The sequence below is a fragment of the Pangasianodon hypophthalmus genome, chromosome 9 (assembly GCF_027358585.1).
Source record: "Pangasianodon hypophthalmus isolate fPanHyp1 chromosome 9, fPanHyp1.pri, whole genome shotgun sequence".
NCBI lineage: Eukaryota > Metazoa > Chordata > Actinopteri > Siluriformes > Pangasiidae > Pangasianodon > Pangasianodon hypophthalmus.
Genome location: NC_069718.1, coordinates 13,636,722 through 13,708,810, shown reverse-complemented (window position 1 = coordinate 13,708,810; position 72,089 = coordinate 13,636,722). Strand labels below are relative to the sequence as shown.

Below are 72,089 nucleotides of genomic sequence, written 5' to 3'. Positions count from 1 at the left end.
TTTCGCCTCCCACTGCTAAAGGAAGCCACCAAGGTCTGAGATTGTGTGTGTTTGTGAAGGAGAGACATAACATCTTTACAAGAACAACCAAATCTAAAGACAGATTGTCCTACGGTCAGTTTAACAACCATATCATGAACAATTGAAATGCCAGATTTTTTTCCAACTGCTGTTTTAAACTATACACACACATCATGTCATACTATTGAAAAGCATAACAAACCAGTTACTATACATTTTGGGTCAAGATCCTAGAACACCAAAGCAGAACATCTGTCTCATAACCTACAGCCAGTGGTGGAAAGAATACCACACATATTGACTTGTAGTGCTACTGTAATAATAATCCACCTGAGAAAAAGTAGCGATCAAGAAAATTACTCATGTAAGAGTAAATAAGTCTTCTGGTGAAAATCTACTTTACGTAAGACTTCTTTTTTTCACTTCTTCAATTGACACAACCAATGTGAAAATGTATATGATAAATGCGTTTTTTTAAAACAATTATATTAACTAACCAAGTGACTTTAGTATAAGTCAACACCGCCTCCCTTATCAATAGTATATAAAGAAGGGTAACATTAGCTGGCTAGCTAACATAGCTAACGTGCTGTTGGGCTTTCAGTAGCTTGCTAGGTTCTTGGCTAGCTAGCTACATAGTTAAGCTTACACATTATCCTGAACATTTCCTGTAAAACATCAAAAGATCTGGCTAGCTAGTTTAGCTCTCTCGGCTAGCTAATGGTTTACCTGTCCATGTTTCCACAGGTTGGATGTTGAGCTGTGAAATTCTTATATCTTGGGTTTTGGCTCACATAATTTGCAGATCATTATCATGCGCATTTTCCTTTAAAGCGTTTAAAAGTGAAGATACCTGATAAACTGGGCCAGGGATGCTCATCTGTCTCCACTGTTGCAGACATTGCTGCATCTGTTTAAGCATTTGGCACCTGAAGTGTAGACTTTCAGCAGGAAACTGCATTATTTAAATTGCATCTTGAATTTGAATTTTTAAAAATTTGCACATTCTGTCGTTTAATTGGTTTATGGTCCTCCAGGGATAAATGCATTATTATTTTGTTTTACTCTGTAACACTAATCAAAAATAAATTTAGCAAAGCTGTTTTTTTTTTTTTTTTAATTTCAAGTAAAAGTACTATGATTTAATTACTCGAAAAAGTACCATTAGAGTGAAGCATGTACTGAAGTACTGTAACGAGAGTAGCATGTTATTTTCCACCCCTGCCTACAGTGCAATAATTATCTACAGATTATTAGACCAGTTATACAACTGTGCCTTGAGGCATTAATTCTAGAATAAGGAGTCAGTTATTATTTTAGCACAGTTCAGTCAGAGGCCTGGCTTCACTGGCACAAAGCTCTATGTTTATATCTCTGAAATAGTAGTTGATGCTGCAGGACATTAACGAGGGCTGCCATGGGTGATGAGCCACTACAGGACACAGAGGAAGCTGCTATTGAAGAATGTAACAGGAGAAGGGCAGCTACTGAAGTACACCTGGATTTGTATGGTTAGTCTCTCAATACTGCTAAGGGTAACAAGATAAATAGAGGTTTTGTAATAGCCACTTGGATGAAAAATACATTTTTAATAATTTGTAATAGATGGCTCAGGGAAAAGCACAATAATGATAGAAGTATTGAATAATACAAAAGTAATACAAGTATATTAGTGATATTTCAAGGTAACGTGTAAAGTGGGCTGGGAAAGGGGAAAATGCATAGATTTTTTTTTTATTTATGTGAAACATGCAAATAAGCTTTTGTGAATGACACTATTATCTATGTTTAAAATGTTTGTTTTTTTAACCGTTACTTTACATACATATTTGTCGATGCCGCAACAGTAGGACACACCTGGCATCCCAATCAAGAAATTCCTCACTTACACTCATGGGGGAAAAAAGACCCCTACATGGGATTTTAGCTTCCTAAACGGGTTTGAGATGGAATCCTTTCTGATAGTGAAACACTTATTTGTACAGTTCTACATAGAACCTTTAAGGGTTCCTCACATGGACAACTGAAGGCCTCAGAAGTGTTATAGGTTTTTTTTTTTCCCCACTAAAGAAAGAAATTCTTCAGTGGTTCATGCATTCTTTGGATAGTTAAGGGTTGATTGCTTTAGAAAAGGGTTGGATAGCAAATGCCTCAGTTGTAAGGTTCTGCATAGAACTTTAAAGGTTTCTACAACCAAAGAAACCTTTAGCATGCTAGACTGAATACGCTTTTGAAATATTAAAAAAAAACCATCAAATGTTCTTTTAAAACCATCAAATGTAACCTTTTCTAAAATGGTTCTACCTGGAATCCTCTCTCATTAGGAAACACTTAGCAATAAGGTTTTGCATAGAGTTTTAAAGGTTCCTTCAAAGGAACCACCTAAAAATCCCTTAAGAATTGTTGATGTAACCTTTTTTATACACTCTTAGAACAGATATAATCCTTGAAATGTTTTTTTTTTCTTCGAGTACTTTAGCATTTTATCTTTCTTAGAGGGTTCTACTTGGAACCCTTTGTAAGAGAGAAACAGTCACCACATGGCTAAAAACAAACTTGCCACTGTAGGACTGAAGTCCGGAATGCATGAGAACACTTTTCCGATGAAACCTTGACAAAACACAGAGCAGTATCCATGAAGAACATTCACCTGTCTGTAATGCTGTAAGATTGTGTTGTGCTGAGCTAAAGCATCAGTCCTGCTGACAGCCCATGACCAAAAAGGTGTTGGTTTCAGAGCGGAGACCAAAACAGCATCAGTGTTAACCGTGAGGGAATCTTGGCCGCCAGATTAAGCAATTGAGACACATCTTGAAGAATGTCAGAGCACATTCCATCCACACCAGTGGCAAGACGTGAGAGCAGCCCTGTATCAGAGCCATCAGTGCTGAGATTCCTAACATGCTACACTGCAGCAGGAATCCTGCTTCATGGAAACCTCAAGTACAATTTTCACCTCATGATGGGTGCAGGCATTCCTAATTCAGAGCAAGGGACATCGGAGATACAACAAAGTGGTGACATTAAATGCACATCCACACACTCTTAGCAGAGTACACACACAGAGTGCTGCTCGTATCACATTACACAATGTTTAATAGAATTCTCTTGACTATTTTATACAAATTGAAAACAATATTGCATTAAAACCCAAGACAATCCCAGTAAGGCCATTGCTAGCATATGGTTAATACTTGGGCAGTGGTTTTAAGATCTGCCCTTTCTCAAGCAAGAGCTACATAAAAAAAAAGATTCTATGCATGAATGTTATGATCACAGAACAAAAGAAACCTGGTTGAAAATCCAGACCAAAGTGCTTCTTGTTTAATGTCAGTGTTGTCTAACATGAGTGATCAGCACTTTGTATTTTCCACATCTTTTTTTCAGTGAGGTCTAACATGGTAGGATGTGCAAAAGAAAGCCATGAGGCTAACATTCACCTGCTTGATCAAACAAAATTAAGAAAAATGTTACAAATCCCATCACTCTGAGTAGCAAATACTATGCATTGGCAACCTTAAGTCTTATGTTTAAAGCAAATATAAAAGAATAAACAGTGCTAAATCAGAAATTATTAAGAAAAAAAAAAAAACCTTATTGGCCATTGGACATTGAAAATCAGACTTATGGTAGAAGAGTCAGCGCATGAGTGATGCTTGTTCTGGTTAGCAGGGCTAAGATCAACAGAAATCAGTGTGTTAAAACACATACGCTGAGTTTATAATAGTACCCACTGGTATCAACACAGCTCTCTAATGCAAGTGATTGCTCTGCTCTGTTGGCACTGATCTCAGCCTTAAAGGCAAATCCTAGCTACTTTCAGTTACAGTACTCCATTTCATCCAGCTACATGAGGATAGACATGAAGATTTCCCAAAATTAACACTGACTTAACTGTGCTGTAACAGAGAGAAAGGTTTCATTATAAGTTACTTAACAGCAGTTTCATCTCGTCAGGAACTACTGTACTGGTGTGTTTTTTAAAAAAAAAAAACAAACAAACAACAAAACCCTGAGTGACCTACAGTGTGAGAACCGTCAGGGATATATTCAGGATTCTGCAATGTCACCAACCATGGAACAGTGACAAAGAACAGAGAAAAGATAAATATACTGGGGAGGGAAAACACACACAATAACCTCTTTGCACAAACTTCCAGTCAAATACATAAGAGCTTACAAAAGATGCTTTAGATCAAAAAGGGTGAAGTGCAGAACTGTTGTATGTAGTCACTCATATTTTTCTGAATGCTCTATTTTGTACACAGAGGTAACCTCTGTGTGACGTAAACATAAATGATCATGCATTTCCTACATGGTGTTTGGATTTCTATTGCATTGTTTGGAGGATATATGGCAGGTCCAGCAGGGGACGAGATCACTCCGGGGCCATCTCTGTTCTTACTGCTGCTTACACTCTGCTGGCTGAGGCTGTTTCTACACACACATACATACAAACAAAAAGAGACACAGATAGAGAGAATGTGTTAAGTTATGAACATCCAACTTACCCCATGGAATGGAAGAGCATGATGGAAGAAGTGAGAGGCATGTGGCAGGTGAGATTACATGACTGGGATACTGAAAAACACAAAGAACTGCGACAGAAATAAGCAGTGGCTGTAAAAACCAGAGTGGGAGTGAATTATACTACTGTGATGCTTATTCTGAGGAAGCAAATTAAAGGTCAGAGGAAAGAGAGGGGAGAAAAACATGGAGCAGACAACATGCTGGAACTAGTGCCCCTTACCTAGGAATGCATGGAAGTGTAAATGATTCATGCCTGCAATGAGGACAAAGGGGACGGGGAACAACAATCAGATTACACACCATCCATGCATAATTCAGTGTCAATCAATCCAATTATTAACCAATCAGAAGCAGATTAGCTGAGACATATGCTGGGCTGTTCAACCTGAGACTCCAATTTAATCAGGAAAAAGGAATCATTTCAGTTATTTCTTCAGTAAAGACTGTAAAGTTTACATAGCACAACCAGTTATGATTGTCAGAAAACGTAAGCGAGTCTGTTTGTGTACGCATGTGAGGATTCTCAATCCCTATTTCTGTCTGGGCCACACTGTGTACTGTCACAGGGCTATAAACTGTAGAGCTGATGTGCAAGATAAAACATGACAGTTGATCATTTTTCGATAACAGCACATCCCAAAGTGTTTCACTCCCTTTGTACCACACCAACTTGTAACAGATTACATACTTTATCTGTTTATAATGACATTTAATGTTATGGAATGTCCATGAAACATGTTAGTTCCTGTTATCACTTAGGTTATAGTAGTTATAAACAGCCATGCGCTCAGCAACTGCTTCTAGTTCTAAATTTTGAAAATTTAGGCAGAAAATTTAGCGTGCAAAACACCTGAAACTCCTTCCATAAATGTTAAATAAACATCTTATAGAAAACTTCCCACATCAACGATTATTGTTTTCCACTATAGAAATGATAATGTATTAGAACAAGCACGTTAATATAAACCTGTGATTTGCCTTGCAGATAGAGTTATAGAAATTAGTCAACACCTTCTGACCAATCAGATACTGCGGTAACGCAGGGTCTTAAAGTAATATGTTTTGTTTTTCATTTGATCAAGTATCAAAAATATAAAACATTTAAATAATGTTTTCTGTACTGCTGTAACTCAAACTTGCTCATATTACTATAGCAACAAGACTGAAAAACGCAGCAAACACACCCAAAGCCAATTTTATCAAAGCCAATCAGTCAGGTTACCATATTTAGCTTTGTGTTTTTATGTTAAGGTAAATTCTTTCATGACAGCCACAGCATAGAAATCTTTGTGTGACGTGTTTGCTGCATTTTTCAGTGTTGTGTTTCACTGGGGGTGGATAGAGCTTTGAGGTCTCAGTGCTGCTTTGCTCCTGTAAATGACGAATGAAAACTGTCGATGTGTTTCTGTTTTTGGAAACAAACGTTATAATATGGGAATAGTTCTGTGGGTTTTCTTCCCCATACATTTAATACATGCCAAATGAAATGATGGGTAGTGTGCTGGGTTTGGCTCACAGCCTTGAGTTATGTACCAGGAGCGTTCTACTATTACATTTGAACTATGGTCTCCGTCTTATGTTTCTGCTTGTTTCTCTTCATCTCTGTTGAACAGCCCAGACCTACAGTGATCAGTGTGCTTGAGACAGTATCATTCAAAAGCCCATCATTAAGTGCATATGTGGACGGACACCAGAGAATTCTGTAAACACAGATCTGAACACTAACTGTGGGGTCAATTTCGCCGTCATCTTCCTCTTCACCCTCCTCATCAAGGTCCTGAGACACACAAAAGATTCAAACCATAGTCACTCAAAATCATCTCTACTGTATTTCATAGATGAACATTTAATACAGATTTATATAACTAACCTCCTCTTCGCCTTCTTCAACATCCTCCTCTTCGAACTACACAAACAAACAAAAAGTGCAAGGCACAAGTCAGCAAGGAAATCAATACAATTCTTATTACATAAAGTCAGGTCCATAAACATTTGGATGCTGAAAAATTATTGTTTTTACAGCTGTCTACCACAGTGTATTGGTAGATAATGAATATGAGCTTAAAGACTTTAATTTAATAGTATTACAAGAATTACAGCACTTTTTACATGCAGGTCCCCCCACTTTTTAATGGACCAAAAGTAATTGGACAATTGGATGCCCAGCTATTGGATGTCCAGCCCCTGGCTAGCTTTGTGTGTTATTTCTTTGTTAATTCAATTAAGTAAAGTAAACCGATAAAATGCCTAGAGCTGATTTCAGTTGTGGCATTTGCATTTGGAATCTGCTGCTGTTAACTCTCAATATGAAGTCCTGTGAAGAGCTGTCAATGCCAGTGAAGTAAGCCATCATTAGCCTGAAAAATCTAAATAAATCCATCAGACACATAGCAAAAACATTAGGTGTGGCCAAAACAACTATCTGGTAAAAAGAAAGAAGGCCCTGGTGAGCTTAGGAACACCAAAAGGCTCTGAAGACCATGGAAAACAACTGTGGTGGATGACAGAAGAATTCTTTCCCTGGTGAAGAAAAAAAAAAAAAAAAACCTTCACAACAGGTGGCCAGATGAGGAACACCCTTCAGGAGGTAGGTGTATCTGTGTCAAAGTGAACAATGTAGAGAATGTATACAAAGAATGAATATAGAGGGTTTACCACAAGATGTAAACCATTGGTAAGCCTCAAAAGCAGGAAGACCAGATTAGAGTTTGCCAAAAACAAGCCTAAACAATCTAAAAAAAAAAAAAAGCCTGTACAGTTCTGCAACAATATAAAAAGTACTGTAATTCCTTCACTGTTCACCTCAAATTAAAGCTGAAAGACTGGCGCTCATGTTCATTATTTAATTTCAAGTCCAACACACTGTGGTAGACAGCTAACTATTTTTGGTTCATTCATGACCATCACATTTCCAAATTCTTTGTTCCAAGTATGAGCCTCTGAGGAAGAAAGGAAACAAAAAAAAAAAAATAATAAAAAATAACTAGAATGACACTAGAAGAGTGCTGACGTACGCTTTCATCATCTTCCAAAGCCTCTCCTGTGAAATACAGCACTGCTCTGGGGATGATCCGCTCTCTGAAAAAATGACCAATCTCAAAATCTGTGGCAAGAGTGAAGTCTAGGTCCTCATCCTGAAATACACACAAAAAAAAAAAACCTAAACATTGCATAGAATAAACAAATACTGCATAGAAGTACAGCATCATTTCAGTTTGGATAAATTATAAATCGCTAACATTTAGAAAAATTGCCAAAATGTCAACATTTCAAGTAAATGCACAAGGATTTCTTATTTAAAAAGGTCTTATTTGTGGACTGTGGTCAGACTAACTTGAATGGAGCTCAGCTTATTTACTCACTACAGGAAGTGCTGACAGGAAAACTGCAGTGACGCACAACACTTTGTTAGAAATGTTGGAACGTAAGGGATGCACATGCTGCGACAGCTTGGCTTAGTACGTGGGACGAAAAGACGCAATTAAAGTGTCTTTGCGGTAATAATTGCACAATACTTGGTTAGTCTGCTGAGCTAATCACCAAAATGTTTACAAACAGTGGAGGATGAACACTCAACCAGGACAACTTCAGGGCCAACTCACCATTCCATCTGGAGATGCTGGAAGAAACAAAAGGAAAAAAATATATATATTAACATCTACTATAATACTATATTGACATTTTAAAGGAAAGTTCACAGAAAAAAACAAAAACAAAATTACAGAAATAAAAGGAAAATCAGCTAAAATATAACAAAAGAAGAAAAATGTCATCTACATATTTTCATCTACAGTCTTTTAGCTGCCCTTATGAACAGAAAATGACATCATTCAGTTTATCAGTTTCTGCTATGGTGACTGTTCATGCTCCACCATCACTTAAGGGCAAATGCCACACCTATGAAGAATTCGAAGGAAATCAGTTTTCCCTCACCAACAGTCAAAAACTCAACACACACACACACACACACATCCTGCGGGTTTCATCAGAAACATCAAACATCTTTTTCTACAGGCAGGACTGCATTCTTTCACAGAAAATGGCACTTGAAGTGACGAGACAAATGAAAATGACACCAGTTAGCTGAGGTGAAAAAGGAGGTGGCACAGTAGGAAGCATGTCATGTGTTTCTATTAACTAATTACACCAGGTATGAACATTATCCGCAGGTAATGAATGACTACACTAATCCAGTGAGAGTTCAAAAGGAAAAAATTTATCACATGACTACACACCTGACGACAGAGTTCTCCAGTGAAAGCTCAGCAAATGAATTATTAATCATCCCCCCACTCAGTTCCATCAGCTTTTCTTTACAATTTTTTTTTTTTTTTTTTGCAGTTATACATCACTTCCATCCACGTTTCTGGACTACACAATATCTGCTATGTCTAAGTATCTGCTATTTTTATCACAGATGTATTATTTAATATAAATAAACCTAAATGTAGTGTATCCACAAAGAAATGTCACATGCAGCACAATCACGCTGCTAAAAGCAATACATAAAGATACAAAAATATCCAAAGTTCAAAATGCCAGAAGCAAACAACAGATTTTCCATGTTTGGCAAGCAGCCACTTAGAACTAACGGGTGCTTATTTTAAGCAAGACTAAAATATAGCTTGTGGTAATATTTACTGTAACAAAGGAGCATTCTTGCTTGTCTGTTTATAGACTCCTAATAACTTACACAGCTATTTGCTTTCAAAGTCATTTAAAAATTACAAAAAAAATCTAATCCATTAAGCCTTGAAGAGAAAAATGTAGCATAACATGGGATTCATTTTTCACTATATTAGAAGCATGTTATGTCCTCATTTTTATTTTCAGTTCGCAAAGTGGTGTCCAAGGACACCCAGGGGCCTGTGAAGCATAGCCAGAGGTCTATGATTTTTTTATTTTTTATTTTATTACAGCTGTGGAAATCATAGCCCAACATTATCATAGTTATTATCTTAATAAGCCTGTTTGACTGGTCACTTGAATTGAATGAGTTTAATCCAAAATGCAATAACTCAGAAACAAGTAGGCCTATAAATAATGTCAAATTAGATTTAATGTCTTCTATTATTTGAAATGACGAGAACAAAAGCTCTATGGCTCCAATATCTAGCCAAAATATTACTGTACACATTTAAATAATGAGCCTAATATTGGAATAGTTGGATGATCATAATCCAGGGTCAATGAAATTTATTTTGCAAATGATTTAAAGTGTTTTATCTGTAATGCTTCAAACAAAGACCTTCATCTACATCAGTGATACAGCTAAAACTAAATCTCAGATGGATGTGTGCTGCCACCTGCTGTACATCAGAAACACTAACAAAATGGAAGTGTCTAATGTAGGAAGTGAGCTTCTACATTATTCACAGAAACATGCTGAATAGACTGAAAAACAAACTTATAGCGTAATCTTACCTTTGACAGGGTTAAAGAAATTAAAGAAGGAATCCTGCGGCACTTCCTTGGTGATGGTCCTCACTGTTCCTCTACCTTTGTGCTTCTGCTTTTTCTTAATAGTTTTCACAGTTACGTCCTTGCCTTTCTGCCAGTCTATCTTGCAGCTGGATAAAAATCAAGCAAAACCCATTTCACACTGTCAGTTTTCAGCTTGTAAACATATATAATGGCGACAATTACAACCAGCAGGTCATTCTCTCCTGCATATTTCAGTCTGTGTGTAAGCAGTGTGTGTAATGTGACTGTTTCTCACCCCTCACAGTCCACTATTTCTGGCCCCTCAAATGAGAAAGGGTCAGCTGAATCTGGCTCTGATTTCATCTTGTATGTTTTAGTGAGGATGGTATTGCTGAAGTAGCTGTTGGGCTCGAAATGGAACTCCAAAGTGAAGCTCTGGTTTAGGACAGAAAATAAAATGGTGTCAGAAATGGCGTCAAACCTTTACACTACAAATTGTGATTAAAAACATTAGCGGAGCATTCAGTACACACCATTGGCTCTCCTGGGGGAGAGAATTTCACCGTGATGTCCTGCAAGTGTTTCAGGATGGGCTCATCATACTCCTAAAAGAAAAAAAATTTAAAAGCTGATCAAGTGATGGCCTGATAATGCATTGTCCTGGTCAGGGTCGCAATGGATCTCAGAGCACCATGCATACACACAATCACACACTCATTCAGGGAGGTGAAAAGAAACCCGAATGGAAACCTGGAGAACTTGCAAAACTCCACAGATAATAACCAAAGCTCAGGATTGAACCGGGGACCCTGGAGCTATGAGGGAGTAACATTACCCTCTGCACCAGCATATTTGGTTAATGTATACTGGAAATCATTGGGGTCAAAGATTCAATGAAAATGCACATTATCTTAAGGTGCTGATATAAATAAAAAATTTTCACACTGTTGACGCCAGGAAAATGTCTGTGCATAGGGTCAGGTGCTGTCAGTTCTCTTTAACAATGAGAAATATAAAATTATTCGAGTAACTGCTCCCCTAGTGGTGCAAGTGAGTTAGGTGGTCATGTCCATCTAAAATACATGAATTAAAAAAAAAAAGAAGAAAGAAAGTGCCTCAGTCTGTTGTGCATTTACACCTACTCTTTGTAATTGTGTAAATCCTGGCTGCTGACTCTGCTCATGAAGATCTATTGTTCTGCAGAGTTCCAGCTCTTATCCTGATCAAGCACTGATAAAAGCATTCAGATTAAACTGCATACCAGAGCCAGAGGTGTTAGAGCCAAGCTCTACAGCCAGTGTGTCAAATTCAGGTCATTCTAAGACACCAAATTTATCCCATGAATGCCTTGGGAATAAGCTGATGAGCTGAGGCATGTTAAATAAGAGAAAGGAAAAACACTGCAGGATTTACAACTTTGCTTTGGAGGGTAGTCACTCTCTAAGAAGGACATTTGGATGTAAATAAAGTGGCCTACAGTTTCTTCCAGCTGATCTTTTTACCGCAGTTCATCAGAGGCACACTCGCTTTTAGTCTATCTAAAGAAGCACACAGGGTCTCTAGGGATAAATGTTTACACTTACTTTTCCTACATTTTTGCATACTCTTCCTAACTACCTCTAGTTCTGGCTGATTTGCTTAGTTATTTGCATTGGTTGAGACATTGGTCTGTCCACTCACAAAAATAAATGCACTATTCAGAATTGCATCCCAAGACTTAAAAAGGTATGACATAAAAGGTCTGATTTAAATAAACAATCCAACTTCAAAATAAATCCAAGATATCCTGTTCTATGTAACCAGCTAAAGACTGTTTATCAGCCAGATATGAAATGAAATATCAGCTGAGAATGTCCCTTTTTAAAAACTTCTTCCTGTCTAAATATTCGTGTCTAGACCTAAGCGTGAAATGGTTGTGCTGAGGGTTTTCTAATTCAACTGCTACAGAAAGAGCTATATAGTGCCAGGGTTTCTGTCATGCTGTCATCAAACAACAGTTTTTTGTTTTTTTTTTTTAAATATGGGTGGACTGAATAAGAAGTTTCACCTGTAGCATTTCCCCCAGCATGTCCACATGTTTGAAGATGGTGAGCCAGAACTCTGGGATGCCTTTAGGGTCTTCAGCAGTGGCTGAATCTTCTTTCTTCTCTTCCAGAGCAGCCTTCTTCTTCATATCCTCCTGTCAGAGCAAAACACATCAGCACTCAGTGCTTCTTTCTAATAACAGTGACAACAAGTATAGATGACTGATCACCATTATATTTTGCCATTACATTTATTTTCAGTGCATATCTGCGTTTCTAAACTAGGTCTTAAATCAAGTGAGCTAAATTCTTGGACCCAAATTAAAGTCCTACTGGATGTTCATGAACGATCACGTCTCTGTACTTTATATTACAGGCACATTTTAATTACATTCACTTAGTCATTGTTCAGGAAATGCGAATTTATTATTCAGTACATAAAATTCACTCACAGATTATTTTTACAATGTTTGTTTCTCCATTTTTCCTTCTATAAACTCATAGTGCACTTGAGGTCATGTGACCTCAATGGTCACCGGTCACAGCCAATAAGGGTAGTGACAGTGTTTTATATAACTGTTGCACAAACACAAATGCAGAATTGATGCCTTTCTTCAATCAAACTACACTATGAAAAAAAAAATCTCCATTTGTTAATACAAGTGTTACACACTACTGAGTAAAGTAGTATACAATTCAGGACATCTGCTTTTTTCTGCAGTAGACTTTCTTCAAAACAGAAATAACTAAGGAGAGTTATTTCCTACATGTGCATATTGGCCGTCAGCTGTCCGCTCTGCAGTGTATTCAAGTGCAACTTTGTACAGAACACGTGGCCAGTTAGTTCTTTGTTATCAGTTTGGTGTGTCAAGACCTCTAGATCCATACATCATCCCAAGATGCAAATTTCACCCAAATCCCAGCCGATACTCACAGACAGCTCTTCCTCCTCGCCTTCACTGTGCCACTCGCATTCTTCATCTGTGGGTTCCACTGCTCCAGACACCACTGCCCGCCTCTGAAACAACACACACTAGATTAGTTCATGCGCTCATATAAAGCAGGTTTCTGGAAGTCCATGTTCACTTACGATGAAATTTCTCAGTGCTCACTGAGCTACAATGCCCTCCACTGCATGTTTTACACCAAGGAAAACCCAACAGCTAATAATAAAGTCTTCTAAATGTTGTGACAGGGCAGCAGAACATAACACCCTTCAGTGCAGGTTGAGTCCTGCACTGGCTGAGTAAACCTCTCTGAACTCATCTTAGCACCACATTCATGTAGAAGGAAATATAACATTTAATTCACAAGAGGAAAATGATTTAAACTTACAGATAAGATTTTAAATGTCATTCAGCTGTCCCCAGCCTTGGAAACAGCCAGACATGGGCAAGATCAGTTGGCTACTCGTTTGGGTGGGGTATCAATGTAGCACTGGGACAGTGAGCTCACAAGCCACCAATACAAGCCTGAGCTGCAACCATCGTGTGTGCACATGGGACGAGATGCACCACTGGTATAACCTGCCGTTTTTGCCAATGGCCAAAAATTACAGAAACAACAGCACACACCCTTTAGTGTGTACTCCTCTAGAGATTTTGTTGATCTAAATGGCATAGCATAGTTATGTTCCTGCATCTAATAAAGACTGCGATGCTATATGTAGCTTGATTTTTCCATAAATTATCAGATATAATAGGAAGAAATGTTAACCTTGACAAAGATGGGCTGGTAGAGACCGGCATATTTCCTCTCCAGCTCATGGACTTCCTCATAGAACTTGGCCTCTATATGAGCGCTCTGGACCTGCAGTCTCTTCAGAGCGTACACTCTCCTCTTCACTGCTTTGGGCAGGGCACTGACATTCGGTATCCTGCAGAGAATTGGTTTGTTATTTACTGTAATGCAGATGTCCGAATGAAAAGTGGAGAAGCTGCCAAGAGTTGGTAATCATGTTACTGCAAACAATATGCAAAGCTATGCAGGACGATAATCTAATAAACATCTCCCAGAACAAGGCAGTGTCATCTACCCATTTTCTTCCTGTTTACCTGAAGTTATTCAAACTACTTTCTAAATTTATTTTTTATTATACAGGCACTCAATCATCTGAATAGCTCTCCAGGGCTCATACCTTTCTACTTGAGAGATAATCTCTGGTCTGTCACCCTGTGAGCCTTTGCTTCCTCCCTTACCTGTGGAAATTGAAAAAAAAAAAAAGTTTGATTTTAGTACTGCTCCAAGATTCTATCAAATCAATGTTTATTATAACCACAAAATCTGAAAAGCACTAGCATATTCCAAAAACAGCACTGTTTTAGTCCCTTCACCACAGAAAACCTTGTTAATACACTAATATCATATATTATCACTATACTATACATGATGTGAATAGAACATGCATAAATATGCCATTTAAGTGCTAATAAAAAAATACAAAAATTTACTGCATGACTTGCACTACATGCCATCCCGCCAGAAAAAATGATGCCCATGACACTATTAAAATCATCTGCATACCTCTGGCTTCATTCTTTTCATTTTTTCGTGCCTCCATCACAGATGTCCTTTAGCTGTTAGGAAAATAATAAGCAGGTATTCAGTTTATGTTTAGAAGCTTGTTTTCAATTCATTTCAACCAGCAGATTAAATCAGAGCTGTAATTATCCATGCTGATAGTTTAAAGTCATTTAAAAGATAACAGTTTCTATCTGTTTCATACTTGCAACAGCATAAACGCGAGAGGGCAAATGCCTGCGCTCACACACCCGACTGTGAATCCTGACACCACGATATGAACACCAACTTATCTACTAGTGCAGCAGGTTTGGCCAGCATCTCAACAGGTTTGCCTGGGAAACATTCTTCACTTTCTAACATGGAATCTGGCGTACTTGTTAGCACATGGAATAAAGAATAAACAGGAAATCCATTTTAATTGCAGGCACCAGTTCATGAAACTGTCAGAATGCCCGTACGTTTACAATCAAACGCATCACTGACAAATAGGTCTGTAAACGAACCGTGTGCAGACGATGTTACTTAGTGGGATTAGCCTTCAGATTCACCAATCAGTCCTCAGTATACCTGAGAGGCAGATCTAGAAAGTTACACACTTTTTGATTTCATGTATCACAGGCTTGGTCAGTAGAAAGGCAATAGAAAATAATGTTCATTATTGCACCACTACCTGCGAACCACCATTTATAATACCTGATTACCACTTAAAATGTTATTGAATGACAATCTAGTAATTTCTCCTTTAGGCATGTACTACATACACAACACTGGTAATATAACACTTTTGCTATGAACAGAAGTACATACTACACAACTACTGCACTGTAAGTAAAAAAAATAATACACAGAGTACAGTGATAAATATGATAGATGCACACACAAGTCACTGATCCCAAGCTTTTTTTGTAAAATAGATCAGAAAGGATTTTGCTTTTAAGCTAAAGCATAACAATATTAAGATCATTTGCTCTTTACAGACTGGCCAACAAGATCAAAGGCACCGGCGCCAAAAGGAGCTGTCAATCAAACCCGCAGGCTACTTTCTAGCACGTGGGATTCCATCATCTATAATTCAGCACAACTGACAGAGCCACACTCTATACAGTAATCCCCTCACTAGCTACACAACTACAAGTAATGATTAATAACATCATTAGTGATAATACATCATGGCGAGGCTCATGACAGAGCAGCGTCCGGGCTAAATAGCTGCGTGGACTGGTTTAGTTTATTCACTAGGAACATGAAGGAAAGTTTACTAGAGTGAAGATATTTCAGCAAGATAGATACACCAGTGTCTTCACTCTCTTTGTGTGTGTATGAGTGTGTGTGTGTGTGTTTGTATGTGTGTGTGAGAGAGAGAGGGAGTCCCACATGGAGCACACCGACCGCCTGAGCGTGTGACAGCGTGTGAAAGACAGACCGTGTTCTCCCTCCACCCTGAAACCCAACAGCTTCACACTTTAAATAACACACACTTTACACACAACATGCAGAACCTCAGGAACCTACAGGCTAAAAAAAAATAACGGACTTTGACTTACCTCAGGCTTCAGGCCGTCCTCACGCTCTTAACAAACTGAGAAGGTGCAAAAACGGGCCTCACAACATCCCCGTCTCTCATTGGAGGAATAGTCGTCACGCTCTCCGACAGCCAGCAAATCAGCGACGAGCTTCTGTGCTGCTGAAGCTTATTGGTTGTGGGCGTGTCCGAATCACAAACAGCTCCCTACTCCCTGTAATAGTGCACTCTGTCAGGCATGAAATAATTGTTTACACACCCTATATAGTGCACAACTTATCCAACACGGGACTATTTGGGATTCAGGCAGTATTGGAAAGTGAAAAGTTCACAGTTTGTGAATGTAGTCATAGACATATAAAATACCTAGACGCCTCATTGGCCGCTTCGGTCTGTTGCTGCGATACGTCAACGCGTCCGCCATATTGGTGCGGGCAAGAGTTCCCTGTAAACAAATGCAAGAAAAAGGGAGAGCTGCGGTTTTTCTGGATGAAAATATGACACCGTTTGTTTTTATCAACTGATATCAGTGGTTTATGATCTACGTGGTGTACAAAAAATCTCCAGTTACTTAAAATCTCGATGGTTAAACTAGATAGTTAAATTTATTTAATAAGGAATTGCAAAAGCTCACACTTGTGTAAATTAAATCTTCTCAAAAAGTCTTTTCTGTGTTTAACCTCACCATTTTAGCTTTTCTTGTGCTTCAGGTTAGAACATACCTCGTTCCCTTTGAAATACTGGGGGAAAACAAATGCCCATCTTAAGTAATAATTTAACAAAATTGAGAAATGGAACAAACTGACAAATAAAAATCACACTGGCAGGCTCCTTTCTGTATTTTTATAGCACTAAAATGATGCAATTATTTACAGGTGCATACTCCAAAACAGACAATAACAAAGATAACTGATGGCTTCTTTCTGAAAATACATATGTGATTTTTCAGCAAATATATTTGTAATATAGTATAAAGTAAGATGTAATAGTAAATAATATATGTACAGTAGTATAACTATAAGAATAATTAAGAATAACATTCAATAAAAAAATAATAAATAGTACAATACAGTAATAGCAAATTGTATAATAATAATAATAATAATAATAATAATGATAATACATTAGAATGTAATATCAAATAGTATGTAATGTCAATTACAAAATGATATAGACAATAAAAAGGGGCATTTTCTCGAGTCCACTTATGAGAATGATGGAAAAGTTGCCCGCACCAAGACGGCGGCGACGTTGACGTACGATCCTGAGGCCAATGAGGCGTCTAGGTATTTTATATGTCTATGAGTGTAGAAGCAGTTAAACCGCAGTTAGTCCCAAATATTATGGATGTTGAATTTGCATTTGGGAAAAAGGAAGATAATCCTTCGTCTTTTTTTTTTCCAGACTATGTTGTTTAGTATGTTAAAAATGTATTTTTTTTACTTATTGTTTACTTGTTAGTTGTCTCCCATATATTTCAATCTAATGTAACATTCCTTTAATACATATATATATATATATATATATAGGCATATGTATATATTTAATAAATATATGTATAGGCACACACACACACACACACACACACACACATATATATATATATATATATATATATATATATATATATATATATATATATATATATATATACATATATATATATATATATATATATATATATATATATATATATATATATATATATATATATGTGTGTGTGTGTGTGTGTGTGTGTGTGTGTGTGTAGTTTGTGGTAAAATACTGTAGTTTGTGGTAAAAAGGTTTTCTCCAAAAGGTAAAACCGGTCCAATTATGTACCTTAAATCTTTTTAAAGGTACAGTATAATCCACATTTCCAAGTGAACAATATATTTTAAAGGTACAAATGATAAGTGCAACACCCTAGCAACAGGGAAAAGTACAGTTTAGTACCCTTTTCTGAGAGTGTATCTAATCAAAGCCAGGACTGAACAGTGGCCGAGAGATCTATAACACTACAAACCACAAAACAACATACCATAACATAAAACGAAATCCAACAACAATGAAGGAAATGCAATAACACAGCATTAACACAAAAACCACACGCACACCAAAATTGAAGTGGTGGTTGTAGATCCATCAAATCATACGGGCATCTTAAAAGTGAGCTGACTATATATAATGCAGTGTTCAGCTCACTTTTATATATATATATATATATATGTACAGTCAGGTCCGGAAGTATTTGGACAATGACGGAGTTCTTGTGACTTTGCCTTTATACACCACCACAATGGATTTGAAATAAAACAATCAAGATGTGATTGAAGTGTAGACTTTCAGCTTTATTTTAAGAGGTTCCACAAAAATATGGCATTTACCATTTAGGAATTACAGCCATTTTTAAGTACCTCCATTTTTGAATATATATATATATATATATATATATATATATATATATATATATATATATATATATATATGTGTGTGTGTATGTATATATGTGTGTATGTATGTATGTATATGTGTGTCTGTGTGTGTGTGTGTGTGTGTGTGTGTGTGTATGTGTGTGGCTGAACACTGCACTATAGGGAAAGTATGTGATGCAAGAGAGTGGGCGGTGTCTTATTCTGTTGTACTTCACTTTCATTCATCAGAGTGTTGGAGTAAAGCGCTGAGTCCTTCTCCTGAGACAGACACTCCAGCAGAGCACAGGCAAGGTGAGATTACTGATCAATTTCTAATAAAACAAGGGCACAGTTGAGCACAGAGTTACAGCTGCTGTGGTCTGTGTGGTGTAGACTAAGCTGAAGTGAGGTTCATGTACTGGTACAGAAAGTAGGTGAATGTGCATGGCTCTGTGCAACACAGTTGTAAAGAATGTCTTTATATGTTGTAGCATTACAATTTCCCTTCACTGGAACTAAGAGGCCCAAACTTTTTCCAGCATAACAATGCCCCTGTGCACAAAGCGAGGACGTGGTGTGCCAAGGTTGGAGTAGAAGAACTCAAGTGTCCTGCACAGAGCCCTGACCTCAACCCCACTGAACACCTTTGGGATGAACTGGAACTCTGACTGCTCCCCAGACCTCCTCACCTAACATCAATGCCCGACATCACTAATGCTCTTGTGACAGCTCTTACAATTCAGCTTGCATTTAGAAGGATGTTCTATTACTACTAGCTCGACAGTGAAAGACCTGGGCGTAATATTAGACAGCGACTTGTCTTTTGAAAATCATATTTCCAATATTACTAAAACAGCCTTCTTCCACCTTAGAAACATTGCCAAGCTTAGGAACATTTTATCTGTATCTAATGCAGAAAAGCTAGCTCATGCATTCATGACCTCCAGACTGGACTATTGTAATGTATTGCTAGGTGGTTGTCCTGCATCTTCAATAAACAAGCTACAGTTAGTCCAGAATGCAGCCGTCAGAGTTCTTACTAGGTCAAGAAAAAATGATCACATAACCCCAATATTATCATCCCTGCACTGGTTACCTGTTAAGTTTAGAATTGATTATAAACTAGCACTACTTACGTACAAGGCTCTAAATGGTTTAGCTCCCACGTATCTAGCCAGTCTTCTAACACGTCACAATCCACCACGCTCCTTAAGATCTCAGAACTCCGGAATTCTGGTAGTTCCCAGAATATCAAAGTCTACAAAAGGAGGTGGAGCGTTTTCGTATTTAGCTTCTAAACTTTGGAATAGCCTTCCTGACAGTGTTCGGGGCTCAGACACAATCTCCCAGTTCAAAAGTAGATTAAAGACATATATCTTTAGCCAGGGATACACTTAACACACACTTAACACATAATGCAAATTATGACTTAGGGCTTACTAATATTTGAACAGCAGCTACGCTAATTCCTTTTCCACTTGTTTCCCTTCTTCTACCCATCCCCGAGGCACATAGAGATTGTGCCAGCTCCAGTAGACGAGGCCAACCCTATGAGGATCCTGAGGCAGGACCTGCTCCAGCCGGTTTCTGCCTCGTGAGGATTTGGGTGTTCAAAGCAACGCTGCCAACCCTATGTGGACTTTGAGGACTTTGAGGAAGACAACAACCTACATGACTATAAATAAATACAGAAAGGACATTGTTCATACCACACTCTCCAGTGTCACCCAAATGAGGATGGGTTCCCTTTTGAGTCTGGTTCCTCTCAAGGTTTCTTCCTCATATCATCTATGGGAGTTTTTCCTTGCCACAGTCGCCTCAGTCGCCTCGGGCTTGCTCACTAGGGATAATTCTGTCTAACATCTAGGACTGTTTGCATGTTTTTGTTTCTGTTTGCATGCTTTTTGTCTTTTATGTTCTGTAAAGCTGCTTTGAGACAATGTTCATTGTTAAAAGCGCTATACAAATAAAATTGAATTGAATTGAACTGAATGAACACAAATCCCCACAGCCACGCTCCAAAATCTAGTGGAAAGCCTTCCCAGAAGAGTGGAGGTTATTATAACTGCAAAGAGGGACTAAATCTATAATGGGACATTCATCGAGCACATATAGGTGTGATTGGACAGGTATCCACAAACTTTTGGCCATATAGTCTATCTATCTATCTATCTATCTATCTGTATAGTAAATACTATAGTTATCATTTTAAAGCTCATATAATCCAGTGTGCAGAATGAATGATAGAGACATGCAGCAACTTCTTTTCAGAAGCCTCATATTAAAACACTATTAAAAGTGAGCTGACTTACAGTACCAGTTAAAAGTTTGGACACACCTTCTTATTCAATGTTTTTTCTTTATTTTTATTGTTTTCAACTTTGTATATTAATACTGAAGACATCCAAACAATGAAAGAACAAGTATGGAATTATGTAGTAAACAAAAACATGTTAAATAAACCAGAATATGTTTTATATTTTTGATTCTTCAAAGTAGCCACCTTTTGCTTTGATGACAGCTTTGCACACTCTTGGCATTCTCTCAGTCAGACGTAGTCACCTGAAATGGTTTTCCAACAATCTTGAAGGAGTTCTCAGAGGTGTTGAGTACTTGTTGACTGCTTTTCCCTCACTCTCCGGTCCAACTTATCCCAAACCATCTCAACTGGATTTAGATCGGGTGATTGTGGAGGCCAGGTCATCTGATACAGCACTCCATCACTCTCCTTCTTGGACAAATAGCTCTTACATAACCTAGAGGTGTGTTTGGGGTCATTGTCCTGTTGGAAAACAAATGATGGCCCCACTAAGTGCAAACCAGATGGCATGTCTCTGCAAAATGCTGTGGTAGCCATGCTGGTTAAATGTGCCCTCAGTTTTGACTAAGTCACCAACAGTGTCACCAGCAAAGCACCCCACACCATCACACCTCCTCCTCCATGCTTCGCAGTGGGAACCATACATTCAGGATGCATCCGTTCACCCTCTCTACGTCTAACAAAGACATGGCAATTAGAACCAAAAATCTCAAATTTGGACTCATCAAGCCAAAGGACACTGATCTAATGTCCATTCCTTGTGTTTCTTGGCCCAAGCAAGTCTCTTCTGCTTGTTGTTCTTCCGAAATAATGGTTTCTTTGCCTCAATTCGACCATGAAGGCCTGACTCACGCAGTCTCCTCTGAACAGTGGATGTTGAAATATGTCTGCCACTTGAACTCTGAGAAGCATTTATGCAGGCTGTAATCTGAGGTGCTGTAAATCAGTGGTTTCTGAGGCTGGTAATTTTAATAAACTTATCCTCTGCAGCAGAGGTTGCTCTTGGTCATCATAGCGTTTGATGGTTTTGGCGACTGCACTTGGGGATACATTCAAAGTTCTTGAGATTTTTCGGATTGATTGACCTTCGTTTCTTAAAGTAATGATGGACTGTCTTTTCTCTTTACTTAACTGAGTGTTTCTTGCCATAATATGGATTTGTACAGTAGTTGTAGTAGCACTAATAGGGCTATTGGCTCTTTACCCACCCTTCCTCTGCACAAAACAACTGATGGTCTAAAGCACATTAAGAAGGCAAGAAATGTCACAGATTAACTCTTGACAAGGCATACCTGTGAAATGAAAACCATTCCAGGTGACTACCTCGTGAATCTGATGAGAGAATACCATGAGTGTGCCAAGCTGTCATCAAAGCTAAATGGAGCTACTTTGGACAATCTAAAATATAAAATATATTCTGTGTTGTTTAACACTTTTTTGTTTACTACATAATTCCATATGTGTTCTTTCATAGTGTGGATGTCTTCAGCATTAATGTACAATATTGAAAATATTAAAAATAAAGAAAAACCACTGAAGGAGAAGGTATATCCAAACTTTTGACTGGTACTGTATGTTTGTGTGTGTGTCTGTGTGTGTCTGTATGTCTGTGTGTGTGTGTGTGTATGTGGCTGAGCACTGCACTATAGGGACAGTATGTGACGTAAGAGAGTGGGCGGTGTCTTATTCTGTTGTACTTCACTTTCATTCATCAGAGTGTTGGAGTAAAGTGCGAGTCCTTCTCCTGAGACAGACACTCCAGCAGAGCACAGGCAAGGTGAGATTACTGATCAATTTCTAATAAAACAAGGGCACAGTTGAGCACGGAGTTACAGCTGCTGTGGTCTGTGTGGTGTAGACTAAGCTGAAGTGAGGCTCATATACTGGTACAGAAAGTAGGTGAAAGTGCATGGCTCTGTGCAAAGCCTCACTACATGTCAGACTGTAGACACTTTTAGCAGACTTCAGGACGTTTAAAAGCGGCAGTAAGCTACATCAGTGTTAAGAAAGTTTGTGTTTGTGTATGTCAGGGAAATGTCATGTGACTTGATATGTCAGTTGCCCCAGTTATGTCATTTTTTTAATGATGTAAATGCATTTCCAGCAGTTTGTTGTGGGATTACAGGTTATAGATCCTGCAGGCGGTGACATTGTCATTGTTTTGGCAACATGGCTACAAGCACACCGGTGTTATGTTGCACAACAGGGTCACTAGGTGCCCGGCTTGATTCCAAGCAGAGGTCATTTGTAAATCACATTATGGCTGTATGATCCATTAAACCCAAGGCAAGTGCATCCTGGTGTTCTGAGAAAGAAACAGTCTCCTTGTTAGTATTCAGTTTTTCCCAAATCAAAGCCATGGCAGTTCTGCCAGCTTTGCATTCAGTACATAGCGGTAATAAACACACACGTGTGCAGCCTGGATGTGGAGCAGTTTACAGCAAGGTACTGATCATCTGGTTTGTGATGACTTCCTCCCTCTCTAACCTAACAGACAAAGTCTACAGGTTAAAAAATGTTTAAAGTAGATATAAACATGCGTTATAGTGAGTGTCACGTACGTATTCATGCAACATTTTCTATTTTGGACCACAAAACCCACATGATCAGACTGCACAACGCTGGAGTGGGTTTCCACATGATACAACGCGGTGACCTTTCCCCTAGTTTCCAGTGGCAGCGGCATGTCACGTGACGCAGAAGCGCGGGCGCGCGCGCGGCTGGGGGATGGGGGATGGGGGAAGAAGGGGTGAGACATGTGCCTTTACTAGGACCGGCGTCCTCATGTGTCCTTCATACGACTTCTGATGCCTTTACGTCTCATGCCAGTGACATAAACTTGACCGAAATTTAAAGTGTAACTACATTTCGCAGTCTTCACATGCTAGTGCCGGAAGAGCTTTCAAAAGTGCATCCCAAAACCAAATAACAGAGTACAATGTACACACAACATCAAAACAGAGTTATATTTCCATATTTACAGTAATGGTTTTTTAATTCAAACATGCCTTGTGATTACCCTGGGCACGGGCAGCCTGTGTTTTTCACGTGACAGAGAGCGACCGGTTTCCATGGTCACGGTGCAGTTATCACATGACACTATGGCCAGGTTAACCAAGGTGTGCTAAAAGTATGTGCTCTGTTAAATTACACTTTACAGACAACACTGCTGCAAGATAAGACAAAACTGCATGCATTAAAGTATGCATATATATATATATATATATATATATATATATATATATATATATATATATATATATATATATTAATATATTACTAAATTATTAGACTGCATAATTTTGTGCATACTATCTGCACAGTTGTTGTGACCCAAAATATGATAACTCCCTGCTGAATAAGCAGTTTGGGCTGACCAGCTGGTCAAACATGTAGAAGGAAACAATTCTGAATTAGTGTTACTAATGCAACATTAGTAGACAAGTTGTTTTTAAGAACATACCACAACAGTAAGGCAATTAGAAAATCCCAAACATTCACCAGTTTGGGTGAAAAATCCAGCTGGTTAGATCAAGCTGGATTTTTCAGCAGAAAAGTTCTTTAAGCCAGTTAAATACTGTTTTAATCATTACAGATTTATGGATAGGAGGGTTAAGCATTTACTTGGAGTGGGGGCGGTTCTGTGGGTCTGTTCATCATGATTTTTTAAATAGTAGCAATAGGCATAAATCGATCAAAAATATCTGACTATTTGGTCAAGTTGGCACACAGTAGCTCTGTTTCTTACTAGTCTGTATGTGACATCTATCTGCACTTACAGCAAGCACAGATCAAGAAGGTATTGAAGTTGAGCCTCTCTCTTAGAGAAGTTGCACGTCCTAAATATGTTAAACGAAAAACTGACTAGAGATAGGGACAATCTCTGTGAAATGATAAAGTATGATTTTGTGCTGTAGTTGTGCTTACACTTTTAATAACATAGGTGACAAAAATTTTAAGGTCATTGTGCCATTTGACAGCTCATATATTAACTTTTGTCAATTAATTTTTATTTATTTATTCTGAGAAATTAGGATTAGATTAAAGGAATAAAACTTCTAAAAAAAGGGAAGAAACCAAAATCCCCTCCATCCACTGCAAGTGGTCAGTAGAGCTGTTAGGCATAAAATCATTTAGTTTATGCCTTGTATGAATAGTACACCAATGTAATCAAATAGAAAATTCATTAGCTCACTCATTAATTAGCTCACTCATTTTATTCTTGATCACTAACATACATCAGACGTGCTCCTTCAGCTGTGTCTGTCTCCTTCAGCTTCTTTTTCTCACTCTCCCTGCCTATATTTACTAACAGGTTATTTTTTAAACTCAATTACAAAATTTCAAGCTCAATCAAAACAAAATCTTCTCACCTGACTGTCCTTTGGCTCTCTTAAATAAATTTTGCATATCTTACAGGTTGAGAAATTGGGTCATATAAAACTGTGCACCTATTTGTGTTAATAACAATCAGTATAGCTACTGATATAATTGTTAAGAAATGCTGAAGAGGTATATAAAAGCAACGAAGATAATGAGTTGTCAATAAAGCTACTCCTATGCTTTTTTTTTTTTTTTTTTTTTGCTTTGCTTATTCACACGTTCACTATCGCTGGAATTTCTTAAAATTCCCAGTGAGGCAAAATTAGTTTGTCTAGTTTGTCTCAGTTTGTTTAACAAGTCAGATGGCACTAATAACATTAGTGTTATTCATACCACAGCACTGTTGAATTCTCAAATCTGATTGGTCAGAAGGCATTGATTAATTTTCTAGAACAGCATAGCTCTGACAGTAGCTCTGGCTGCAGGGTAAATCACAGGTTTGTACTAATGCGCTCGTTCTAATACATTATCATATACAAAGTAACAGCTCATATACAGGGATTTGTATGGGGGGCACTTCACATCAGCTAAGCCAAAGATTAAGAAGAATTAAAAACGTTATTCTTTAAAATATAGCTGTTGATATGGTGAAGTGTTTGGCACGGAGATGTTTATTTAACATTTATGGAAGTTTATGGAATATGAGTGCTTTGTAACAGTTTTCTGCAGTGGAAGACTCTTCAGGACAGGGAATGTTGCACTTTGCGGTTTCTCTGTAACACGACAAGCAGTAATTTTTGGCTTGTTTGCGTCAAGGGAGAGGGGAAAAAAGGAGAGGCTGGTGAACAAATAACTGTTTATATGTGTCATAAATTAAGTCATAAACGGAACTAACCTATCTATATCGGATATTCCACCATATTAAATGATAAAGCTGTTTAAAAAGTATGTGTAGTGCTTTACTAAGAAATGTAGAGGGCAAAATTTTTGGTGCATAGAAACACTTTGGGATTTGTTGTTATTGGAAAATAATATAACAGTAACAGTAACTCTATAATCAATATTGGCCATAATTTGCCACAAATTCATATTGCAGATAGATATCTTCTCTCTATAACTACTGTATTTGATGTATTTTGAAGAAGTCCTGGTTAGATAATGAATATGGAGTCAGTGAAGATGTCTTTGATGTTCCTGAGCTTCTGTGAGTCCCTACTGACAATCCTGCAATAGGAATTCACAGTCAATGCTGTGTCAGGGTTCTTGTGTGGGAATTGGCAGGAAATGTGTATGCATATGTTATACGCCTGCTAAAATACATCAAACATCATCCCAGCCCAGCAGAAGGATGACTGGCAGGAGCTACAGGAGCTAGAGAGAGAGAGTAAGAGCACGTGAAAGTGTAGAGAGGGTGAAAGAGTCCGAGATTACACTATAAGAGGAAAATGTATATAGGTGTGATAGTTCGGCTTTTTTGCTGAACTGGTAAGGCATTTATTTGTTCTGTACTTCGATGGGAAGCTAGTAAATAATAGCCGATTTGTATATTTTATTGTTAGCCAGTTGTTAAGCTGTTTTATTTATTTGGGTAGTGTGATGATTTATGTGTGTGTTTGCATTTCAGACTCTATTAAAGTGGTCAAGGGCAAATCAGTCACTATGTCAGTTTGTCTTTGGTGTGTGTCATTGTGACAGATCTGATCTTAAAGTAGCCAGCTTGTGGTTAACTGGTAGCTTCTCTGTATTTGATGCATTTCAAATTCTCATATTGGATGAGTTATTGGATGTTGTAATGAACATTTCAACATATAGTTAAATGTATAACATATAGAATGAACATGTCATTTCAAATGTAACTTTCACTAAAAGGCATGTATTGATGCTGATGCTAATTATTTAATTTTACAGGGTATGATGTGCAGATCACAGAATGAGTAGACAAAAGTTCTGATCAATATGAGTAAGTGAATTATAGATGCTTTCTCTTCCTCAGGCAGTGAGGGTTCGGAAGCAGGATGGCAGAAGCTCACCAGGCGGTGGCCTTTCAGTTCACTGTCACTCCAGATGGCATTGACCTGCACCTGTGCCATGAGGCCTTACGGCAGATCTATCTTTCTGCCTTACACTCCTGGAAAAAGAGGTTCATTAGATTCAAGGTAATTTTATAGAATCTCCTCTGATAAAGGGAATTCATAGAATCTCCTCTGATAAAGGGAATTCATAGAATCTCCTCTGATAAAGGGAATGTTGGTATTACAATGTTTATTGCTTTATAGTCAATGTTTATTGCTCATAGTCAATTGATATAATGGCAATAAATCAACTTTTACATTACTATCTTTTTATTTTCTCTTTGTGTTGTTGTTTATGTTGTTGTGTTTAATTATATAAAAGTGTTTGTTTTGTGGTGAATAATTGACACTCTTATGACTGTAAGTACATGATAATGTCTTTCGGCAGAATGGTGTTATGACCGGAGTTTATCCTGGAAGTCCTTCTGGGCTCCTAGTTGTGGTTGGGGGATATATGACCTATACAAAGTATGCTAAGATAGACCCAACTTTAGGACTCTTCACTAAACTGGCCACTCATTTACCAGTCAGGTAAGTAACTGATATGAATTCATTTGACATACTATATAAGAAATAGATTTTTTATAACTGAGCATCAACAGGTTTTTACTTTACATCCATTGCAAACAAAGCTGTAAAGACATTTACTAATAGTTGCTCAGCAGCCTGTGTTACGAAGTAAAATATTAGCAGATTTGGAAGGACAGCATTCTGCTGAATACGTAGGGAAAAAAAATGTAAAGAGCTTTTAAAAGAGGATAGGAAAACACGTCCAGTTGATTGGTTGACATCCAGATGTTTGGAGATGATTGCTTAAACTCCGTAATAACCCCCATCTGTTAAAAAGCTTGCAAAATATGACAAAACAGATTCTCCTTTGAGATGAACTAGCTATGTAGTTTTGTTTGGTTTGTACAAAAATGGTGAAGAATTTGACATGACACCTGTTTCCAGATAGATTCCTGCTCTTAGTACAAATTAAGTATGCGCCCAGCTGGTGTAACAGTCTTGTACATCCTGTAAAGGTGGAAGATCTGTGGGTGCATTCATGCATTCAGACCTTGGAGGAGTTGACACAAGCCAAAAATGAAACTTTCTTCTATTCTACCCTGATTTCATGGTTACTTATTAGAGACTATTGCTACTGAATGTGTTTAGTTTATTTTCTTTTAGCATTGAATACAAATGGTTTTGAGATGGAATATAAATGGTTAAAACCTATCCAGAACATTCTCAGAAGATTTGAAAGAAAATGAAAGAGGTGATTTTAGTTGACTTGCAAATGTAAAGCTGCTTGTATCAACAGTTGCATTACAGCTTAAGGGAAGAAGCTCTAAGTTGCACATTTTAAACAATTAAACCCTTAGAAATAATAAATGTTGTGTCTCTCTGTAGATATTGACAGGTAACACAGATTTACTAACTGCTAGGATGGAACGTGAGAACAAGCAGGTAAAAGCCTAGTGATGTTCAGACAGAGAAGGGCCTGTTCTGCTTTGATAACCCAAACACAACGCAAACCTCAAAGGCTCATCCTGTTTATACATTTGTTAAATGGGTTGTATGAAGATAGAAATCTTGAGGTGAACTGTGCTATTATGTGAACTCAAAAAGGGTCAAAGCTTTCTCTCTGGTAGCAGTCTGAAGAGGTCTGTCACTACTTGCAGGTCTGAAATTTTGGAGAGGCCACATTTGTAAACGGTTCTGTTTCTCTGCAGTAAGTACATAACAGAGGACACCCAGCGTATCGTTGGCGGAATGCTGATTGGTACAGGGGTTTGGGTCACCATCATCTTTATCATGAGGAACATCCTGAAGTCTCTGCTGTCCTGGCATGGCTGGATGTACAATCGCCATGGGTCCACATCCATAAGCACTAAAATTTGGCTGGTGAGTTCACTTTGCCAGTGTAAGCATGAATGAATGTCTCACTAAGAGCTTTTACAAAATATTTTTGCATCCATTGAAAATGTTTGTCCATTGCTGTGCCCTTGTTGCTCGTGTTGCAGCACTGTTGCATGTAGTGTGTATCTGGAAAAGCTATGTACTGTATTTGTCCTTCAGAGCTCATTAGTAGGTTTTATGACATGTAGTTGTGTTTCCATTCCACTTGTTTGATGCCTGTTATCACTGCAGGTACTGGTGAAGTTGTTCTCTGGACCTAAGCCAATGCTGTACAGTTTCCAGAGCTCATTGCCACGCCTACCCGTGCCCCCTGTGAAGGACACAGTGAAAAGAGTGAGTCTCGGGGTGTTTAACAATAGACAAGAATGAAGCCTTTTCAAAATCAAAATATGAATTTTCTTTCTTTATACAATGGTTAATTTTTTGCAAACTTTGTTTTGAGGTGGATTTTATGAAAGTGTTACTGAACTGAATTGTATTACTAGATCTCAGTGACTGAAACACTCAAGTAATTTTTTACTTAGATTTTACTTGTAAGATTGTTTTCAATTGTAATGACAGGGAAGACATAATTTCCATCCCTTTTTATCTGTCTCTATTCACTCTTTAAAGTAAGGTAAGATTTACGCTTCCCTAGAAGATCTGGTCCAAAACACACTGAGACTTCAGCACATTTTTCCACCAGCAATGTTATTTTGATTAAATAAGTTTGTGTGGAAAAAAAAAAAAAATGGAGACCTTTATATAGTACATGACTCTTGTTTGTCTAGTACCTTGAATCAGTGCGTCCTCTAATGGACGATGAGCAGTACAAACGTATGGAAGGACTGGCGAAGGACTTTGAGAAGAACTTAGGCCCCAAACTCCAGTGGTACCTGAAGCTCAAGGCCTTTTGGGCCTCCAATTATGTAAGTTGTCACTATTTTACACTGACTACCTTTGAGGTCAGTGTAATATGACATTGAATTCATGTTTAAACACTGCTGTTGCTCTCTTATGGCAGGTCAGTGACTGGTGGGAGGAGTACATTTACCTGCGAGGACGTGGACCCCTCATGGTCAACAGCAACTACTATGCAATGGTAAAGATTGTAGTTTTTCATTGGAACACAGTTTTATGCCCTTTTGTCTGTGGTAACTGATTTTGTGTAACAGTCTTAGGGCACCATGTGACAGAGAGAGAAAGAGAGAGAGAGAGAGGTTTCATCATTGTTCCTTAGGGTCTCATTATTATATCCATGACACTGTTGTTTACAGTTGATTTCAGTAGGGCTGTTTTCAACATGCTTAGTAAGTTAGTTTTCTCTGCTTAGTGGTATATCAGAAATTAATTTAAATCTATTTATAACTAAAATGTTGTTGGCTATCATTGACTTTATTTTAACTAGGAAGTATGAATATATACAGTGGGGTCCAAAAGTCTGAAACTACTAGTGCAAATGCTTCTATTAGTCATCCTTTTCTATTTTAATAAAAAATCTGTCATTACAAATTTATTAGCAATAACAAGTGAAATGTAGAATCCTAGAGATATATTTATATGAATTTCAGTTTCTTAGAATTTTTTTTTACCCCTTTTTTGCCCTAATGACAGTGTGTACTTGAGCTGGCATGGACTCCACAAGTTTGTGTAAAACCTGATGATCCATGTTAGATCAAATCCATCAGAGTGTCATCAGAGCACATGCTTTAAAACAAGAGAAGTTTCAAGGAGTCTCAATGAGTTTGCTTAAATTTAAATAGTGACTTTGAAATCGTGCGGGGTCATGAATAGTGAACATTTATTTTCCTTTGTTTTCCTTTTTCAAAATTCTAAAACTGTTTAATTTCAGGTTTAAATGTTAAATACAAGATTTCAATGTTGTCTCAGACCTTTGAACCTCACTGTATAATATATGTTTGTTTTGGGTTTTAATTCAAGAAAATGCTCATAATTTTGTCACTGTTACTCAGAAATGATGGAACAGTATGTGTCAGAGCAGAACGGGAAACTCCTCGTGGCTTTACAGCAAGCGGACGATCAACTAGCCTTGACATTGCACATTTAATCAGAGTGTCTGAAGGTCTTTACAAAGTCTTAAATCATATAATATTATATTTTAGGAATATAAGGCATAATATGTAAATTGTCTTAAATTCACATTAGATTTTAACTATTTATTGTTTTCACACTAGCAGGCAACAAAGGCAGAGGTGGCTTTTCTAATGAAATCTAATGTCTTATCAGAAATGAAAAAAGTGAGCTAGTAGCAGTTGGGACACGGCCACAAGAGACAAAGCATAAACCTGGTACTTGCTAGTGTGAACTCAGGGTTAATTTGTTAGTGTTTGATTTTTTTTTTCAAACAAAACAAAATATTTGGCATCACATCACACACAGGATAACATGAAGTCACTTGCACAAGTCGGGGTGTGTGTTAAACTGTCTATGAGTTTACTAGTCAGGCTAATACACACATAAAGTCCACTTTATTTTGGCATGTCATCACTGTAAAAAATATTCAGAATAACTATGCACAGATGAATTTTCTTAATTTTACCCCTGCAGGACTTTCTGTATGTCTTCCCTACTCATCTGCAAGCTGCCAGGGCAGGAAATGCCATCCACGCCATCATGCTTTACAGGAGGAAGCTGGACCGAGCTCAGATCAAACCTGTGAGTCCTTCATCTCTCACCACAAACACAAACTCACTTCCTTGTTCTCCAGTGTGCATATCACACAGACTTTTTAACCAGTACTTAGGTAGAACTTAGAGAACTTATCTACTGTATACACATACTGTTTGCTAAATAGGTAATAGAGCACTCTGGATATTTCCACATTCTTTCAGTTATCTAGTTATCTTAGTTGCAGGGCTTGTAAAACGAAATGCCCTTCGTGTTAATAAAATGCACAGACTCATGGCATTGGGGTAAAGTTCACACACGAAGAATACTCAGGAACTGGTTAGATATCAGAATCTTAACCCCTTAAAGTCCAAGGTTCTTATTAAGTTATTCATCATAAGCATATTACTGAGTAACTACTATGAGGCATTCAGTATCTACAGTGACCTAACAGGAAATGTTAGTAGTTGTAGAGTGAGGAATGTAAGTGTGGAACAATCTTGAAGCTAAATATTAGGCTACTGACTTTAGATACATGCTCTTTCTTTTCAGACAGAAAATGAAATGATTACAAGTGCTAGATGTGCAGCATGTGCATTGATCTGTCATTCCTCTCCTACAAAACTTCCCTCTCTCATTCTCATTCTTTCTCATTCTCTTTCCCTCTCTCTCTCTCTCTCTCTTTCACCCTATCTATCTCTCTATCTCATTCCCTGTTCTCTCACCCTGTTTATCTCTCTCTCATTCCCTGTTCTCTCACAATATTTATCTCTCTATCTCATTCCCTGTTCTCTCACCCTATCTCTCTATCATTCTGTTCTCTCACCCTGTTTGTCTCTCTGTCATTCTGTTCTCTCACCCTGTCTGTCTCTCTGTCATTCTGTTCTCTCACCCTGTCTGTCTCTCTCTCACATTCTCTGTTCTCTCACCCTATCTATCTCTCTATCTCATTGTGTTCTCTCACCCTAACTATCTCTCTCTCATTCTCTGTCCTCTCACCGTATCTATCTCTCTATCTCAGTCTCTATTCTCTCACCCTCTCTCTATCACCCTCCGTCTGTCACAGTCCCTCACCGCTGCTCTCTATCTATTTCACTCGTCTCAGTCTCTATTTCTTTTTCTCTCACATTCTCTCTCTTACTCTTTCTCTTGCTCATTCTCTCATTCTTATTCTCTCACCCTCTCTATCTCTCTTTTTCTGTTTATCTCTCTACCTTTCTGTACCTCTCTGCCCCCTCTCTTTCTTATTCTCTCCCCCTTCTCACCCTCATCCCTCAGTCTCTCTCCACTAACCTTAACTGTGCATGATTATTAAAGAGAACCCCTAAACAGTGCTGTGTTTTGTTCCTTGCTCGCGGACGCGGCTGTGTTAAACGTGCGCAGGTTTACTTGCTGGAGAACAGAGTGCCGTTGTGTTCGGCACAGTGGGAGCGGATGTTTAACACGTCCCGCATCCCAGGCCTGGAGACAGGTAAGAGATAGGGCCATCTACAACCAGTGCTTAAAAAACCCTGCAACAGTTTAACCAATAAAAAGCCACCTCTCGTCACTAGCAGTCAGCACATTTTAGCAATTGGCAATTGTTTTAGTAGTCCTAAGATATATGCATTATTTTATTTGGCTGCATAGTAGAATAACGACCACCATTTAAAATGAAAGCCATATTTTGATTCATAGTCTTACCAATCTAATGTTTTGCTCACATTCTGTAAGTGTCTTGCTGGTGACTAGAGGCTGCATCTCCATAATCCTGAATGCGCTTCTCATTTCCTCTCACATAAACCTCAACCTTCTATCCATTTTCCTCCATCATTTTTTCCCCTGTTTTTTTATCACTCTTCCTTTTCATTCTCTCCAGGTGGCCCTGTGGTCGAGCTGGTCTTTGGGTTTGCCCTTGTGTCATATGTTAGTATCTGACTCTCCCTCTTGCTTTACAGCTCATGGTTCAAAACACTATTCCCATGTGCTCATCCCAGTATGAGCGTATATTCAACACCACTCGAGTCCCAGGTGTAGAAGAAGGTAGAGCTCTCTTCTGTCCTTTGCTTGTGCATCTTAACCTCCAATCTGCCATTTCGTCAAGCAGTGCATGTGGATCCGGATTATAATGCATGTACTTGCACGGGTGTGATCTTGTGATCTGTGTATGTGTGTGTGGGGTTTAATCTGAGGGTTGTCACCCTGGCTGATTTTCTTACAGTGAAATGTGTATCAGGTCAGAGAAAGTAGGATTTGATACAAATAAAGCATGAATTGATGTAGCAAGGTTAGAATTTTGCCCTTGTCAACTAAAATACAATTAATGTTAATTTGTTGTTCATATTTTTATGTGAATAATATGAGTGGAAGAGAAGAAAAGATGAGTTTTAAAGCAGCAAGATGCAGGCATGATGATTCTTTTATTGTTTTTACTACCACTAAATATTCCACCTACAGTGGGTTCATACCTGCAGGTTTTTTTTTTTTTTTGCTTTGATTGGACATCATTTAACAACCATTAAATTGAGCTTCATGAATAGGCTTAAACTAATACTTGCATGAAATATATTAACACACTGGCTGCTGTAAAATTGATACGATTGCTATAAATTAGATGTTAACATGAATTGCTATAAATTAGATGTTGGCTTTGGATAATTAAATGTGATATCAGATATCAAATGTATTTGATGCACTATCCAGATCATTGTATTATTTACTGTGTGTGTGTGGTAGTCTGAGAAAAGCTGACAAACAACCTAAAGAGATGAAAATTCAAATTTTTCTGCCAATAATATACGTTGACATCTCTAGAAACTATATGTTTTCATATACTTTTTAACCTTGACTTGCAAAGATCATGTTGGCTAAGGAGCCAGTTTGTAAAACACAGCAGTAAAAACAGTCAGCTTGTCCAAAAGATGCCTTAAACCTTGTTAGTTAACTGTGATTTCCTCACTTCAGAATACACACACACATATATATATATATATATATATATATATATATATATATATATATATATATATATAGAGAGAGAGAGAGAGAGAGAGAGAGAGAGAGAGAGAGAGTGAGAATATCAAAATGAGGAATAATCTAAAGTAAAATAGAAATCTGATTATTTCACAATGGTCACTTTCCAGTAATGTAGAGAAGTTGCACAGTTTTCTAGTCGGATTAAATTGAAGTGGTCAGGCACAGTCCTTTCCTCTGGTAGTTAAGAAGTATAATTAAATATGACGCTGGATTCACAGTGCTCTGAGAACGCCACACTTCTCCATATATCTCCACGTGTAGATATCATCCAGCACGTGAACGAGAGCAAGCACATTGTGGTTTTCCACAAGGGCCGCTATTTCAAAGTGTGGATGTTTTACGACGGCCGCTTGCTGTTGCCCAGGGAGATTGAGCAACAGATGGAGAGGATTCTGGCCGATACGTCCAAGCCTCAGGCTGGAGAGGAGACGCTGGCTGCACTTACTGCAGGAGACAGGTGAGGCAGGGCTGCACAGTGATGGCTCAAATGGTTATCAGGATTGTTTTGAGCAGTATGGAAATTATTTTATATTATTATTCAGCCAGTTTGGTGACAAAATAGCTTAATGGCACTTTATCAACAGCAAAGAGGCTTTTCTTTTTTATGCAAGCCTAAATTGTCTAAATCTTTCAATCAGAATAAGACTGTTCTTTAATCACATTAGCTAATTGGACATTGGACACGCTAAATCTAACCACACTTAGACTTTAAATAAATAAGTCAGCACAATATGCAAAGAAATGGACAGTAGCATGTGAACAGGGAGTTTGTAATTTAAAGCAACAGAGTAAACAAAGAGTAACCAATTCAATGAGCTCAGATAATGGCCTTCACATGTTCACGTTTGTCCCATGCTTGTCCCATGTGGGTTTTCTCTGGGTTCTGTTTTCCTCCCACTTCCCAAGAACAAGCTGGTAGGTGAATTAGCTAAAATAAATGACACCCTAGATATTCAACGTGTATTCCAGGAATGGGCTCCGGATCCACTGTGTCCCTCACAGGGATAAAGCATTCACTGAAGATGAATGATGAATTCATCTCGTTGGATAACTTTACCTAACTCACCAATATTGCGATTCAACTAATCAATGAAGCCAAAAGTCACAATTGTACTTTAAAATATGATTTATTGTGCAGCGCTAGGTGAGGGCAGTGAAGGTATTGTACACGCAAAGCCTTGAGTGAAGGTTTCTGTGCAACTTTGGCTTATTTGATCTGTGCTTAATTATTTGATCACTACCTAGTGGAAGGCTAAACATACTGATATGAACTGAAAAAAGTCTCAGTATTTCCAGAATTGTTGTATATGCATTTTTATTATGAACATAAATGACTTGCTTTGTGTGTGCATCTTCCTCTTTCTCTCCGCAGAGTGCCGTGGGCGAAGGCCCGCACTGAGTTTTTCAGTAGGGGGAAGAACAAGCAGTCTCTGGACGCAGTGGAGAAGGCTGCGTTCTTCGTCACGCTGGATGACACAGAGCAGCGTTACGAGCTTGATAACCCTGTGCAGTCCCTTGACAGCTACGCTAAATCTCTGCTTCATGGAAAATGCTATGACAGGTCAGGATTTCACTAAATTCTTATCAGTACAAATTCAAAGAAGTTGAAGGAATTCAAGTGATGGTTTTAGTCCTAATGTTGGTAATGAGACTCCAAGTCTGAAGAATTGGAGTGTGTTGCATATGAAAATAAAAAGCCTAATGTAAGTTTTTTTTTTTCTCTCCAGATGGTTTGACAAGTCCTTTAACCTGATCGTGTACAAGAATGGCACAATGGGTCTGAATGCTGAGCATACCTGGGCTGATGCCCCCATTGTGGGCCATCTCTGGGAGGTGACTCCCTCAAAATCACCCATACATGGATTTTATGTATTATTACAGGGGTGGACAAATCATAAAATTATTAGCTAGCTTGCCACTCAGCTGGAAGCTCCACTGTGCTGCCCAGTCCCATGTTTCTGTTGCCCAGAAACTGACTAGGCTAAAAAAAGAGTGTAACGTAATGTATTAACGTATAGTGAGCTATTCATTTAGCGCATCATGTTTGAAACTTTGACAAAATTTAAGCAAGTTGTTGAACAGTGTTTTGGCTGTGACGTATGGTGTTCTGTCCTCACATCACACATTTTTTTTCTTTATTTTTTTCTTAAACATTTTCAAAGTATATCATGCTACCTGAAGTGTTATAGGTGGCTTTGCACTGAAATTTATTTTGCTTGGTTTCATCAGTTTTTCCACTTACCTGTTCCTGATTCTGATAGATGAGCATCACATCATTGTGAAGTGTGATTTATTATTTTTTTCTAAAGTAAATGAGTAGGTTTTTTTTTCTTTGTATGGTTGTTGAAGCTATTTGTTGAAGCTATTTTTGAACTACAAAAAAAAAAAAAAAAAAAAAGAAAAGCCTGTCCACCCATGCTAGTGATTTGTCCATCCATGTTATCATCAACATGTTTGCAAATGAAAGGATTAATGATTAATCATGTTGATTAACGGCTGGTGTGTGTGCTGCAGCAAGTGTTGTCTATGGATCCTGTCAAGTTGGGCTACACTAAAGATGGCCACTGCCAGGGCAAACCACATCCCAGTATGCCTGGACCCCAACGCCTGCAGTGGGATATTTCAGAGGAGGTATACAGCCACTCACTTGTCAGCACCCGTATCTGTATTTATTTAAACTCTAACCATGGTTAATTTTGTGCTAAGCATTTTCACGTTTAAGTTCATATACTTCTGACATACAGACACCATTAATGTGCTTATTTGCATTCTTTCATTAACAGCTTGTTGTGTCTAGTTAAAGGACAGGGTGGGTCAGTTGTTTAGGTATTTTTTGTTCCTTTTCCCTTTTCTCCAGTGTCAGTCTGTGATCAGCAGCTCTCTGAAGGTGGCTAATGCCTTAGCAGATGACGTAGACATGCACATCATCCCCTTCAACGACTTTGGCAAAGGTTTAATCAAGAAGTGCAGGACCAGCCCAGATGCCTTTATTCAGATCGCACTCCAGCTCGCTCACTTTAGGGTAAGTAAACTAGCCACTATTCATAGCACTCACAATTCAGATTCTGTGCTTCAGCCACTTAGGATCAGAGTGTTGATGTGACAGGACCTCTTTCTTACCTCAGGATAAGGGCAAGTTCTGCTTGACATATGAGGCCTCCATGACACGGCTGTTCCGTGAAGGCCGCACTGAAACCGTTCGCTCCTGCACCACGCAGACTTGCGAGTTTGTTCGTGCCATGATGGATGAAAAACAGACCGTAAGACTGACTGCTCATCTTTGCACTGTTATTTGTTTTACCAGACTGGGATGACTTTTGGTTTTACAGGTGTTCTCAATATTTTGAAATTTATACTCACCAGCCATTTTAATAGGAACATTTGTACACCTGCTCATTCAGCCAATTATCCAATCAATCAATCAATCAATCATATGGCAGCAGTGCAATGCATAAAATCATCAGCTGGTCTTTCTACAATATTCAACTGTTCAGTTTCAATGAGCCTGTGCCCACTGTAGCCACAAATTCCCATCCGCCTCAAGGTTAGATGCTTTGTGCATTCTAAGATGCTTTTCTGCTCACCACGATTGTAAAGAGTGTTTTTTTTTTTTTTTTTAGTTGCTTAGTCTTTTAGTAGCCTTCCTGTCAGCTTAACCAGTCTGTATTATATAAATAATACAGTATTTGATATTCTGTCAGTATAAAAACTTGGTCTCATTCTTCTTTTCTCATTCTTCATTCAGAGAGATGAGAGGATGCGACTGCTGAAGTTGGCAGCAGAAAAGCACCAGGACCTCTATAGAAAGGCCATGATTGGTAAAGGCATCGATCGTCATCTTTTCTGCCTCTATGTGGTGTCCAAGTACCTGGGAGTTGACTCAGCCTTTCTCAGAGAGGTGAGATCCCTTTACAATGAACCTTCTATAAACAGGCAATTTGGACTGCTGACGTTAGATAGTTTGCAAGACAAAATGATAGAAAATGCTACATAGCATATTGTCTCCAAATACATGGACTGAAATAGTCCTTGTGCTTTGTTTGTGTGTAGGTGCTGTCTGAGCCATGGAGACTGTCCACCAGTCAGACTCCTCTACAGCAGGCCGACCTCTTTGATTTGAAGAAGCACCCAGAGTATGTCACCAGTGGAGGTGGCTTTGGCCCGGTAAGTCCACATGCACAAACTAATACTGAGTACAACTGAGTACATTGTAATTTGATACTTGGAAGGATGATTTCCAATTGGTACAACATGGCAATCATCAGCAGAAGCCCTAGTAATTTAACTTAAACTGAAATAAAAATAACTGAAATTTAAAATGTGTATATAAAGAACTGCTAACACATAATTAATATATAGAGGGTCATATTTATAAAGACTTATGTCCTACTTCCAAAACAGCATCTTTAAGGTAAGTCTTAGGCATATACCAAGTCGAACCAAGGCATATAGCAAATAAAGCAGAGGTGCCAGCATTTATGGTTTAGCTGTACAATTTCCAATTTTTATTCAGCAAATATGAATAGAATTCACTTGGCAGAAAAGTCAAATCATATTTTGCTCCTGGTAATGGTTATTTTTTTGTGCTCACTTCTAAGTGAAACCTGAAGCATGGCAGTAACATCTATCCTAATGACTTTTTGCGTAGAAGTGTACTATAAGAAATACTGATATTCCGTTTACATCCTTTCTTTCACTGGCATTATGTAATGCTTACTAAGCCATTAACTGATGAAAATAGATGTTTAATATTCATGGCTTGGTCTTCACAAGGTGTTCAGATTAAAACATGCCATTAGAGGGCTTCTGTAGGAAATTTGTTGACCATATGGATGGTTTTCTCATCATAGGTTGCAGATGATGGTTATGGCGTGTCCTACATCATTGTTGGAGAAGATCTCATCAACTTCCACATATCCAGCAAGCGTTCCAGTCCAGAGACTGTGAGTATCACACTTTTTACTGTTACCAAATGAATGCATGTTGAATTTGCAGTGTTCACTGACTGTCTGTCTTCATAGGACTCTCACCGCTTCGGCTGCCACATTAAACAGGCCATGCTCGATATTCTCGATCTCTTCAAGTTGGACAAGAAGGCTGTCAACTGAACTGTTCTTCTCTCTCCGTATATAAAAGGGGTTTCATTTCAGCGAAATGTTTTACGGGTTAGAAGATTGTAAATGTATTGTTGATTTGTAATTTATGATCGATAAAACGAGATGGGAACGTTAAATATCATAAATAATGCATGGAAGAGGAGATTATATTCATGTCGTGTTCAGGTTTTAAGTGTGTAAACTGAAAGTAACTATTCAGTGGGCCTTCTTTTATAATGGATTGCACCAGCTTTTTTTGTCTTCTACTAAACATGCTGAATTTCTCAGCTTGCAGAGCCCACGTTTCTCATTTTATATTGAACTGAATGGCAGTTGCCACTCCAAAACCCAGATAACACTCTGGGGGAAAAAAAAACCCCACTGCCTTTTTGTGCTGTGTCAATGCAAAGCAAATTCAATGCAATGTTTTTAGCAGGTATTTTACTTACACTGCTGATCCTGTGGGACATGTGATGGTGGCTGTTGTGCAGGACAGTCACTAGGGGGAGTCCTTAGAGAACTTACGCTCTGAGCCTTTACTTGAAGGAAATTATTTTAAAGATATCACTGGCATGAGATTTCTTACTTCTATCTTTTATCTTACTTCTAAGTTTTTTTCAGTTACACCTATGAAAGTTTCAACTAATTTTTGCATCAATTCTAAATGGCTCAAGATTTTCTCCATAGCAAATTATATTTCATATACATATCCATTACAAGTGTCCATTAAAACCAATTCCTGTGAGCACAACTCATAAGCAATAAAGTGTTTCTGATTCTGATTCTGAAAAAGTGGCTTAAATTTACATTGAGTAGCATCATGAGGGAAAAAAACAACTAACTCTGGATACAAGAAGTGAAAGCACATGACTGCTTTGTGAACGGTTAAAAAGTCTCCAAAAGTAAACTTTTCAGGTTACTAGAGCTCTTTTCAAATGAGTCTACAAACAAGGGATAAAAAAATGTGTGTATGTTGTTCATTCTGAAAACATGCTATATATTTATCTATTTTTTCTTTAATTCATGAAAAGGTTGTACCCATGAGAATGGAAAGTGTAACTGAAATATGTCGTAATGGTAACTAATGTATTTATATGGCATTATCCACAGAAGCAGCTGTTATACCAAAAAAACAATAAAACATGTCAATGTCAAAGAAGAACTGTCTGCTGTACATCAACCCCATATTTTAGAACAACACATAAAGGCTTCCTGAAATCTCCAAAATATTAGTTAATCATATCAGTAAGAAAAATGTAGATATACTCACTGAAGTAATTGGACAAATCCTAAATATGTCCATTAAAATCGATTAAATCTGTTTTCTTCCCGAAACTGAATGTAAATATACTGCATGTTTAAATCTTTTAATTTCCATGTTTAATTCTTTAGGTGTTCTTTAGATATTGCTCCATATAATCTAATACTACTAATAAACATATTTTATTGTTATTTAACAAAGAAAAATATAATTGTTGATGTGCTGAAGCTGTCTGTAAAAGACATTTATTAAACATTATGGAAGTAGTCTACAGTGTCAGTACAACGGTCAGGATTTCTGCCACAGGAGAATCTTCAGCACATTACATATAGTGTAGTAAGCTCTTGGTGTATGCAAATACATATGATCCCTAAAAATCATCTCTCTTCCATTTGAAGGTCCTATAGAATTTTTTCTTGATGACCTGTTATGTGCTTTCTTCAAATTTTGATGTTTTAAAGCACCTTAAAGGTACAGCGTACAGCACATTTATTTTTTAAATATTTTTATTATTTTTAAAAAAATCTGATTGATTTATAGCCTTACGTTTCAAGTAAAACAAAATCCCTTGTCTTTCACCTTACCTTGCACTTGGTCTAGAGAGCTACCTTTTTGTAACTTTTTGGTTTGCCTCCATCTGTGACTTCTCATTTATGATGTCATGTAAAACCCTACAGGGCATGCTGTTGTGAGAAAATAATCGATTAGTGCCACTACCACCCCAAAGGTGATTATCAAAAACAGCATGTCCCAAAGTGACATTTTGCAGGGGTTATGTCTATGTTGTGGAACATTCAAGATCCCAAGTTAGTTATCATTTATATTTTAACAGCTATAAACATTCATTCCTTCTCTTTCTTTTTTCTTCTTCTTGAAGTTAATAAAAATGCAGCTTGTCATGTTACTGAGAAACTGGAAAGCACAAAGTCCTCCGTCCTGAAGCCTCTCTTAGGTGTCTCTTACAGCTTTACCTCTGACTGTTACAAAGGACTGACACTGGAGACTCCTTCCAAAGAAGCTAAATAAATATCTCCTAACAGAAAACCTCACCACACGCTGCACCCCTCACACAAACTCTTCACCCTCCTGCCATCTGGCCAAAGGTACCAAAACATTCGGGCCGTCATGGCCAGATTGTGTAACAGTTTCTTCCTCCAAGCCATCAGACTCCTCAATACTCAGAAACTGGACTGACACCAACCCACGCACACACACTCATACTCAACTGAACACCGTTCCACTCCCTTTGCAATTTTTTGCCAGATTTCTTTCTTAAACTGCTGCTAAAATTCTGTAATCAAAATATTGTACTGACTACCTGCATTTATGCTGCTAACTAGTGTGTTATGTTTACAACATTTATTATTATTATATTGTAATATCTATCTGTACTTTATCCCACACGGTGTAATGGTTGGCACTGCACTGTCCTTTACTGTGCCTATTGTCTTGTTTTACTAATTATTGTAGTGTCTTGTGCTGTTTGCAGATGTTTGCTCACGTTTGCACACGTGTACTTTATGTAGTCCTGTGTATGTCTTTGTAGTCTTATTTAGTTCTGTGTAGTCTCATATAGCTCTGTGTTGTTTATATAGCACCATGGTCCTGGCGGAGCGTTGTTTCGTTTCACTGTGTACTCTACCAGCTGTATATGGTTGAAATGACAATAAAGCCACTTGTACTTGCACTTGAACTTGAGCATATCAACTATTACATACATTTTTGAATCTGTTTGTGTGGAGCATCTGTCATAGGGCCTGTGTAAGTTGTTACTATAAAAACAATAATGAATTAGAACTAGAAGTGCACTAGAAGTGCATTAATTTAAATCTACAGCTGCTGTTATAGAAAATTAATCAACACCATTCTGATCAGAATCAGAATCAAGTATTCAACAATGCTGTGGTATAAATAATGTTATCACATGGCATCACAACTGTATGGTAGCACAGTAATAACAACATGACTAGTTCTTGTTAGAGCAGGAAATAAACACAACAAAGCTTATTTACACCATCTGTCTTGTCCTCATCTATGTGCAACCTATTACATACACTCCGCTGCCAATATATTAAGTTCATCTACTTTATACCTACAGTCATTACTCATTTTATCAGGTATGTAGATACTGTTTGAAAACATTGTGAAAGAGGAGATATAACATATTAAGCGAGACCAGTAGAGCTTGTAGAGCCTGTATGAAGAATGCATTCCGTAGTCAGAAAACTTCATTTTTCTAATGTTGTGTGAAATCTGCATTTAATTTGATGTGATCGGAGATGGTGAGGGCATCACGGAAAATCACAGAGAAATTTGTAGCTGTGTGTTGCATGGACAGTGATTGAGAGGTCCAGTACTGAGAATTCTTAACCAGTAGGAAGATCAGGTGTACTTTGTAGAGGTTAATTTTTAGATGATAGGTCTTTATCAAGGACATGATTTCAGAACGGTGGACATGGAGTAATGAATGGAGGAAAGAGAAGTTGTGTGGGCAATCCGTGTATCAGTGATAGGACAAGCCATGAGATCTGATCGCTCTACCCAGACATTTAATATGTAAAGAAAACAACAACGGACCAAAACCTGACCTCTGGGGAACTCCAGTATTGAGGCTGTGAGGAGATGAAACTGAATCTCTCCATGCTCCATGGTAGTTTAGGAAAGACATATCAAAAACCCAGTCATGGTTTAGCTCCCAATGATCTGGTGATTAGTATCAAAGGCTGCAGACAAGTTGAGAAGGATGAAGATTGAGGGCATAGAGTATTTTTGGCTTTCTGAAGAGCTTTCAAGGAGGGCAGTTTCAGTATCGAGACTTGTTGGCATTCAGGAGGTCAGTCATGAACATGAGACATGAAAATACAACACACTTAAGGGTCTCTGAGAGGTGTGGAAGGAAAAAAAAACTGTCTGTAGGGACTTAAGTGCATTAAATCTCCATTAAATTTGCTGCCTGTAGTGTACAGTGTACAGTAGTATTTGCCTGCCCCCTTGAATATAAACCATGCTGACCGTAGCTTATAATAATACAATAATATAATATTAATTTCAGTTATAATTTCAAAAAACTTACCTGCTAGTTACCAAGTACCATTAGCTAAATATACCCTACTTGTGAGTTAAAGGGATACTGCTGAGAGCCCAGTTTAAACTGGTGATGATAAGGAGATGCTTAAAGCTATCACGGGGTGACAGATTTCTCAGCAGGGAGCAACAGGAAGTTGCTATATGATTCTGACCACAATGGTACACCCAAATTACCCAGCAGTGTTTCCGCTGGCCGGCTTTGATTTCAAAGCAGCATTCCTGGTCAGCCCAGGCCCTCTAACGGCACTCAGAACCGCAAATGTTTTATTATCTTCAGATCTTTAAGTAGGTGGTTATGTTTAATAACTCTCCCAGTATCATCACTGGCAAATAATCAGTTTTACCCTTCACGATTTTACCCATCAGTTTTATTCATTACATGCCTACACAGTACGTATAGGTGATAAATGGAAGTTTACCTGTTTACGAGCACAATTTTGCCACTTTCTACATATCAGCTAGATATGCAACGCATATGGACTTTTTAGTTGTTTTTCTGACTGGCGAGCTGGGAAACCTATTCACTCTACCATGCAGTGAAATATTACACCTTGACTTGCACTTTCTAAAAGTAGCCCAGCGAGCAGTGGCTCATCCCACAACATGTCACCAGTTAAATTCATCTTCTAGAGAAGCCCCTGCTCCACCAGGCAAGCAGACAGAAAATACCATTCTACTTCATTTGTGATAGCTTTGGTGTTGTGTTATGTGTTCTACATCCACATATGCACCAACAATATGAAGTTTAGTGGTTTTGCTTAGCATAAAACAAAAAGTGCCGTTTTATAAATAAATACTATATTATCCAGTCTTGGGCTAAATGGAGCCTAGAGATACAGTATTTACTATTTAGGAGCGGATATTCCTCGGTTACAGAGCTGAGGAGTGGCATGGTAAGCATAGCCTATACTGGAATAGGGCCAGCTTAAGGTGAGAGAGGGTCCCTCAGTGGGTGTTCCATATGATTCCCTTTGCATGCAGACTGTAGCTATAAATACCTTTCATTGGGTTTAAGTAGAATTAGTGGAGATATTTGCCGTCAGCATAGCTACTGATATACTGTGATGGAGTAAGGTCACACACACCCACACATCCACATATATACACACAAATATTAACATCAATGCATTTTCATTCAGCAACTCAGTACAGTACATCTTTTCTCTCACAGTAAGTATGACACACGAACCTTCTGTCTATTTCTATAGCATGAAAGTGTAAACTTTATTGTATATTGACATTTCTAGTTTTCTAATTCACAGATCAAAAAATGCATTGAATGGCACAGTCAGATATCTGCTACATTGCTGATTTGTTTTGTTTGAGGCACTTCTGGCCCTCAGACGGGCTCAAAATGAGTCAAAACTTATTTAGCAGACATGAAATAAAGTAAAGCTTTTAGACAGACATTAGCAAAACCTACTAAATATATATATATATATATAAAAACAGAATATATGCTCCTTGAATACAGGTTTGATTAAAAAAACATCACAGTTTGTCTTGTTTGAAAACTATGTGTTTATATAAGAAAAAAAAGAGATTAAGACATTTCAACACAGGGCCTCAATAAGACATTCTTTGATTGCATTTGATATCTTTGACCCGAGAGCCCTGTAGTTACAGTAAACATTGACTACTCTATCAGGATTAATTAAGGTTGCAGAAGGCTATATGCCATGCTGATCAAGTTCTCTCTGTACTGGAACATCATTTGACAGTGATTCAGGTTTCATAAACTCATAAATTGATGTGCTGATGACTCACTTGCGCTGAATTGTGAGTACTGAGGAGGCACAGCACCCTTAATGCACTGTCGTTTTGCACTAAATGGAGTCTTGTGTTCCCCTGTATTACTGGTGGTGCTTCTGTAATATCTGTCAGTTTAGTAATTTAAAAAATAATATCAATTCTATTTCTATCAGCATGATATTCTCTTAAAAATCCACTAATTTTATACTGAAAATGTTACAAATCGCTTTGAATAAATAAAATAATGGATTGATGTGTATTAATACTGAAAAGCTAATGAATAGAAAAAAGCTGAAATAAAATGCATATGAGAATCTTTCAAAATGATGTGATTTCACCAGTACTCCACGATAAGACTTGCAGCTGTAAATATAATGATGGTGGACCATTTCATTGCATAGAAGGTGATCACCATTTCTTAGCACTTTGCTCACAGTGGGTCAAATCATTGCACTTGAACTGCAGATAGTTGCTGTGCATCAGCTTCTGTGTTATGCTGGTTGAAATTTTTTTCACATTTAACAAAGATAACAATAAACTTGAGGTACAGGTAGAATAGCAGAATAACCAGCAATGTCTGAGTGAAAAGCCTGCTCAGTGAAATTAAGAGATGTTCAACGACGTGTCCACTCTGGTGTCAGGCCTTCCTTCTTTACAGTTTATTCCTCGGCAAGAAGTATCTTTTCACTGATTGTTTGGTCTTCTTAAGAAAAAAAAAAAGGTTACTTTAAGTGAATTAAGCACTTGATGCTGTACTCCACATTATGACCAGTGGAAGCAGATCAACTTTTAAGGCTGTGAGTATTTATCAAATGTAAACCACAGTTCTACCAAAAAAAAAAAAAAAAAAAGGTAGGTAGAAAACATTGAATTACCACAAATAAATCTAGCAGATAAATGAAACCACATGATTTCAAAATATTATAGATAATATAAATATCTTTCATTTATAAAGTGCAAATAGAAATGATCTTGTACATAATCTTAAGACTGTGCCTTAGAACACAGAAAATGGTCTTTGTGGAAAGTGCAACTTGAGATCAGCACAACTGAAAAATAAAAAGTCAAAAATAGAAAATCGGCCTTGTGATAGTCAGACAGTTGACCTCAGGAGGTCTTTCGGATGAATACAGGCACCTCCTCAAGCCCAGCATGGTAACTTTGTAGGAGCGTCCCGCCATCAAACACTTTAGCATTGTTGGTGTCTTGCCACTGAAAGTTACTCCCTGGCAGATATATGTCTCTCTGCAAAGCTCCTTTTTCTGTCACTGGTGCAACAAGTACCTGAAAAGTACATGGCATCATAACTTGGTGCTTACTATGGGATATTTTATGAATTTGCTTCTCATGAGCTCCATTATTGCTTCATTGTTAAATAAATACATAAATAAATAAATAAGCATGTTCTACTTTGTACTTCACTTAAAACGATTTACTGGACTTTAGTACCATTTTCTTATATGTGTTGGTTTCTTAGATGTCTTGGTAAGATTTTTGAGTTTCTAAGCAACCTGAGACATCTAATCAGTACATTATTTTCTCATGGCTTGCTGCCTATGTAGTGAAAACTCACCTCATCTCCAATGAGAAATTCATCATCAATGGTGAATGTGGCTGGGTCATCAGGACTGATCCACCACAGCGGGCGGTAGATGGGGTTTCCAGTGGCATGCCACTCCTGTGCATATTTCTCTATCAGAGGCACTACAAAGTCCTGGCGCTTAGTGATGTAGATTCTGGTTAGGTTAAGGACCTGTAGAAATTGGGAAAGAGCAAGCAATCAGCATCCCAAGATATGGCAAAAGATATTAGCCAATCAGGAATCACCTTCAGCTGTGTGGATGTGAGCTCCCACCCACTCATCCCTTATTTACATGTCATATGAATACAACACGCCCCAACTTGCCTTCATATACATCTAATTTACATAAAACAAGCCTTACTTCATGCAAGTGATGTGGCAATGAGCCAATAAAAGGAAGATCAGGGGAAAGAAAGGGCCACCCAGGGGCCTTAATTCATCAAAGCTCTGAAACGAGCACACATTTGAGTGCATGGAATAATAGACAAACAAATCTGTGCATGATTCAATCAATAATAAAATACTGTATGACATCAAAACAAGCACAACTGATGAATCAGCTTCAGCTGTGTGGACACAAGCTCCTGTCCACTAGTCCCTTATTTACATGTCATAAAAAAGCATCCAGCCAGCTAAATTTGAGAACTGAATAGAGAATTAATGAGCACTCAATTTTTACCTGCATTCTGACCAGACCAGAGTTTGGCTTACAGGTACACTAAAGATGAAATGAATAAGTAAACTGGAATTTGTGTATACTTGTTTCATGATCAGATTTGATCCATCTTTGATGGATAAGGGGCATTATTCTGATGACAGCGGTATGGAGTATCCAGTATCTATAAATTACATTGTAAATGAATAGAGGAACCACACTGTATTTTCCAAATTTAACAAATTACAAGGATCATTGCTGGTATTCATGGTAGGGGAAGCCTAAAAAATGTGAATTATGATGGTAAAATGTCTCATAAATGATTCTTATTGTTGCAGCTCCCATATACATACACACTTTAACTTACAAAATGCTTAAAATGCCAAGACTTTTGCTCTTTCCATTTTAGACAGAAAATAGATGTGAATCCTTTTGTATTGTGGTTTGACACTATCCAAATGTCCTTCAGATGTACATTCCTAGAAGGGTCACATTCTTAAGCTAACATCCCACCCGTGTCTGAAACAAAGTAAAACCACATTTATTAAAAATCCATTGTGAGAAAGTGAAAAGGTTTCGTGCAGTGAATTTTGAATCACTGCCTGGGTTCAACTTAATTTCAAATTGAGAAAACAGATCTGTGGTTTGCGTTTTGGTTATATTTCTATTCAGACTCAATATGCTCATTGATTTAACAACCTCTAATGGAGGCTAGATGCCTAGACACACACACACACACACAGTTAATGACTCATCACACAGAGCAGAGAAAAATGCCAAAAATTTAAATCGGACTAAATGTTGTTCAATATAACTTTAACAGCTATGAATAGAACGCAGTTTAATATGCACCAAAACAACACAGGCCATAAAAGGATTGTCCACCTATGTTTTATTATCCCACAATCCCACAGAAATAAACAACATACTTGTTTCTCATGACAATCAAAATGGAAACTGTTAGTTGTCTCTGCATAATCTCTACATCTTTCAATTCATTGTCATTCCTGAGTGTTGCAGCGACTGTCATTATGGTCAAGACTGAGGGCCACAAATTCGAAAAGAAATTTAATGCGAACCAGATGGACCCTTAACCACAGGTAATGTTGGGAAAAGGCCAAGCAATTATTCCGCCAAATGCAAGAAAAATAGTCGCCTGCAGGATCCTCTACACTTGTCCGAAACTTGAACTGTTCTCCACAGGCTCAGACATACCAATACCTGTGAGTAAAAACGCTGAAAAGAGAGGCGCAGATATTTTTCTAACCATGCTTGAGATGTGGTTCTCATAGTCCCACACAGAGAGAGTGAATATTATATTCCAGCTCTATGTAAGGAGGAAGAAGCAATCAGTTAAACCAACCTTTACTATGGGCACTACCCTGGCGTAGTCATGTAAGTACCAACTTACACTGCTTTCCATCCTTTAGTGAGGATATTGTGTTAGTATACAAAAAAAACCTGGATGTCTTTAGCATATACAGTAAGAAATGGGTGGACAAATCAGCAACCCTGGTACCTGGGACAAGCAGATTTCATGTCCGGGTTATTAGCTTTTAAATGCTAGTTTTAAAAGTAGGTTCAACAACCAGAGAAAAACCTCTCACTACTGACTTTTGGAAAACATTAGTTTTCATTTGGTAAACACACTTCATGGAGATATAACGCACCTTTGATGCTGTAATTATAGTGCCATTGAACTCTGCCACCTGCTGCACTACACACATTGTCTGAGACACAATTTGCTGTTGGTAAAACAATTTTTATGTCATGTGAGTGAAGGACAGTCAGTCACCTTGTCTACCCCAGATGCCCATGGAGGTGTCTGAAAACTGAGCACAGGAAGAAAGGCCACAATCTCCAGCCAGCGAATGAAGAGTTCATCATCTGTGAAAGGCTCAGTGGATAAAGAGCCTCCTGTAACCCAGAGGAACAGAAAGTACATTTCAAATGCCTTATTGCTATCAAGGTTGCCCAATGAATGAGTTTTCTTTTTCTGTATAAACTCTGTGCTGACTCAGTAGCAGGACGAAAGGATAAAAAGAATGGGTGGGGTTGGGGGGTGGGGGTGGGGGTAAGGGGCTGGAAGTGATATTAAAGATGTACAGAAGTCTATTACCTACTGCATCGGGAATGAAGAAATTATAGCCCAGCAGGCTGTAATGCAGCAGGGATGGAATGATACCCTTGAGGCCAGCATAGCTCCAGTCAGACTGCAGTGCACTCATACGGATGAACAAAGGCTTATGGCTGGACCTAAAGCCAGAAACCCAGGCATAAAAAGATAACATTAGCAACAACTCCTTGTAATGAATGATGATTATATCTGTTTAGATGGGAAGAGGTTCAGCATGGGTGAAGTGAATCTGACAGGAAAGCTTGGTTGGTTGTGACTGTTCAAAAATATGAACAAAATAGGGGAACATTCATATTTCGCAAATGCAAAGAAGCACTGTAGTTGAAGAATTACAGTTAACTAACCTTGTTCCTGCGCTAACAATAGTATTGTCCCCAATACTCTCAGCGAGGTCTGCCAGGAGCCTGATGTATTCATCTCCTGTGAGGACAGGAGAGTGTCGCATAGTCTTCTCTTCAAATGGGTTTCCCTCCCCACCCTCTAGCATCACATACTCCATGCCCAAGTGACTGTGTAAGCTGCTCACTCTTTCCAAGAACCAGTTGGTGGCTTCTGGATTTGTGATGTTCAATTTGACACAGTATTTTCCTCTCCACTGAGTTAATAAAGGAACCTATTGAGGGACAAAGACAATGAGAGAGACAGACAATGGATAAATGGCGTCCAGATGGCTGAATGGGTTTGTCAATATATCAGGGACATGCAGAACAGATAAACATGTACCAATTGAGCCCGTGGGCCGGTGGGCAGGCTGAGCCAGTAATCCTGCATTCTCTCTTGTATGGAGGTCTGAAACTGCCGTGAGTCCACACTTATATATGGGGAAAGGGTTACGGAAATGTTCAGAAACTTCACGAAAGGCAGGTCTCTGCTCTGTCTCTTAGAAGTCCTTCTTCTTCCATTGTGGTACTCATGGACCTGAAGACAGGACAGGATAAGGAACAAAAATTTTTTTAAAGGATTTGAAGGATAAAATGGTTTGGGTTGTTAATAAATGCATGAAGGAATTCAATTAATTACTGAATATGTGTGGTGGCTTGGGAAAACCCTTCATGAAATATCATTTGGCTGAACTGAAATATCTTTCACTTTTGCATGTACCTCAACCAGAGGTGAAGTTCTAGTATTTTAAAGTCTTGTTTCCCCAAAAAGGCAAATAAATAAATAAATAAATAAATAAATAAGGGAGAAAAGTACATTTAAAGATTCCATGTTGACTGTTGCCCAGGAGCATCAATGACATTTTGACAGTCAGCATTGGATTACAAAATGAAGTCATCAGGCTTATGTCAGTTTTAGACAGACTGACTATGTTTACCACCACGTCTGTTAAACTAGCTCTTTACCCAACATGATCTTTGTAAAGAAAGAAAGAAAAAAATAAATAAAACAATTCCATATAATTTTGGTAAAATATATTTTCTTAAAGATGACGTGGAAAATCTGTTATTGCCAGAAAAACCTATTTTGGCCAGAACCTGATTTTTTATGTCTTTTTTGTCTGTTTGCCAGAATTTAGCCACATTGACATCTAATGGGTTTTCCCCAAACCCCCCACATTTAGAAACACACCATTTTCTTTATTGCAATTTAGTCCAATGGTTAATAAGCAGAGAACCATCAGATACAGTATTAATCAGCTATCCTTAAAAAAGATGAACCATGTTATTTGGTGCAAAAGACCTATGCTACGTCAGCCATAGTTTTACTTATAGTTAACATAATCACTACAGTAAAACCATGGTAATGTCATGCCCAAGAGCATAATAACCATTTACTATAAGATAGCACAGTAAAACTGTAGCAGTGTCACACTCAATGCACTGTAAATATGTTAAGTTACCATAATGCACCATGTAAAAAACATGGTGTACCACAGAAAAAAATCACGATAGTATCATGGTTTGTAGTTTGATAGCCACAGTTATTACCAAAGTAAGTAGCAAACTATAGTGGACTTTCATAAGGGTATAAAAGTATTAATTTAAGCAATGTAAAAATGGCATAAGTGCTCATATTGACCTTGCAAATAACTGCTAAAATGTATTTCTTTTGTTTCATTCAAGCATGTTGCTTATTGCTCTGGTTTCCAACCCAAACTAAATCTGGATGAAGGTATAGGTTACTGTGTGAGCCTATAGAGTATCACAGGTTACTATGTTAGTGTTATGGTGATATGTGACACTATGCTTGGAATTACAGCTTTACCTCAGTATATGAATTTCAGTTTAATGTCTGAATTATACCTATGGTCAAAAGTCTGTGATAGAGAATACATGGGATTAGACATGATGTAATGCTAAGCTATCTGGAGTTACTTATACTTAAATAATTTTAAATAGCAAACTTAGCCCGCATTCTCTACATACTATGTGCTACACATTTCTGAGCTTGACATATCAACATTTTAACACCTCAACAGATGATAATTTAAATGCCATCACATGACCAAAAGATGCCTTGTCATCTGAGCATCCATAGAATATAGGATAGATACGAACATGAGTACCCAGCTGTGGACCTAACCCCAGAAACAGTGCTTGTTCCCTTTACATTGTTGAAAAATTCTGTATAACAACATAGTTGTACTGCTGTTCTAGGTGCTAGGGACGTCAGACATCACACATCGCCTTGGAAATCATATTTTGCAGTGTTGGGCAAGCTACGTTAAAGCTAAAGTTATCTAGCCTACAGTGCTGTATCTACTACATTCAAGCTATCCTGAAGAGGAAGGCATGACCTAAGTTACATGGCAGAAGTGCTTTAGCTAGATTAATGCTGCATGCATAATAACATCTCACTTAAAAAAAAAAACAAAATTTAATTTTGGGGAAAAAAACATATATAAACATATAAAAAAACCATATAAAGCAGTGTTGCACCGACTTACAATAAACCCAAAAGAGAACAGTGGTGAGTTACCACCTCCATTTATCATTACCCAGTCTATCTGTGACAGTTTGTATGTGTTTATTTTTCATGGGGATGATGAGAAAAAACAGTTTTTTTACACTGCATACTATTGAAGACAAAAACATTAATTTGCTTTCAAAGTATTAATTACTAGTCCAATTTTTAGCCAATAGCCTTGACTTACTTGTTCTTCCAACCAGCAACCCACTCTCTCACACTCATTGGGCATGAGGTGGGAATAGACCCTGGATGAAACACCAGTCCATCACAGGGCACTACGCATACCCATTTACTCACTCATTCATAAATATGGGCAAGAGGGAGGAAACTGGAGAACCCAGAGGAAAACTCCGACAGACACTAGAAGAACATGCACAGAAGCTCCACATAAACAACTTGGGTACAAATAGCTCAGGTTTAAGCTAAGGATCAAACCTGGGGACCCTGGAGCTGTGAGGCAGCAAATCAACCCATTGTGCCTCCCTCCAACCTACAAGAAATACATAATTTAACTGGTTAAAAATATATATTGTTTGTCATGAAAAAGAAATTATGTAGCATTTATCAACACTACTCTATTTGCCAGCCACTTGAATCTAAAAGTATCATTGCTACCATTTCCCTGCTGGTGAGTCTTGTTCAACTAATAGCTTTGCCACCTGAAGTGATACTGCATCCCATCACTGACTGCTATGATTAATGCATCACTATGAAGCTGTCTAATTCCTTCTATCTTTAAGTCTGCTTGAGTTGTACTCTGTTTGAGAAGCCCTAATTTACCCAACTAATGTCACCAACTACAGACTTATTTCCCTCCTGGAAGACCCTGGAACATACTGTTCTGATAAAACTAATTTCAGACTAAACGACCTTCTGGATATATACATACATGAATAGATTCAGGTTCATCTCCTCAAAAGTAAATCTGGAGTTCCCCGGGGTCCATTCTTGTTCTCCTTATATACTAAATATATGGGCTCAGTGACTAGATCTAATAGCTTCTCCTATTACTGCTATGCTCATCACATACAACTTCTTTTCCTCCATCCACTCACCATGTCTGTAGAAGGTATAAGACTGCCTTTCTGACATCTCTTTCTGGATGAAGACCCACAAGCTGAAACTCAATCCTAATAAAACAGAGCTGATATGCTTGCTGGAAGTATTTGCTGGACCTCCTAATCAAAATCTCAGATCAGACTTCTCAAAACACATCACATCTACTAGATCTTGCATCACAGCTTCCAGATCCTGCATATTTGTTCTTTGCAACTTTAGTGTGACTCTATCTGTTATATCTCCTCTGTAGAACATTTAAAATGCTGCTGTTTACCTGGTAACATCTCTCATGTGACTCCCCTACTGAGGCTGAATAGTGACTACACTGGCTTCCTGTTGCAGCAAGAATCAAATTCAAAGCTCTTGTCCTTGCATTCCAGGAATCAAAGGGGTCTGGACCAAACTATATACAAACCCTGGTGCAAAACCATACACATGCATGCCAGCTCAGGTATTCAGCCTTAGGGCTGACTGACATGTCCTTTTCTAAGATCTAAGCGTGTTCATATGAAAGATCTCACTGCTTCAGTGTCCTAGTACCTCCGTGGTTGAATGGGCTTCCCTCTTCACGTAAGTTAACCCCATGTCTCTATTCCTTCCAAAAAAGGACCAACCTCCTCAGACAATATCATTATTTTTTGACTGTTACTTTTGCAGTATGGAAAACAATATCTTAATAGGTCCATTAATGGATTCACCATGACTCAATCTATAACTGCAGCACAGTGCCTGTGACAATAAAAGAATAGAGTAAGCTTAGAGCAATCATTCTGCCATGCTAAAATCTATGGTGTGCTATGAAGGATGTGGGAAATAAAAAGAGAATACTGGCAAACAAGTTTATAACCAGATTCATTCCAAGTCAAGCTGTTGGTTGTGCTTATGAATGTTATTTTAAGCTAACATGGAAAGTAGAAAAGACAAATAAAACTTAGTACTAGGACTGTAGCTTTCTTGAAATCTCATAAAACTATCACACAATGAAAAACTTTCCTCAGTGTAACAGATTTGCTCAGATGAAACTTCTGCTTATTGAAAAGGACCTAAAGAAAGTCTGCATTCACACATGGGTTGCAGAAACTAAACCAATTCCCAAGTATTACATTTTCAGATATAGCAGTCGGTTTGATCTTTCGGAGCTGTAGGAGCATAAACCAGTAATTAGTTAGGCTCAGTCTTCAGTCAGTGAAGTGAAGATCAGTCAGATCTTCAAACAGTCAATTTTGCAATACAAAAAAAAAAAAAAGAAAAATAAGGGCTAAAATGGGAAAACTAAATCCATTTGTGATTAGCTAAGATAACTTGATTTTATCAAGTTAATTGTAGGTCTAGTTACTGTAACAGTAGGCCTGTAAATTACCTGACAAACCTCTGAAGTATTTCTACATTAAGTATATCAGACTTAGAGAACATTCTCTTTCTGGGAAAGAGTAGGTCCTCGGCTCTTTTCCCCTTCTTTTCACCTCCTATTTACCACTTTTAAACTTTCTGGGGGATTCAGGAGCATGGAAAGAAATCTAAGCCAAGTGAGGTGACAGGCATGTGTTTCTGGAACCCCAGCCAGCGAACTTCAGATTCCTCTACTCGTATATGACTAGCTTACTATTTTAATACTTTAATATCACATTTGCGCAATGAATTTGGTATTGAATTGTTGCCATTTTGTCAACCTTTGTTTTAATTTGAATACATCTGATTGAATATAAACCTGACTAATCAATTAGGTAATATGTTTATCTATTTGGTTACAATGGTAATAAAGCTGTAAACAGGGCTAATCGATTTGTCCATATTTGCAGGAGCAAAAGTACACAATTTCTACCCCATAATGTGTACACTCTGACATTAAATCCATAAAGCAAAAGAGGATTTACCATTTATAACTTTATATATAAATAGAATATGATCAATATTAGTGTTGAACAAAAACAATTTATTACAGCAGCCGTAGTGAAGCCACATTAAAATGGCACGCATGTTCACAGCCCTCCTCAGCATAGCAAACTCAGTGGAAACCATTTCCCCTCCTGCTGACATTTCAGTGAACCTGAGAGCTGTCTCTCCATCTCAAGAGAACCAGTCCTGCACCTCACTGATCTCTGCTCGGCTGCTGAAGATCCGCTTAGAAAAATAATGCCTTTCAAGTTCATACACCCTAACTAGCACAAAACCATTTTTCTGTCAGGCTGAAGTTAACAGCCTAGCTGGTGGCTTTTTATATCAGAGGCTTATACTCTGACACCCCATGCTCTGACACTTCCTACTGTGAAAGCAGAATGCCTCTTGTCAGGACCCAGCCTGTGGCATTGATTAAGATCAGGAACTTCATAAACTTTATAACTGACCACACGGAATCTCAAGACTGCTTCACACATTCCTGTTTTCTCATGTAAAACTGCCAGACTGACCAAGTGCAGGCTTAACATTTCTCCCAGACCAAACAAAGATTTATGTACTAAAAACTCCTCTTAAATCTTAAAAAAAAAAATCCCATTAAATCAAGCAGGCAACATCCATTCCACTGCAGTACAAAATGTAACACATACGGCTCATCAAACTATAAAATCTTATGAACTGTAAACATATATATATATATATATATATATATATATATATAACATATATATTCATTCATACATACATCTCCAGTAAATATATTCTAAACTGAAAATAAAATAAATGGAAATAAATTGTGACTTGTCCCTCCCACTTTGCGGCCAGTGTTGCTGGGATTAGCTCAGGATCCACCGTAACTGTGACCAGGATAAAGAGTTTCCTGAAGATGAATGGATTAATTAATGAGGAAACAAACTGTCACCTAAGAAATGCTCTTAGTCTACTGGGACACTTGAATATTTCTCCATTTCTGTTTCCTATTTTTAGTCTGAGACTTCTGTTTTTGCGCAGTAAAAACCCACCACATGTAAAATCTCTTTTTCATCCATCATCATGTGGAAAAACAACACAAATTTAATGCACAAGTAACAGGTAATGGATACGCACACACACATGCACAAACACACATGCATATATACATTCTGCTCATTTTCATGAAGGATGCTAATAATTCTTCTGTTGACTATATGGTGAATTTGACCAGACAACTGAGAGTTTGCCAACATTAAAAGCTTTACATTTTCAAGCTTTAACAAATTCCATTCTGATCTGCCTCTTTTGACATTTTTACTAAAAGTGTAACAAAAAACCTATGAATATAAAAGATTAGAATCGCAAAACAAAATATTTTTTGATAAGACACATTAAAAAACAATGTATAACTAGTGTAATATCATTAAAATATTGACTATAAATAGTGACCAGTGTTGCCATTAGAAAACTATTAATAAGAATGCCTAGAAATGGAATTATGTATATTTAGCAAGATAAAAGTCCCAGAAATAGTAAGATTAGTTAAACAAGTTAAACAAGTACATTTTGCCCCACCAAGGTCTTTAACTGTATCTTTTGGTTTTACATAATAGTCATCAAGCTCTACAGTGAAATCAGGATCCTCATAGAGGAATTTAGTCGAAAGGTGTTTTGATTTACTCAAGCATTTAAACACTCTCCATAGCTGTGCTGCTGAATCAGGCCAAACTGCTAATTATCTAACATCAGCACAGAAATGAAAACCAACATTATGTTTGCAAATTACATGTCTAAGTGGCTTTGTTTTAAAGGGAGAATAATCTGGAGCCTGAAACAGAACCTTGCGGGACAATATACTGCACTTTTTAAGCTCTGAAGAATCTCGTTTTATGCTTACAGTCTGCTGATCTGTCATGTAAGATCTATACAAGGCAAGAAGTTTTAACCATTTAAAAGTTCTTCCATTTATATTGACTGTGTTTTCAAACCTGTTCATTAAAATATCATAGTGCCAAATGCTGCACTCAAATCCAACAGCACCAAAGCAGAAAAATATTCACATTCTGAAGCAAGCAATAGATCACTGACCACTTTAGCCAGCACTGAGTCTGTACTATGAGAGCAGAAAAGCATTTTTCTGCATCAAGCTGTTTTTAATTTTACTGGTGTTGGTTGTGTGTTAATTTGTTTCACTTGTTAAACCACATGCTCTTTTTTATTCAGGGTTATCTAAAAATGGTTCACAGAAACTAAAACTAACCATTGTCTCATTCTGTCCACTGTCTATCTAGCAGTATGAAGATTCGTCATTGGCTAATGAAAGCACCACTCACCATGTTGGAGAGGAGAGATGTGGAATGTTCATCCAGGCTGATGACCCCTTCACCTAGGTGGTGCCTCTTCAGCCGGTTAGAGAAGGTTCTCAGCTCCCTTTCGATCTTTGCCCCTGAGTCCACACTTGCTGGAAGTTTCCAGAAAGGCAGCCTTGACAAGGAAAAAGGAGAGCGCATGACTAGTTAAGGTGCTGCTGCCATATAATGCACCAGGGAAACCACAATTCTAACAAAATCTACCAAAAATATAATTATCATTATCATTAAGCATATGACTTTGTGATTAATCCATACCGTAAGACATTCATGCCGGGCAGTTCTCGATAGGGCATGGAGAGCTTCTGTATTGACTCTTGGTAAACGGCTTTGACGTTCTCTCCCACACAGACAGTGTACTGCAGGGGCAGACGCGCCATACTGGGTGATGTCTGAAGACAGAACTGCCGCCTGCTTTCTACCCCTACATGCAGTGGGATGTGTGGGGCCACCAGTACTGCCACACCTGCAAAAGACCAAAAAACCCCAATTCCTTGTAAATGTGCAATGTTTCAGTATTGATCATGCACTACTATCATTTTTAATGTAGCATACATTGATGATTGAACAGCATTCTAAGGGGTTCTAAGAGGGGAGTCTCAAATGATTGGCCCAACTATGCATTAGGGGTGTAACACAATTATATTATCTGTATCTGTTTAGTGTATCAGTATCTGTATTCAGATAAAGTGGGTGTGGCTTAAACCAGAAAGCGTTTTTTTTTTTCCTTTCAATTAAATATAAACCCTAGGAAAGGCAAGGAAAGGCAAGTTTATTCTATAGCGCATTTCATACACAGAGGGCATTAAAAGTACATTATATAGCAGAAAAGATATATAAATTGAAATTAAAAGATATATCATTATTCCCCCGGAAACACTGGGGAAAAAAATCCAGAGGTAATGAATCATGGTCTGAATTTTGGCTCTGACAGTTCAGAAAATATAAACAAACTTTATGTTAAGTTTGGCTAATTTATACCACTGCAACCTTGACCAGGCAGTTACTAAGGATGAATGAATGCTGTTTTTTGTTTGTCCTGTATGCTTCATATCTGAGTGCTTGCTTGTACCTGCATGAAAGTAAAAACTTCCCACTCCCGCTACCACTTGTGACCCACAGTATTGCAGTTGCAATGCACACCTCTGGTCTTAACCAGATGCCCTGTGAACCTTTCTGGCAATCATTCTAAAAAACAAAAAATAGAGCACCTCCTATTCATATCTGTATTTATATTGGTTTATTTCTGCTGATTCTGAATCATGTGTTCACAGTTGGTTACATCCTTAAGACACATATATTAAATATGCAAGCCAACACATATCTTTTTACCATTTTAAATATTGCCACCATAAATCATCCTGTCAGATTCCAGGTCAGTGATGTTGGGACAGACACCCTGAATCTGCATCAGCACATCTCCTGCTAGTTAAATGTGGCACAAACACCTGTGGTACTGCTGTATGGCATGATCAGTTGTCATGGCCAGAAATGAATGTACTATGCTGACATGGAAGGAGTGGCGCAGCATGCGGTATGACATTCAAAAACATTCAAACCCACTTCAGCCGAAAGTTTTGTGGATGTTCACTATTTTATCAGCCCATCTAACCCTTAGGGATTCATGGTGGCTAAGAATAAATAAGAATATATATTTTTTACAAGTAAAAAACTAAATTAATAAGTAAAAAGTGATAGAAGTTGACTGAATTACTCATAGTTCATGCTATGTGATAATACAGGGTGTCCCAAAAGTCTCCATACATAAGGAAAATTAACACTTTTTAGCAAAATGTCTTCCAAAGACACTTAGATTATATTGTACTTAGATTATATTGTATTTTTTTTTCTGTTAGTCGTTAAGAATGCCTTTGACAAAAGAAGAATGCATTGAAAAGCATTCACATGGATGGATCAGGAAGCAGTCACAAGGTTGCGATGGACTTTAACAGACAACATGGCAAGAACATCACACACAACACTGCTGCTAAACTTATTAACGAATTCAAAAAGACTGGAAGTGTTGCGGACCAGCCAAGAAGTGGACGTCCACAAACATCCACTGACGAGGACACAACCAACGTAGTGCTGGCATGCATAGTTCCCTACGTACAGACACTTTTAGGACACCCTGTAATTCTTAGAGACTTACAATGTACACTGTTGATAGAAATTAAATGTTAGTTAGCTAATTCATTCTTTGCGGCTGAAAACGTCTTCATCACTTCAAATGGACAGATATGTTGTTGGTAAAAGAAAATCACAAGGGGCAGAACATCCAGGCACAGACAACTAACATTCCAAAGTGGGAAGCATTTTGTAAGTACAGCAAGGATTTAAGTGCATGGACAGTAACAATGCCAAACCCCTCCCCAAGTGTGTGATATGTTTGGAGCAACCTTCTAATGAATACAGGAAGCCAGCTTTCTTAAAAAGTCATTTGAAAACAAAACATGAAAAATTAGCCAAAAAAACGTCAAATGTTTCAAAGTAAGTTTGCATAGTTTAAAACAGCTATAAAAGCTGATGAGTAAAAAAAAGCCAACTGCATTTTTACTATTTTTTTACTACTCTTTGCCAAGTTGCAACCTGGGCCAATGGTCACAAAGATACCAAAAATACATAAATTACCTGCTTGCCACACACACACACACACACACACACACACACACATACACTAGTACTGTGATCTTTTGCCTTATCTTTTTGCTTGAGTTATGATCAAAATTTTGGCTACTCAAAATTAGATTTTTTAACTGCTAAAGAATAATAATCCAAGATATCCAAGATAATAATCGTTTACATTCACAGTCTATGATTAATAGTTATGCATAAGAGGCATGATCAACGAATTTCTACAGTAAGTGTGTGGAAGTAACACAGACTTAACAAACACGCTGAGGGGAAAAGGCCAACACAGTTTTGTTCAAAAGACTGCTTCCAATTACAAAGGCTGCAGTTAAGTAATTGAAATGCCAAGTATAATATAGTTTAAATAGTTAAAATAACATAGTTTAAATATAGTTTACATAGAGCAGCAGGAAAATTAATCCAAGGCTTCTCTGGACTGTTTGAATTGTGTAACCCTGCAGACACCAAAATCACACAGTTCTTATAAACGTGCAATGTGCCAATATTGATCAGTCACCAGTTGTCTTTTTAATAGCAATTTTAGACCACTACAATAACTGTGTAAATAAAATGATCTTAAAGTCTATCTAAAACATCCACCCATTTTAAGAAAGATTTGTTAACTCATTAATTGGCCCTGTGTTTAAGGTATTTGAAGTCTTAACTGCCCATATACACACTACTCCCATATTCTGTTCTGTTCATCTTAAGAATTTTGTCTGGGCCACATGATAAGAAGAGTGGTTCCAGGTCAGTGATGTTGGGCGAGGCACTCTGAAACTGGATCAGCACATTACTTATAGATGTCATTTTTTATTGTTCTCACCCAGTTGCTATTTTAATGGCCAGAAATGAACATGCTATGCTGACATTGGTAGAACGGTGTAGCAGGGGTGTGGCAAATGTATTTTCAAACCCACTTCGATCCAAAGTTACACAAATTATACCATCTTTCAAGACCCCTCTTTGCACAGAAGCCTATACCCTTTTTTTTTTTTTTACAACACAGTATTGTGGATGTTCCCTATTTATGACTTAAATAAACAGGCTACTTCACTCAAATGCTAACTAAATACAACTAAATGCATTATTAGAAAACATTTGAACAAACAACTCAGTTTTTGCTAGTAAATATGAATCAGAGGTGATGCAGGATATTGGCTGGAGGGATAATCAGTGAACGTTATTAGCAAATCATAATTTTAAAAAATCAGAATGGCCAAATTTATTGCATTCACAGGGATGAGAACTTTGCTGATATACACGCTGCAGGCTCACACATGTAAGTGAACCCCTGAAATATGCACAAAAAGGCACAAGACACACTTTCTGTAAGCTATGCTAGCCATCCAGTTCTATTCTATCATGCAAATATTGGTGCAAAATTGATAAAGAAATTTAATTGTCCCTAGGTCATGAAATATGATCTTGAAAATAGATCTGATCCACATGGTTACTCAAAGCATTTCATTGTTAAAGTGTAATAAGTATAATAATAAATCTAGTTAGATTAGTCAGACACAACTCAGTTAGTTAGACACATCCACTAAGTTTTTTTTAACCTTATTTTCTGTTTACTACACTATTCAAGGGTCCCTTAGGGGTTTCTTCATGTTTAGAGTTTTCTTCTGAGTCAGAAACAATCCAGGGACAGCCAATAAACCCTTTAAGGATTTCTAAATGGGGGCACGGTGGCTTGGTGGTTAGCATATTTGCCTCCCACCTCCCCTCTGTGTGCGCGGAGCTTGTTTTCCCACACCCTGGGGGTTTCCTCTGGGTACTCTGGTTTCCTCCCCCAGCACAAAGACATGTTTTAAGCTGACTGGCATTTCCAAACTGTCCATAGTGTGTGCAGTTGTGCCCTGTGATGGGTTGGCACCCTGTCCAGGGTGTCCCCTGCCTCGTGCCCTGAGGTCCCCACGCTCCCCTGCAACCCAGTGTAGGATAAGCAGTATGGAAAATGGATGGATTTCTTGATTTGACCATTTTTTTCATAGGATACTTATCAATGGTTGACATATTGTCCCATGTCATCTATTTGTTGACATATTGTCCCATGTCAGCACTACAAATGTAGAATTGAATTTCTATCATTTAAAAATACACATTTTGTCTTATCACTATTAGGCATGATATACCCAATATAAACACAGTACTGATGGAAACGTCGGATGTTAGGTGATCCCTGTTAGGTGAGCCCTTTGGTGGCATCTTTTTACCCCTCAGTCCACTCATTTTATTTTAACTTTTATTTTATCTTGTGACCCTCAGGACAAAATTAGCTGAACATAATCTCTAATCTCTGTTTTATATATATAATATGAAAATTAATTCAAGCATATAAAGTTTCATAGTGGAAACGTTGGATAGGTGTCATTTAGTCATCTAATATTAGGCCACTTTTAGTAAGACTTCAAAATGGGTCATTTTGACTTGAAAACAAGTGTTTAAGAGTTCTTAAACCTGACATAAACAAAACACAAAGTTTGACTTTACATAATTTATGAACATAAAATTGATTTAAAGAGAGCAGTTTGAGAAAAGCAACCTGAAGGCTAGCTTGGACGTTTTGGGTGGTGCAGCTCTACGCCCATGTGAAATGATGAGATGATGTGAACCAGATAATCGCGTCCGCAGATGTGGCTGCCCTCCCAGGAATTCCCGCTGCCTCTCAGATTTCTCCACCATGTCAGAGTACCCCCTCATGCAAACACACCCCAAACACCCCAAACACACACACACACAAACCAAAAACCTTTTGCTCCTTTAGTTTTTGTTTTCAGTTCTAACTGTGAAAAAAACAAAATGGCCACTGATGTAAAAACTGCATGTATTTCAATCAACATGGGGTCCCCACAAATTCCTAAAAACACGTAATCCCCTACCCTTATTCCATTACACTCACACACACACACACACACACACACACACACACACACACAGACACTGCTGAACATCTCACACACTACTCAATACTCAATACTGTGAATATCTTCTGTACACTCATGCCTGGATTCTCCTCACTCACAGCAGTACTCTCTCCCACTCAAAGATAGAAAAAACATAAATTTCTATCCTTTTTCTCCCCAAAAAACTAGACCTTAAAAAACAATTTTCATGCCTTAAGCCTTAACAGTACATGCATTACATCCAAATAGAGTTCATGATATTGTCTGCATAAGCAGTTGCTTTTATTTGTGCCTTCAACATGTTAAGGAAACCACATTTTGGGACACACAGTGGTTCTTAAAGTGGGTCCTGGGACCCCCAGGGGTCCATGAAGCATAGCCTTTTAATTCAGCTACAGTGGTGGAAATAGTATCTTGTCATTATCAAAGTTATTATATATATATTAGTGATCAATAACTCAAAAACATGAAAGCCTATAAATACTATCAGCTTGGACCAAATGTGTTCTTTAAAGGAGATTAACGGATAGAACTTTTTTTGCTTTAATAAATATATAAAACATTAATTTAATATTATTATTGTATACATGAAATAAATCTGTACTGAGGGGGTCTGGAATTTATTTTACAGTTAAAAGGTTCCCAGGCTACAAAACATTTGCGAACTTCTGCTGTACATAATTGAATCTGCCAAGCAAAATTTACAAAAGGTCCCTAAAATGAAGAACGCATTATTATAGAGAAGCTATGCTTGGCTGGATGATTTTCCTCAGGTACAGAAGAAAGTCTACGCTGTAGCCAATGGCAAGATCAAGTACTCTGATAAGATTAAGTAGACTAACAGACATCTCACTCTAGTCTCACTCTTTCTGGGTTGATTAGATTTTTTTTTTAACTGAGAAATGAGAACAAATGACATTTACAGGTTGGAAACTATAAATACAAGTTATTAGAGAAAGTCTGAAATCCCTCAAATACCCAGTGAGTTTGCCAGATTTTTTTTTTTTAAATAGCAAATTCAATTTCATACACTTCAAATTGAAAAGAAAAAAAATGGGAAGGAGATCAAGTGGAAAACTTAGAGCTGCAGAATGTACATGTGTGAAGTTGTGTAGACCTGCGTATGGTTCTATTTTTGGTATCAATTGCGCCCTTAGTCTCTATCTCTTTTATTTTTTTTTAACTAGGAGCCTTCAAAAGCTCTGAGGCACTTTCTCAAGGTGCGTGCAACATACAGGAATTTGCACAGGAGGGAATCAATAACTGTCATTTGGGGAAATTTAAGAGACTTTTAGTCTGAGTTATGGCCAAGGTGGGTTCTTAAGTTAGCAGCATCTTATTTTTAGAACAATTCTCCTCAGTAAATACTACCAGCTTTCCTGAAATATTTTCCACTAGGGCTTTATGGGAAAGATAAATGCCTAATGGTGTTGTCCTTTCTCTTTTCCCTAAAAGACATCCAAAGACTTCCAAAAGACATAAAAGAAATTTGTTACAATTAATGAAACGATTAATTAACAAAATGCTTTATGCTGTCTGTCCATTAGATAAGCACTTCAAACAATCGGAGACCATAAAGACTTAAAGGATTTTTTAAACTGTTTGTCTTCCAGTCCTGCACTGTGTGAGGTCAGAAGTACACCTCTGTAGATCCGCTATGGGCTGTGAAGATGAGACGGTGAATTAAAGGAAACGGTGTGGGCAGACATCCTGCTGTCTGCCACATGGCTCAGCCTCCACACCTGCCATCTTCGCACACTTATTTATGACTCGAGTGCATGCACAGGAGTGCTGAAGGTGTGATTTGTGGAGGCTAAATATGCTGGGAAGCTTCGAGAGGGCTCAATGAACTGTGAAGATGATATTCAGTTATCAAATTCATCATATTAACTGTCTGTGATTCAAAAAGTGTAATCGTTATAAGAAAAAGAGTAAAAATGAAAGAAATGGAAAGCAATAAGAATATAAACATGCTGGTTCTCTGAGGATAGCTTGATCTAAACGTATTGCTATGTTGGTTAATTAGTAAACAAGAAACAGGATAAATTAAGGTTCAATTATTTTCAAATCCAGCCATAGCTTTCCTACAAATAAGTAATAAGTGAAAATTAAGGCAGCTGACACTGTAATAGTGTAGTAAAGTGGATACTGACTGGTATTTAAAGTGGCAAAAATGTTTGCCCTCTGTCATGTCTTTACATCAGTTCTAGATAATAATTCATCTTTAGTAAGTGCTTTATCCTGGTCAGGGTCATGTCAGATCTCAAACCAGTCCCAGCAACACTGGGCATGAGGTGAGAACATACCCTGGATGGGATGCCAGTCGATTGAAGGGGCAAAATTTGAAAAATGTTCATGCATTTTTTGCAAAATACAGCAAAATATTATTCCGTATGAAGGGCAACTTGTGCCACTTTCACAGTAACTTGAGGAGCAATATATCACATAGAAATAAACCTCAAGCCATAGGCACTCAGAAAAAAAGCCAAAACCTACAGATGGGTGACAAAAGAAAAAACATGGTGCTGTTATGCTGTGTGAGGCATTTTACTAACACGCTTCTGGTCCACTTGTCCCCTTAGAGCGGAGTTACTGCACATCAATACAAAGTTCTTCTGACTAAATACCTTTATCCTGTAATGAAACATTTCTATCCTGATGGGAGTGGTCTCATCCAGGATGACTCCACCCCAATCCACAGGGCACGAGATCTAACTGAACCGGAGTGTGAGAATGATTATACTGTACCGTATGACCTTCATAGTCACCAGATCTCAACCCAACTGAACACCTATGGAAGATTTTGGAGTGATGTTTCAGACTGCGCTCTCTATCACCATTATCAAACGTCGATTGAGGGAATATCTTTTGGAAGAATGGTGCTCATCTCTCCAGTGCACTTCCAGAGCCTTCCAGAGTAGAACCTATGCCAAGCTGTTCTGGTGGCTCGTGGTGGTCAGACGTTGAGTTGTCCTTTAATATGTCACCCATTTGTATATCAACCCCAACGCAAGTAATGACGTGGTCATCGATTACATGAAATTCTACTTGTTTCTCCATGATAATCTTCTTTAGAGTTTCACAAAAGGTTTCTATTAAGATTACGATATTAGCAAGAAGAACTTTTTGTTACTTGTGCAAAAATCTGTACTTTGGCCATAGTGGATTATTTTATCTAAAATCCCATTCCTAGGCTTGAGAAAGCACATTTAGGCAAGACAGCGAGACAGTCTGATTTTTTTTCATGTAGCCTGGCTGGTTTAGTGGCAGGTGCACTACTTAGTGGACCCTGCACACCATCATTCATACACACTAGCAATGATAACAAACTTCAGTTATCTCATCCAAGTCTAATCTGCTATGATAAATTGAGGAAACTTCAAAGTATGCCAAAGAATTCACCTTATTTAAGAAAGGCTTCTTTGTGAGCCTCATATCTTTTATTAAAGGAAAATGGAAAATAATAGGATACTAATGTTAGATGGAGAACAAAAGGTTACTGTGGTTACCAAACTCAAATATAAACAGATAAAAACAAATGAAAAAAATGACATTGCTGTTATTACAGTCCAAATGAGAGCAACCTGCGTTAAATCAGGTATACACTAGACTTTGGGACACACTTATATTTAGAATATGGCAGCTTATGGTGGTATAATAGGGTCACATATCAAAAAAGTTTTTCTTTACATACTTCCTCTAAAGTCAATGAAATACTATTAGCAAGAAAAATCTCAAGAAAGCAGATTATCACCGACGTAAATAAACTGAAAAGATTCATATTTTGCCTCTGGTTCACAGATGTGTGTAGCTTACCAGATTTACTATTATTGGGTGTGTAAAGAAAATGTGAAAAATGTTTATCATCCAGTCATCTGCTCAACAGAAACAGAGGAAAATACAATCATCACTGATGTAAATAGCAGTCTTAGGCAGAAGCTGGGTTATAAAGTCACATCCATTTTTATGGCACAAATCTTCTGAAGTGATTGAACTTCTGAAGTGATTCTAACATTAGTTAGGATTTATTTATTTTTTGCTCTGAACATCATGAAATTTGAAATTAACAATAGCTATGAAATTAAGAGGTCACCATTTAATTCAAATGTATGCATAAGTACTCATGTCCATATTGTATGAAGAAGATAGTAACTGTAGAACTTTTTATAAATAGTCCTTCCAGTTCAGAGAATAGTGAGTTCATTAGTTCAAGCACAAGAACTCGAACAAAGATGTTTGAAGACAAAGTTGATTGAAGTAAAAGAATGTCAGAGCAAGTGAACCATCCCGCCATGAGGATGAAAAATGAGAATCAATTAATCACAGACGCAGCGAAGATAACGTAATGAAAACACTTGACGTGCCAAAATCAACTACTTGGTGAATTAATATGAAGCAAGAATCAGCTGATTGTCTTATTCAAGACATTATCTCATGGAAAATGTGATAAAGGTGAACCTGTTCCAGTGTAATCACGTTCTCTGTGAAACATGGCTGCATGGGCATGTGTGTCTGCCAGGGGAACTGTTTCAACTGACGTTAAATCTACAACATTAAAACCACTGACTGCACCGAACACTAACCTGAGACACTGAGGCACTTCTGGAGAGTTATCTCCAGGGCTAAAAAGTGAAATGTTCTTGACTGATTAAAACAGTCTCCCAGCAGGAACCATGCTAAGCATGAGTTTCACTTATTGAAGACAAGACAAAAACTTAAAAAAGCCCTGATACAACATGAAAATAGTTGCATGACACAACATCAGGTAAGACACTCTGTGTCCAGTGACGCATGGGCAGTCAAACAGTCATTGATTACAACTGACAGGTACTAAACACGAGAGGTATATTTAAGATGATCTTAAACTGTTCACTTTCTCCTGGTCCTCTGAAATAACAGTAATTCCTGACAGTAATTTAAGTCAGATATAGATGGACATAACCTCAAATTAAAGCTAACAATCTCCACCTTAACCTTATAGTTATCTTCATTTCAAATCCTCAATGCTGGAGTACAAAGCCATAATAACTAGAATAGACTGCACTACATGCACATCTATTGTCTGTGTGCGGGTTTTGTTTGGGTTTTTTCGGCCACTGCTCTGGCCAACAGCTCAACATTTTTCTTTTTTCAAGTGGGACAATTAAAGAGGCTTTTAGGCAGCTCACTAATCCAGCATGTCCTTTAGCATGCTGGGATTAAAATCAGGCGACCCTTTCAGCTTGTAGCACTGTTACATAAAGTTGGAAACCCCAGTCATAATAGGCTGTTGGTAGTATCACATGATATTAATGATGTCCTTTAGTTAATGTTGTGTCCTTTGTTGTAATCTAATTCTCTTCAGCTGTGTGGAACACAAATTAACACGTTCACCTTTTAGCTGCTGATGTTTATCTCACTTGGACACACACACACGGGCACGTAAACGGAAATAAACACACAAAAGAAAAAAATCAAAAATAAAGATGCGTTTTGTGTGCATGTGAGAGAGAGAGTGTTTGTGTGCATTACATTTGGACTTCAGCTGCTCTGCCATACATGCCTTTCATAGTCAGCCTAGTAGTCCGGAGCCCCATGGGTCTCTACAATAGCCCTTCAATGAATAACGTTAACCATTTGCATCTATCTGCATGGCATCTGTCCACCCGATCGAGCTCACACCCGAAAATAAACGCACAAAGTATTATAATCACTGTGATTCTGGCCCTGTCTCATTTTTAATAGCATCAGAAGACAAATGTTAAGGAATTCTGACGGACTCTAGGTGCACTGATGTCTGCTGATCTTTATTTTCTATCTAATAATCAGAACTGGACCTTGAGTATTGAGTTATAAGACATTGTGCATCATTGGTTTATTTACTACAGGACACACTTGAGAAATAGAGATGAAGGGTGACGTGCATATGTAATATGAACAGTGTTGACGTTGATGTGGAACCCCTCTTTATCATTTCTCACCTGACGAGCCCAGGAAATAGCGCTCTAGGACTGAACCAAAGCCAGAGGGGTTGTCCCGCAGGTCACTGACGGTGAAGGGCTGCATTGAAATATCCACATCGTTTATTGGCCACCGCAGTGCTTGGACACTGGCCCCACCGTACCACGATACATTATCCATGGAGAAGCAGTCCTGGGAAAGAGAGATACAAACACAGTGTCAGAGACAAAGAGAAAGTTAAAAACTCAACATCAATTTGAAGATTTTTTTAATATATTTTGAAAACTGATATTTGAAATTTTTTTTCTGAGTTTTATTGTAAAAGGTGGCATTAATAATTAGAGGTATAAAGCCTGGGCACATGATAGGGCATTATGCGGGTAGGGAATGTACAAACGGAAGGGATTAAGCTCTGAAAACATTTGAACTGCTTTAGGATTTAGTTATTGCATGACAAAGAGAGATGTGGATCCTCTGGCATGGGAATCCTAATGTGAATGAAAGCTTGTGTCCTTGTCCTGTAAACAATACCATGTTTGGTTAAAAAAATGAATTAATTAATATGTATAATAATGTATGACAATATGACATTGATATTGTGATATATTATCATGATACATCATGATACATTCTTCACTTTTCATGTGTCAGTATTTCTGTATAGGCCTGTTCAGTGTTATTAAATAGAATGGAGAGAATGGGCATTTGTGCTGCTTGTGGCTGACCAATTAAAACGCATATTAAATTGATCATCAGTTCTGCTATATCAGAGGTTCTTGGCTCCAAGATAGTCATCAACTGGGAAAGATGTGTTAGAAAAAATGTGCAGAAATGTGCTACACGCACGCCGTTTCTACCTTGAGCTCCACATGGCAGTGCACCGGGGTCCAGGTCACGGTGTAGCACTCGGTCCCGGCCTCGTCGCCGGCGTCCAGAGAAATCCTCACGTCGGCTACGGAGTCCCACGTGTAGCAGAACTCGGTCTTGTTAAGCCAACAAAGGTTGCGCACGAACGGCACATCAGCCTCAGAGCCGCCCGCGTGTCCCAGGTCGATCTGCACGAACGTCTTGTCCTCAGAGAGCGTCTGCACCACAAGCGAATGCGCCCTGCGCTCCCACACCAGCCCGCTGAAGCTGCCCTTCAGGATCCAGTTCTTGTTGGGCTGGTCCACCACTTGCCAGTAAATGATGCCGATGGTCATCACAAAGAACACGGCCACGCCGAGACACGCCACTGCCCCCTTCCACGTCTCGTTCATCTCCTTGTGCCCTGCGTCCCACGTTACCTCCGGGATGGGGCTCGGGTTCCTGGCTCGCGCGTGCGGCATGTCGGTCGCTCTCGGGCGGATAGACAAATCTAATCAGTCGTGGAGTCGTGGAGAAATCCTCACACGCCTCATCGTGTCATTGCAAGGATCACAGAGAAAGCGTGCCGTCTCAGTGTGCACTGGATATTGTCCTTGGTTGCGTATTCGTCACACCATGGAAAATCAGTTTCCAAAGCGCGCATAAGAAAAAACAGAGAGAGAGAGAGAGAAAGAGAGAGAGAGAAGCCCCTGACTTACAGCATTGCTTTTAGCAGTGGTCTTTAGTGACAGGACTGATCACAGAGGAGTGAGCAGGCTGTGCTTTTGGGAGCAGAGTCTGCGAGCGGCTCCTTAGCCGCGTTATTTGCTTGCCCTGCACTTTTCGCTCCGGAGTCTGACGTAACCGCCAAGCACTTCTTCACATTCAGAAAGGTGGAGAAGAGAGAGGGGGATGAGGGTGCCGGGAGAGTTGGAAGCCTCATATTCCCAGCAGACCGCTTTGGGGAACAGGAATGAGTCTCCCATACGTGAAGCCCGAAATGCGCTCTCTCCAAAACGCATTTGGTTAAAGCGCGCGTGGCTGTTTCCCACACGTCTTTTTAACACGTTTATTAATTTAAACTGCTTTCTAATATTAGAAAGCCTGTCACTCTGGACTCTAAGTGACTGAAGGCATGCTGTGAGTTCACTGATGGATCCTCCAGATGCGTTTTCTGCGCGACGACTGTTTTAACCTTGGCACTTTTAATGTGGACTTTTTCTGTAACCCTGCACTACGGAATTTCAGCACCAATCAACTGCTTTAACGTGGTTCATTAAAGCCAGTGGATACGTTAGATGGAT

The 72,089-nt window shown here is 38.1% G+C and overlaps 3 protein-coding genes across 5 annotated transcripts; 1 reads left to right on the top strand and 2 right to left on the bottom strand.

Moving 5' to 3' along the window:
• Window positions 1-3,099: 3,099 nt before the first annotated feature.
• Window positions 3,100-16,170, bottom strand: nap1l4a (nucleosome assembly protein 1-like 4a). 2 transcript variants are annotated; one of them, XM_026919393.3, is made up of 15 exons: window positions 16,067-16,170; window positions 14,523-14,575; window positions 14,137-14,197; window positions 13,716-13,875; window positions 12,934-13,017; window positions 12,023-12,154; window positions 10,509-10,580; window positions 10,271-10,410; window positions 9,976-10,121; window positions 8,154-8,170; window positions 7,566-7,685; window positions 6,422-6,457; window positions 6,278-6,328; window positions 4,772-4,804; window positions 3,100-4,458 (listed from the first exon to the last, which is right to left on the bottom strand). In XM_026919393.3, the coding sequence occupies exons 2-14, from the start codon at window positions 14,557-14,559 to the stop codon at window positions 4,799-4,801; spliced, it is 1,062 nt and encodes a 353-aa protein (XP_026775194.1). In that variant the 5' UTR covers window positions 14,560-14,575; window positions 16,067-16,170; the 3' UTR covers window positions 3,100-4,458; window positions 4,772-4,798. The 2 variants fall into 2 exon arrangements, with proteins under 2 accessions (XP_026775194.1, XP_026775193.1); XM_026919392.3 differs by lacking the exon at window positions 4,772-4,804.
• A 6,255-nt stretch (window positions 16,171-22,425) lies between these two features.
• On the top strand, window positions 22,426-40,557 carry cpt1ab (carnitine palmitoyltransferase 1Ab (liver)). Of its 2 annotated transcripts, none has more exons than XM_053236805.1 (19): window positions 22,426-22,534; window positions 27,074-27,236; window positions 27,541-27,683; window positions 28,871-29,042; window positions 29,289-29,390; window positions 29,828-29,965; window positions 30,061-30,138; window positions 31,605-31,712; window positions 33,602-33,686; window positions 34,941-35,136; window positions 36,052-36,240; window positions 36,407-36,512; window positions 37,194-37,310; window positions 37,537-37,701; window positions 37,805-37,939; window positions 38,425-38,577; window positions 38,730-38,843; window positions 39,530-39,622; window positions 39,701-40,557. In XM_053236805.1, exons 2-19 carry the CDS (start codon window positions 27,096-27,098, stop codon window positions 39,785-39,787), a joined length of 2,322 nt encoding a protein of 773 aa, XP_053092780.1. In that variant the 5' UTR covers window positions 22,426-22,534; window positions 27,074-27,095; the 3' UTR covers window positions 39,788-40,557. The 2 variants fall into 2 exon arrangements, with proteins under 2 accessions (XP_053092780.1, XP_053092779.1); XM_053236804.1 differs by lacking the exon at window positions 33,602-33,686 and adding an exon at window positions 33,048-33,135.
• Window positions 40,558-44,211: 3,654 nt separating this feature from the next.
• On the bottom strand, window positions 44,212-71,854 carry si:ch211-236l14.4 (SITS-binding protein). Its single transcript, XM_026919663.3, has 10 exons — window positions 70,797-71,854; window positions 69,960-70,131; window positions 58,718-58,925; window positions 58,424-58,574; window positions 50,973-51,167; window positions 50,594-50,862; window positions 50,232-50,368; window positions 49,908-50,029; window positions 47,449-47,628; window positions 44,212-47,159 (listed from the first exon to the last, which is right to left on the bottom strand). Exons 1-10 carry the CDS (start codon window positions 71,265-71,267, stop codon window positions 46,983-46,985), a joined length of 2,082 nt encoding a protein of 693 aa, XP_026775464.1. The 5' UTR covers window positions 71,268-71,854; the 3' UTR covers window positions 44,212-46,982.
• Window positions 71,855-72,089: the final 235 nt, after the last annotated feature.

What these genes read in the sequence shown, in the direction of transcription:
- cpt1ab (XM_053236804.1), top strand. Translation starts at nt 27,096, where the DNA reads ATGGCAGAAGCTCACCAGGCGGTGGCCTTTCAGTTCACTGTCACTCCA. An exon ending in TGAAGGACACAGTGAAAAGA is followed by an intron (nt 29,391 to 29,827) that starts GTGAGTCTCGGG and finishes TTGTTTGTCTAG; the next exon opens with TACCTTGAATCAGTGCGTCC. An exon ending in GCACTTACTGCAGGAGACAG is followed by an intron (nt 35,137 to 36,051) that starts GTGAGGCAGGGC and finishes TTCTCTCCGCAG; the next exon opens with AGTGCCGTGGGCGAAGGCCC.
- si:ch211-236l14.4 (XM_026919663.3), bottom strand. Translation starts at nt 71,267, where the DNA reads ATGCCGCACGCGCGAGCCAGGAACCCGAGCCCCATCCCGGAGGTAACG. An exon ending in ACTGCCATGTGGAGCTCAAG is followed by an intron (nt 70,132 to 70,796) that starts GTAGAAACGGCG and finishes TCTCTTTCCCAG; the next exon opens with GACTGCTTCTCCATGGATAA. An exon ending in CTTCATTCCCGATGCAGTAG is followed by an intron (nt 50,030 to 50,231) that starts GTAATAGACTTC and finishes TCTGGGTTACAG; the next exon opens with GAGGCTCTTTATCCACTGAG.
- nap1l4a (XM_026919392.3), bottom strand. Translation starts at nt 14,559, where the DNA reads ATGGAGGCACGAAAAAATGAAAAGAATGAAGCCAGAG. An exon ending in ATTATCTCTCAAGTAGAAAG is followed by an intron (nt 13,876 to 14,136) that starts GTATGAGCCCTG and finishes AATTCTCTGCAG; the next exon opens with GATACCGAATGTCAGTGCCC. An exon ending in ACGGCGAAATTGACCCCACA is followed by an intron (nt 4,459 to 6,277) that starts GTTAGTGTTCAG and finishes ATGTGTGTGTAG; the next exon opens with AAACAGCCTCAGCCAGCAGA.